The 72,089-nt window shown below is 37.7% G+C and overlaps 2 protein-coding genes across 4 annotated transcripts; both read right to left on the reverse strand.

Annotated features, from left to right (window-relative positions):
• Positions 1–20,640: 20,640 nt before the first annotated feature.
• LOC102279619 (killer cell lectin-like receptor subfamily F member 1) lies at positions 20,641–37,421 on the reverse strand. 3 transcript variants are annotated; one of them, XR_011464129.1, is made up of 6 exons: positions 37,122–37,421; positions 33,087–33,173; positions 31,095–31,193; positions 27,904–28,081; positions 21,872–21,978; positions 20,641–20,914 (listed from the first exon to the last, which is right to left on the reverse strand). XR_011464129.1 is itself a non-coding variant. In XM_005909449.2 (6 exons), exons 1-6 carry the CDS (start codon positions 37,192–37,194, stop codon positions 20,806–20,808), a joined length of 648 nt encoding a protein of 215 aa, XP_005909511.2. In that variant the 5' UTR covers positions 37,195–37,421; the 3' UTR covers positions 20,641–20,805. The 3 variants fall into 3 exon arrangements, 2 of the variants coding, with proteins under 2 accessions (XP_005909511.2, XP_070226121.1); XM_005909449.2 differs by having other exon boundaries at positions 27,909–28,081; XM_070370020.1 differs by lacking the exon at positions 33,087–33,173 and having other exon boundaries at positions 27,909–28,081.
• A 14,612-nt stretch (positions 37,422–52,033) lies between these two features.
• On the reverse strand, positions 52,034–59,116 carry CD69 (CD69 molecule). The gene is made up of 5 exons (XM_005909448.2): positions 58,981–59,116; positions 56,227–56,349; positions 54,888–55,087; positions 54,403–54,506; positions 52,034–53,157 (listed from the first exon to the last, which is right to left on the reverse strand). The coding sequence occupies exons 1-5, from the start codon at positions 59,048–59,050 to the stop codon at positions 53,049–53,051; spliced, it is 606 nt and encodes a 201-aa protein (XP_005909510.2). The 5' UTR covers positions 59,051–59,116; the 3' UTR covers positions 52,034–53,048.
• Between the last annotated feature and the right edge of the window lie 12,973 nt (positions 59,117–72,089).

Raw genomic sequence — 72,089 nt, forward strand, 5'->3', positions numbered from 1 at the left:
ATATAAACTTTGGTCATTGTTCAAATAAGTATCTAATCTGATTGGTAGTCACTAAATCATGTCTGATTCTTTTGTGACCTCATGGACTGTAGCCCATCAGGTCCTCTGTCCATGGGCTTTCCCAGTCAAGAATACCATGGTGGGTAGCTATTTCCTTCTCCAGGGAATCTTTTCCTGGAGATCAAACCCAGGTCTCCTGCATTGGCAGGCAGATTCTTTACTACTGAGCCACCAGAGAAGCCCCAAAAGAATATAATATAGCTCTAAAATTGCAAATACTGACACTGTACTTTATAGCATGTATAGCAACATAGAATAGGTCTACGAAATGTTGGGAAGTAAAGCACAGAACACAGAATTGTGTAGAAACACTGTTATTCTTCCACTGCACTGTCTGGGGGTCATGGTGAATCCTCATATTTCCCAGTTTTTACAGTTTCTAGATTTAGGTATTTTTTCAGCAATACCAACAGACAGTTTGCCTGACTGCAGGGGCCTTAACATCCCCTCTGCCCTTCTCCCTTTCCCAGTCTCTGGAAAATCCAGATATACTTCCTTTATTTCTGGAAATCACCAGAGATGTTTTCCGGTGTGTGGAATCACACAGTGTATGGCCAAGCTCTGAAGACAGATTAGGGCACACTCTATGCTCTTGTCTCCATATCCATTTGCCTCTCTTGAGGTCAGAGTTTTTTAAAGATTTTTTCTCTTATTCCTTAAGGTTCTTATAGGGTATCAACTCATTGCCTTTTCCCCTTTTTCCTTCCTTATTACTAATCTCTAGTGGGGAAGTCAGTTACTGATTGTTTTTAAATTTTCTGTTTTTGAAAATCGAGGTATTCTTGATGTACAACAGGATCTTAGTTTCAAGTATATAGCATAGTGATTTGTTATTCATATTGAGAGAGTCATTTCCTAGGCAGGTTGATAGAAGTCTAGAGGTCCCCAAGGAGAGAGGGGTCTGGACTTCTCAAGGAGAAAGGACAAAGAAACGACAAACTTTTTTTTCCTCTACATTCCTTAGGATTATATAACAATAATGTATCCTGCCTGAGGACAGTCTCTGGATTAAACCTTCTGGCTAATCCTGTTATCTTAAAATGTAAATTATGGGAGTAGGTCTGGTCTTTAAAGTGAAGTTGCTCAGTTTTGTCTGACTCTTTGCTACACCATGGACTATAGCCCACCAGGCTCCTCTGTCCATGGGATTTTCCAGGCAAGAATACTGGAGTAGGTTGCCATTTCCTTCTCCAGGGGATCTTCCCAACCCAGGGATTGAACCCAGGTCTCCTGCATTGCAGGCAGATACTTTAACTTCTGCATCACCAGGGTCTTTACAAGGATTATATAATAATAATGTATCCTGTCTGAGGACAGTCTCTGGATGAAACCTTCTGGCTAATTATTTTATCTTAAAATGTAAATTATGGGACTAGGTCTGGTGAGGTCTTTACAACCTCCAGACATTTTTGGATTCATTGGAGAGTATATAACTCTATTGCTAACACTAGCAAGGGGGTACTCTTTCTACCCCCTTCTAATGTCTATGTCAGAAGCGTTCTCTATCTCCTTTATACTTTAATAAAACTTTATTACACAAAAGCTCTGAGCAATCAAGCCTCGTCTCTGGCCCCGGATTGAATTCTTCTCCTCCAGAAGCCAAGAATCTCAGCATCTTTGCGTGGTTCAGCAACAACCCTTCAATATGCACCATGAAACAATCACAAGTCTAGCTTACGTCCATCATCACAGAGTATTTTCTCTTGTGATGAGAAATTTTAAGATCCAGTCTCTCAGCAACTTTCAACTATGCAACACGGTGTTATTAACTAGAGTTGCTATGCTTTACATGACAGCTACGGGATTTACAGAATTTATTTGTTTTATAACTGGAAGTTTGTATCCCTGACTTCTTTTATCCTTCAACTTCTTTTGCCCACCTTCCACCCTCTGCATATGGTAGCCACCAATATGATTTCTGTATCCATATCCAGGAACTTTTTTGTTTTTTAGATTTCACATATGAGTGAAGTCATATGATATTTGTCTTTCTCTACTCTGATTCATTTCACTTAGCATGATACTCTCAAGGTCCATCCAGCTTGTCACAAACGGTAGTTTCATTCTTTTTTATGGCTGAATTATACCCTTGTTTATATGGTACATTTTCTTTATCCATTCAGACATCAGTGGACACTTAGGTCATTTCCATATCTTGCCTGTTGCAAATAATTCAGCAGTGGGTATGAAGGTGCATATATCTTTTCAAGTTACTATTTTCCTTTTTTTTCGGTTGCACTGTAAGGCTTGTGGGATCTTAGTTCCCCAACCAAACATAGGCCTGTGGCAGTGAATGTGCAGAGTCCTAACTATTGGACCACCAGGGAGTTCCCTCAAGTCAGTGTTTTCATTTTCTTTGGATAAATGTCTAGAACTGGGGTTGCAGGATGGCATGGCAGTTCTATTTTTAACTTTTTTAAAAAAGCTTTCTCTCAACTCTTTGATTGTATTTTTAATTTTTTATCTCAGTGTTCTAAGCCTTAGGAAACTAATTCCTGATGTTAAAGTTCTAGATTTCCTCCCTCCCCCACCCCGACCTTGAGGGATAGTTGCTTTACAGAATTTTGTTGTTTTCTGTCAAATCTCAACATAAATCAGCCATAGGTATGTATGTATGTATGTATATATCCCCTCCCTTCTGAACCTCCTTCCCATCTCCCTCCCTATCCCATTCCTCTAAGTTAATACAGATCCCCTGTTTGAGTTTCCTGAGCCATACAGCAAATTCCCATTGGTGATCTGTTTTACATATGGTAATGTAAGTTTCCATGTTACTCTTTCCATACATCTCACCCTCTTCTCCCTCTCCCCATATCCTTAAGTCAATTCTCTATGTCTGTTTCTCCATTGCTGTAAATAAATTCTATGTACCATTTTTCTAGATTCCGTATATGTGTGTTAGAATACTATATTTATCTTTCTCTTTCTGACTCATTTCATGCTGTATAATAAGTTCTAGGTTCATCCACCTCATCAGAACTAAGTTGTGTTCGTTTTTATGGCTGAGTTAATATTCCATTTTGTATATGTACCACAACTTCTTTATCCACTCATCTGTCGATGGACATCTAGATTGCTTCCATGTTCTAGCTATTATAAATAGTGTTGCAATGAACAATGGGAACGTGTATCTGTTTCAACCCTAGTTTACTCAAGGTATATGCCTAGGAGTGGGATTGCTGGGTCATATGGTGCTTTTATTCCTAGTTTTTTAAAGGAATCTCCATATTGTCTTCCATAATGGCTGTATCAATTTACATTTCCACCAATAGTGCAAGAGCATTCCCTTTTCTCCACACCATCTCCAGCATTTATTGTTTGTAGACTTTTTGATGATGGCCATTCTGACTGGTGTGAGGTGATATCTCATTGTGGTTTTGATTTGCATTTGTCTAACAATGAGCAATGTTGAGCATCTTTTCATGTGTTTGTTAGCCATCTGTTTGTCTTCTTTGGAGAAACATCTGTTTAGGTCTTTCCCCCATTTTTTGATCGGGTTGTTTGTTTTTCTGGCATTGAGTTGTATGAGCTGCTTGTATATTTTGGAAATTAATCCTTTGTCAGTTGTTTCATTAGCTATTATTTTCTCCCATTCTGTGGGTTGTCTTTTCACCTTGCTTATAGTTTCCTTTGCTGTGTAAAAGCTTTTAAGTTTAATCAGGTCCCACTTGTTTACTTTTGTTTTTATTTCTGTTACTCTAGGAAGTGGGTCATAGAGGATATTGCTTTGATTTATGTCATCGAGTGTTCTGCCTATGTTTTCCTCTAAGTTTCATAGTTTCTGGTCTTACATTTAAGTCTTTAATTCATTTTGAGTTTATCTTTGTGTGTGGTGTTAGGAAGTGTGCTAATTCATTCTTTTATGTATAGCTGTCCAGTTCTCCCAGCACTATTTATTGAAGAGGCTGTCTTTATCCCATTGTATATTCTTGCCTTCTTTGTCAAAAACAAGGTAACTATAGGTGCATGGGTTTATTTCTGGGCTTTCTATCTTGTTCCATTGGTCTATATTTCTGTTTTTATGCCAGTACCATACTGTCTTGATGACTGTAGCTTTGTAGTATAATCTGAAGTCAGGAAGGTTGATTCCTCCAGCTCCATTCTACTTTTCTAAAGACTGCTTTGGCTATTCAGGGTCTTTTGTGTCTCCATATGAATTGTGAAACTTTTTGTTCTAGTTCTCTGAAAAATGCCATTGGTAATTTGATAGGGACCACATTGAATCTGTGGATTGCATTTGATAGTATAATCATTTTAACAATATTGATTCTTCCTACCCAGGAACATGGAATATCTCTCCATCTGTTTATATTGTCTTTGATTTCTTTCATGAGTGTCTTATTAATTTCAGTGTATAGTTCTCTTGTTTCCTTAGGTAAGTTTATTCCTAGATATTTAATTCTTTTTGTTGCAATGGTGAATGGGATTGATTCCTTAATTTTTTTTCCTGATTTTCCATTGTTAGTATATAGAAATGCAAGTGATTTCTGTGTATTGATTTTGCATCCTGCAAATTTGCTAAATTCACTGTTTAGCTCTAGTAATTTTTTGATAATATCTTTATGGTTTTAAAGTGCAGGCGGCTGCGATGGGCGTGCTAAAGCGTGGCTGAGAGGAGCTACCCCACGTCCAAGGTCAGGGGCAGCGTCGGCGAGTGCCAGACTGCGACAGCACAGGAACGGCCGAGAGGACCTACCCCACATCCGAGGTCGGGGGGGTGGCTGAGAGGAGATACCCAGCATCCGAGGTCAGGGGTGGTGACGAGAGGAGTTATCCCACCTCCGAGGGCATGGGCGGTGGGCGGGAGGAACTACCCCACCCAGCTAAGCCCAAGGCCAGGGGCAGCGGCCTGGAGGAGCAACCCCACACCCGAGGCCACGGGCAGTGGCCGGGAGGACCAACCCCACGCTGTGGCGGGCACAGGAGGGCCTAGAGGAGCTATCCCATGTTGAAGGTCAGGAAGGGTGGTGGTGAGGAGATACCCCTCATCCAAGGTAAGGAGCATTAGCTGCGCTTTGCTGGAGCAGCCGTGAAGAGATAGATACTCCACGCCCAAGGTAAGAGAAATCCAAGAAAGACGGTAGGTGTTGCAAGAAGGCAGACACACTGAAACCATACTCACAGAAAACCAGTCAATCTAATCACACTAGGACCACAGCCTTGTCTAACTCAATGAAACTAAGCCATGCCTGTGGGGCAACCCAAGATGGGCGGGTCATGGTGGAGAGATCTGACAGAATGTGGTCCACTGGAGAAGGGAATGGCAAACCACTTCAGTATTCTTGCCTTGAGAACCCCATGAACAGTGTGAAAAGGCAAAATGATAGGATACTGAAAGAGAAACTCCCCAGGTCAGTAGGTGCCCAATATGCTACTGGAGATCAGTGGAGAAATAACTCGAGAAAGAATGAAGGGATGGAGCCAAAGCAAAAAGAATACCCAACTGTGGATGTGACAGGTGATAGAACCAAGGTCCGATGCTGTAAAGAGCAATATTGCATAGGAACCTGGAATGTCAGGTCCATGAATCAAGGCAAATTGGAAGTGGTCAAACAAGAGATGGCAAGAGTGAATGTCGACATTCTAGGAATTAGCGAACTAAAATGGACTGGAATGGGTGAATTTAACTCAGATGACCATTATATCTACTACTGCGGGCAGGAATCCCTCAGAAGAAATGGAGTAACCATCATGGTCAACAAAAGAGTCCGAAATGCAGTACTTGATGCAATCTCAAAAATGACAGAATGATCTCTGTTTGTTTCCAAGGCAAACCATTCAATATCACAGTAATCCAAGTCTACGCCCCAACCAGTAACACTGAAGAAGCTGAAGATGAACGGTTCTGTGAAGACCTACAAGACCTTTAAGAACTAACACCCCCAAAAGATGTCCTTTTCATTATAGGGGACTGGAATGCAAAAGTAGGAAGTCAAGAAACACCTTGGAGTAACAGGCAAATTTGGCCTTGGAATATGGAATAAAGCTGGGCAAAGACTAATAGAGTTTTGCCAAGAAAATGCACTGGTCATAACAAACACCCTCTTCCAACAACACAAGAGAAGACTCTATACATGGACATCACCAGATGGTCAACACTGAAATCAGATTGATTATATTCTTTGCAGCCAAAGATGGAGAAGCTCTATACAGTCAGCAAAAACAAGGCGAGGAGCTGACTGTGGCTCAGACCATGAACTCCTTATTGCCAAATTCAGACTTAAATTGAAGAAAGTAGAGAACACCACTAGACCATTCAGATATGACCTAAATCAAATCCCTTATGATTATACAGTGGAAGTGAGAAATATATTTAATGGCCTAGATCTGATAGATAGAGTGCCTGATGAGCTATGGAATGAGGTTCGTGACATTGTACAGGAGACAGGGATCAAGACCATCCCATTGGAAAAGAAATGCAAAAAAAAAGCAAAATGGCTGTCTGGGAGGCCTTGCAAATAGCTGTGAAAAGAAGAGAAGAGAAGTGAAAAGCAAAGGAGAAAAGGAAAGATACAAATATCTGAATGCAGAGTTCCAAAGAATATCAAGAAGAGATAAGAAAGCCTTCTTCAGCGATCAATGCAAAGAAACAGAGGAAAACAACAGGATGGGAAAGACTAGAGATCTCTTCAAGAAAATCAGAGATACCAAAGGAACATTTCATGCAAAGATGGGCTCGATAAAGGCCCGAAATGGCATGGACCTAACCGAAGCAGAAGATATTAAGAAGAGATGGCAAGAATACACAGAAGAACTGTACAAAAAAGATCTTCACGACCCAGATAATCACGATGGTGTGATCACTGACCTAGAGCCAGACATCCGGGAATGTGAAGTCAAGTGGGCCTTAGGAAGCATCACTATGAACAAAGCTAGTGGAGGTGATAGAATTCCAGTTGAGCTATTCCAAATTCTGAAAGATGATGCTGTGAAAGTGCTGCACTCAATATGCCAGCAAATTTGGAAAACTCAGCAGTGGCCACAGGACTGGAAAAGGTCCGTTTTCATTCCAATCCCAAAGAAAGGCAATGCCAAAGAATGCTCAAACTACTGCACAATTGCACTCATCTCACACGCTAGTAAAATAATGCTCAAAATTGTCCAAGCCAGGCTTCAGCAATATGTAAACTGTGAACTTCCTGATGTTCAAGCTGGTTTTAGGAAATGCGGAGGAACCAGAGATCAAATTGCAAACATCCGCTAGATCATGGAAAAAGCAAGAGAGTTCCAGAAAAACACCTATTTCTGCTTTATTGACTATGCCAAAGCCTTTGACTGTGTGGATCACAATAAACTGTGGAAAATTCTGAAAGAGATGGGAATACCAGACCACCTGACCTGCCTCTTGAGAAATTTGTATGCAGGTCAGGAAGCAAGAGTTAGAACTGGACATGGAACAATAGACTGGTTCCAAATAGGAAAAGGAGTATGTCAAGGCTGTATATTGTCACCCTGTTTATTTAACTTATATGCAGAGTACATCATGAGAAACACTGGGCTAGAGGAAGCACAAGCTGGAATCAAGATTGCCGGGAGAAATATCAATAACCTCAGATATGCAGATGACACCACCCTTATGGCAGAAAGTGAAGAAGAATAAAAAGCCTCTTGATGAAGGTGAAAGAGGAGAGTGAAAAAGTTGGCTTAAAGCTCAACATTCAGAAAATGAAGATCATGGACTCGGTCCCATCACTTCATGGGAAATAGTTGGGGAAACAGGGAAACAGTGTCATTTATTTTTTTGGGCTCCAAAATCACTGCAGATGGTGACTGCAGCCATGAAATTAAAAGACGCTTACTCCTTAGAAGGAAAGTTATGACCATCCTAGATAGCATATTCAAAAGCAGAGACATTACTTTGTCAACAAAGGTTCGTCTAGTCAAGGCTATGGTTCTTTCCTGTGGTCATGTATGGATGTGAGAGTTGGACTGTGAAGAAGGCTGAGCACCGAAGAATTGATGCTTTTGAACTGTGGTGTTGGAGAAGACTCTTGAGAGTCCTTGGACTACAAGGAGATCCAACCAGTCCATTCTGAAGGAGATCAGCCCTGGGATTTCTTTGGAAGGAATGATGCTAAAGCTGAAACTCCAGTAATTTGGCCACCTCATGCGAAGAGTTGACTCATTGGAAAAGACTCTGATACTGTTAGGGATTGGGGGCAAGAGGAGAAGGGGATGACAGAGGATAAGATGGCTTGATGGCATCAATGACTCAATGGTCATGAGTCTGAGTGAACTCCTGGAGTTGGTGATGGTCAGGGAGGCCTAGCGTGCTGCAATTCATGGGGTCGCAAATAGTCGGACACGACTGTGTGACTGATCTGATTTGATCTGATCTGATGTACAGTATCACATCGTGTGCAAACAGTAAGAGCTTTACTTTCTCTTTTCTGATCTGGATTTCTTTTATTTCTTTTTCTTTTCTGATTACTATAGCCAGGACTTCTAGGACTATGTTGAATAATAATGGTGAAAGTGGACACCCATGTCTTGTTCCTGATCTTAGGCGGAATGGTGTCAGTTTTTCACCACTGAGAATAATGTTTGCTATAGGCTTATCATATATGGCCTTTACAATGTTGATGTGGTTTCATCTATGCTCGTTTTTTGAAGATATTTAGTCATAAATGGGTGTTAATTTTGTCAAAGGCTTTTTCTGCATCTATTGAGATTATCATATGGTTTTTAATCTTTCAATTTGTTAACGCAGTGTATCACATTGATTGATTTGCATATCTTGAAGAATCCTTACATTCCTGGAATAAACCCAACTTGATCATGGTGTATGAGCTTTTGATGTGTTGCTGAATTCTGTTTGTTAAAATGTTTTTGAGGATTTTTGCATCTATATTCATCAATGATTTTGGTCTATAGTTTTCTTTTTTTGTGCTGTCTTTGTCTGTTCTTGGTATCAGGGTGATGGTGGCCTCGTGGAAGGAGTTTGAAAGTGTTCCTTCCTCTGCAATTTTTTGAAATAATTTTAGAAAGATAGGCCTTAAATCTTCTCTAAATGTTTAGTAGAATTCTCCTGTGAAGCCATCTGGTCCTGGGGAGATTTTTGATCACAGCTTCAATTTCAGTGCTTGTAATTTGGTTGTTCATAATTTCTGTTTCTTCCTGGTTCAGTCTTGGGAGATTGAACTTTTCTAAGAATCTGTTAATTTCTTCTAGGTTATCCATTTTATTGCCATATAGTTGTTCATAATAGTCTCTTATAATCCTTTGTATTTCTGCATCGTCTGATATAACCTCTCCTTTTTAATTTCTAATTTTGTTGATTTGATTCTTCTCTCTTTTTTTCTCAATGGGTCTGGCTGAAGGTTTGTCTATTTTGTTTATCTTCTCAAAGAACCAGCTTTCAGTTTTGTTAATCTTTACTATTGTTTCTGTCATTTCTTTTTCATTTATATCTGCTCAGAGCTTTATGATTTCTTTCCTTCTACTATTTTTTGTTGTTGTTGTTGTTGTTCTTTTTCCGGTTGTTTTAGGTGTAAAGTTAGGTTGTCTATTCAATGTTTTTCTTGTTTCTTGAGGTAGGATTGTATTGCTATAAACTTCCCTCTTAGGAATGATTTTGCTGCATCCCATAGGTTTTGAGTTGTCATGTTTTCATTGCCATTTGTTTCTAGAAACTTTTTTATTTCCCTTTTGATTTCATCAGTAACCTGTTGGTTATTTAGAAACGTGTTGCTTAACCTCCATGTGTTTGTGTTTCTTACAGTTTTTTTCTTGTAATTGATATCTAGTCTCATAGTGTTGTGGTTGAAGAAAATGCTTGATACGATTTCAATTTTCTTAAATTTACTGAGGTTTGATTTCACCCAATTGTGGTCTATCCTAGAGAATGTTCCATGTGCATTTGAGAAGAAGGTGTATTCTTCTGCATTTGGATGGAATGTCCTGAAGATATCAATGAGATCCATCTCATCTAATGTATCATTTAAGACTTGTGTTTCCTTATTAATTTTATGTTTTTATGATCTGTCCATTGGTGTGAGTGGGGTGTTAAAGCCTCCTACTATTATTGTGTTACTGTCAATTTCTCCATTTATGTCTGTTAGTATTTGTCTTATGTATTGAGGTGCTCCTATATTGGGTGCATAGATATTTACAATTGCTATCTCCTCCTCTTGGATTGATCCCTTGATCATTATGTAGTGTCCTTTCTTATCTCTTGTAATCTTTTTTATTTTAAGGTCTATTTTGTCTGATATGAGGATTCCTACTCCAGCTTTTTTTTTTTTTTTTTTGCTTCCCATTTGCATGGAATGTATTTTTCCATCCTTCACTTTCAGTCTATATGTGTCTTTAGGTCTGAAGTGGGTTTCTTGTAGACAGCATATATAGGGTTCTTGTTTTTGTATCCATTCAGCCAGTCTGTATCTTTTGGTTGGAATATTTAATCAATTTACATTTAAAGTAATTATTGATATATATGTTCCTATTGCCATTTTCTTAATTGTTTGGGGTCGATTTTGTAGATCTTTTTTCTTCTTTTGTATTTATTGACTATATAAGTCCATTTAACATTTATTGTAAAGCTGGTTTGGTAATACTGAATTCTCTTAACTTTTGCTTGTCTGAAAAGCTTTTTATTTCTCCATAAATTTTGAAGGAGATCCTTGCTTGGTACAGTAATCTTGGTTGTAGATTTCTCCCTTTCAGTACTTTAAATATATCTTGCCATTCCCTTCTGGCCTGCAGAGTTTCTACTGAAAGATCAGCTGCTCAGTGTATGGGATTTCCCTTGTATGTTACTTGTTCCTTCTCCCTTGCTGCTTCTAATATTCTTTCATTGTGTTTAGTCTTTGTTAGTTTGATTAGTATGTGTCTTGGTGTGTTTCTCCTTGGGTTTTTCCTGTACGGGATTCTTTGTGCCTCTTGGACTTGATTGACTATTTCTTTTTCCATGTTGGGGAAATTTTCAACTATAATCTCTTAAAAATTTTTCTCATACCCTTTCTTTTTCTCTTCTTCTTCTGGGACCCCTATTATTCGAATGTTGGTGCATTTGATATTGTCCCAGAGGTCTCTGAGACTATCCTCAGTTCTTTTCACTCTTTTTACTTTATTCTGCTCCTCAGAAGTTATTTCCACCATTTTCTCTTTCATCTCACTGATTCATTCTTCTGCTTCAGATATTTTGCTATTGATTCCTTCTAGAGTATTTTTAATTTCAGCAATTGTGTTGTTTGTCTCTGCATATTTATTCTTTAATTCTTCTAGGCCTTTGTTAGTTGATTCTTGCATTTTCTCCACTTTGCTTTCAAGGTTTTTGATCATCTTTACTATCATTATTCTGAATTCTTTCTCAGGTAGTTTGGCTATTTCCTTTTCATTTATTTGGATTTCTGTGTTTCTAGTTTGTTCCTTCCTTTGTGTAGTATTTCTCTGCCTTTTCATTATTATTTTTTTAAAACTCACTGGGTTTGAGATATATTTCTCCCAGGCTTCAAGGTTGAATTCTTTCTTCCTTTTGGTTTCTTCCCTCTAAGATTGGTCCAGTGGTTTTTGTAAGCTTCTTTTAGGGTGAGATTTGTGCTGAATTCTTGTTTGTTTGTTTTTCCTTTGATGGGAAAGGCTGAGTGAGGTGGTGATCCTGTCTGCTGATGATTGGGGTTGTATTTTTGTTTTACTTGTTGTTTAGATGAGGTGTCCTGCACCAGGATGGTATTGGTGGTTGGGTGATGCTGGGTCTTGTATTCCAGTGGTTTCCTTTGTGTGAGTTCTCACTATTTGATACCCCAAGGGTTAGTTCTCTGGAGTCAGTGCTCCCACTCCAAAGGCTCAGGGGTTGATCTCTGGTTAGGAACGAAGATTTTGCAACTGGTTTGTTATGATATTAAGTGAGATTAAAACAAATAACCAAAAATGAGAAACCAAATATGAACCCCAAATGGCAGTAAAAATGCAAACAATAATTAAATTAATGGAATATACATATATACATATACACCAATAAGCAAAATCAAACAGTTCAACAAAAATAAAGTACAATAGATTGACCCAGTGAACACAGGAAAGCAAAAATTATATTTACCAGTTAAGAACAAAACTAACTAAAGCAAAAACTGGAAAACAATACTAAAGCAAGGTGCCAAGTGGGGAATAAAGCAATGAAAACAAAAATAACAAATATGTTGAGAGGAAAGGAAAGAAAGGAAAGGAAAGAAAGTAAAGAAAGAATAGATATGCAAAGTTAATAGAGGTAGATGAAGAAGATTTACACACATTAAAGATTAACTGCAAGGGGGAAAGAACATTAAGAAAAGCAAAAAAAAGGAATAAATGTAGAAAAAATATAATAAATTAAAACAAAATTATGAAAAAGAAAAAAGAAAAAAAAATAAACAGAAGAAGATAGAAGAAAGGGAAAAGGAAAACTCGACAGAACTTCAAAAGTCCAACATAGAGGCAGAGGTTTATAACAAAAAAAATGTGACTGAATAAACACATACACACCCATAAGCAAAATCAAAACTGTCCAACAAAAATAAAAAGTACAATAGAATGACCTGGCAAACAAGTGGAACCAAAAATTATGTCTACCAGAACAAAAATAACTAAAGCACTAACTGGAAAACAAAACTAAAGCAAGGTGTCAATTATGCAATAAAACAATGAAAATAAAACTAAAAAATATGTTGAGAGGAAAAAAAAGAATAAAAGAAAGAAAAAAATAGATATGAAAAATTAAATAGAGGTAGATAAAGAAGATTTATATACATTAATGATTAACTGCAAGGGGAACAGTACAGTAGGAAAAGCAAACAAAGGAATAAATGTAGAAAAAATAATAATAGGTTTAAAAAGTTATAATTAAAAAAAGAGAGGGGAAAAAAAGGAAAACTCCCTAGAGTTTTATAACGGAGGTTTATAACAACAATAAAAATGTGATTGAGAAAAAAAAAAAAGCTCAGAAGCTTAATTAGATTTCATAGTGCCAATAAAATTGACAACTGGGGGCGGGGAGTGTGGGAGCAGGAAAAAAAAAAGAAAAAAAATCCTAAAGAATCTACAGAACAAGTCAAAACATAAGAATAATAAATGTTTTTCTTAAGCCACAGCTGTCAGAGTCTTTTCCCTCACTGGGAGTTACAGTCCACCTCACCTCCCCAGGATGTCCTCCAACATTGTCCTTGATCTCTGAACCTACTGTGGGGGCAGCTCAGATTCTAATCTGGTCCTCCTCCTGTGTGTTCTTGTCTCCAATGTCCACAGCTATCAGAACTAGTGCATTTTATTTTGTGGGAGTTCTCAATGACCTTTTATATATTCCATAGACACAGGGTCTGCCTAGTTGATCATGTGGATTTAATCTGCAACTTGTACAGCTGGTGAGAAGGCTTTTGGGTCTTCTTCTTTAGCCACACTGCCCCTGCGTTTCAATTGTGGCTTTATTTCCACATCTGCATGTGGGTCGTCTACTGGGGTTTGCTCCTGAGGCTGCCCTGGAGGACTTAGGTTTGCCCCTGTGAGGGCCAGGTGTGGAGGTGGTGCAGCTGCTTGGGCCCAGGGGTTCTGGCAGTGCCAGGTATTCAGGGGAGTTGGCAGCTAGGGCAGCAGGAAACACAGTGCTTTAGAAGGGTATGGCAACCAGTATTGGCCAATGTGCTCCAGTATTTTTGCCTGGAGAGTCCCCCTCCCTGACAGAGAAGCCTAGCAGGCGACAGTCTACAGGGTCACATAGGGTCAAACACAACAGAAGTGACCCTGAGTGAATAGGTGCAATACTTTTTTGCCTGTGGCAGCTCTGCCCCAGTGAGAGTTGAGCCTGAAGGTGGCGCAGTTGCTTAGCTTGCAGGGACCCTGGCAATGACAGCTGTGCAAGGACACAGACTGCCTCCACCACGGGAGTTATGGCCCTATCAGAGTCTTTTTTTCTGAGCCTCTTGTGGCTGGCGATCAGAAGGCCTCTTTGGCCAGTCTTTCTCTGTAGCTCAACTCATTTAGGCACCTACAAGGTTTCCTTGCCTCGGGTCCTTCTCTGTTGTTCGGCGAGTCAGGCACATAGAGGGCCCCCCCTGGCTGGGGTCCTACTCTGCAGACCGGCAAGTCAGGCATTTAAGGGATACCCAGGGTGGGGTACTACTCTGTAGTACAGTGCATCAGGTGTTTGATGGGCCCGCCTCTCTATTGGTCAGCTGCTGATGCTGGTGTGTGGGGGAAGAGAGACTATGGTGATGGCTCCACCTGGTCTTACACTCACATCTTTAACTCACTTTGCACTAACTTTGTTTATGAAGTAAGGCAGCGGTTCAGCTTCACTACCTTTCATGTGGCTGTCCAATTATCCCCACACTATTTACTGAAGAGATTGTCCCTTCCTTTGGGGTATTCCTTGTTCCTCTGTCATGAATTAATTGACCGTATACATGTGGCTTTATTTCTGAGATCTCTATTGTGTTCCATTGATCTATATGTCTGTTTTTATGCCAGTATGATACTGTTTTGATTACTATAACTTTGTAATAAATTTTGAAATCAGAGAGAATCATGCCTTCAGTTCTGTTCTTTCTCAGTTTCTTTGGCTACTCTACATCTTCTATGTTTCCATACAAATTTTAGGATTTTTTTTTTGTTCTATTTCTGAAAAATGCCATTGCAATTTTAACAGAAGTTACATTGAATCTCCAGATAGCTTTGAGTAGGAGGGACATTTTAACAACATTTATTCTTTCAATGTATCAGCATGGAATGTCTTTCCTTTTATTTGTGTTATTTTATTTCTTTCATCAATGTCTTATAGTTTTCAGTGTATAGGTCTTTCAGTTCCTTGGTTAAATTTATTCCTAGGTATTTTATTCGTTATGATACAATTATAAATGTGATTGCTTTCTTAATTTCTCTTCCTGATAATTTGTTATTAGCATATAGAAATGCAACATATTTCTGTATATTGATTTTATATCCTGCAACTGTACTGAATTCATTTATTAGTCCTACAGCTTTTTTGGTGGAATCTTTAGGGTTTTCTGTATATAATATCATGTCATCTGCAATAGTGTAAGTTTTACTTCTTCCTTTCCAATATGAACGCATTTTCTTTCTTATCAGTTGGGCTTTCCAGGTGGCTCAGTGGTAAAGAATCTGCCCACCAAAGCAGGAAGCGTGGGTTTGATCCCTGGTGGGGAAGATCCCCTAAAGAAGGAAATAGTAACCTGCTCCACTATTCTTGCCTGGGAAATCCCGTGGACAGAAGAGCCTGGTGGGCTACAGTACATGGGGTTGCAAAAAGAGATGGACACGACTTAGCAACTAAACAATAACAACAAATTTATTAATTATTAATGTTAAGAGTTGCTCTCCATGTCCTGAAAACGATAAACAGGAAACCTTTCCTAATAATGCCTTTCCTAAGAATAACTTTTTTGAACGGCTCCCTCTGCTGGATAGAGTCTGCACTGCTTATTGTTGTCAGACACAATGCTGGGACAATCTAGGCACAGCACAAGCAAGTTCCTAGAAATATCTGGAATTTTCCGGGAAATAAGATTTCCTGAAACCACTGTTAGCTGCGTTGTGAGGGGGAGTGGAGAGAGAGTTGTTCTGTATTCCCAACACTGCAGACCTCTTCTGTTAACATTTCAACACTAATTATAAAGGAATGAGGTCTTGAAAACTAGAATGGGGACATATGGGAAGATTCCAAACAAACTAGGGATATGGAACTCTAACTCCTATCGAGCTCTTTTTACCATTAGAAGAACCCCTGGGGCCCATGTGTGAGAAGGTTAACCTTATTTTGCCTGAAGAGACTGTAAATGGCCTCCGTTAAGTGGAAGAGTCCTGGGTGAGTGAACAGAATGATAACTTGAATCAACAAAACATCATCCCTTCAGTCAACTCCTAGACATGAGCTGGTTTATAGAGCCAGAATCTCCTCGTCCCTTGAGGAAGTGCCCTGCTAAACTGACAGACTTCTTATAGTTAATCTTTTCCCCATGTTTCCCCAAAGAGATCTGTGACCATTTACCTACGTGACTATGATTTGAAGAATCAGACTTTGGGAGAGTTATGGAAACACCGACTCTGACTGACATTAATTTCAGGAGACCCAAGACATCACTAGCCAGAGTAAGTCAGTAGATCAGTATAAGAAGTGAGTTCTGTGACTGACTAGACAGTGAGTTCAATGGGTTGTAGAATCAATCATGTGGTTTTTCCCCTGGTTCTCAGCAGGGACATGAGAGCGAGGGACCAGAAAGTGTGGGATCCGGCATGGATGGAGAGGGGAGACTTGAGACCATCAAAGTCAGAGTCCAAAAGAGCCTTGGGCAAGAAAAAAAAATCACACCTGGAGTGTGATGCACATTTATTTCTCTAGATGTTACCATTCCAGTATCAGTTTTTGCTAATATCTGTGAAAGACATCAATTAGATAAGGGAAATCTAGGCTCAGCCTCTAGCAGATTCTACATTGGTCCTGCAGTCTTCACACTTTTCTACCTCTATTATGTAAACTCAGAGAGACAATGAAGATGGGAACTCTTAGAGAATAGTAGGATATCATTCTTCTCAGAGGACAGATTGCACTAGGAAGGAGCAGCATGGATAGAAGCTCTCAGACCTTCCAGCTAAGTATGGTTTTGGGCTCCAGAATAAAATCCTAAACACAATGATTCAATGGCTATTATTTATTATAAGAATTCAGAACACTTGAAGAATGAGAGAACTTTATCCATGTTAATCAGTCACTCACCCATATCAAATATAATCAAAGGTAGAAGTTGACTTGGAATATTGGCACAAGTGTTTTAATTTTATTATATTTTTGATTCCTAATTGAGAAAAAACAAAAACTGGACTCCATACAGAATTATTGTGAGTTTCACATGGGATACTAGATATGTGTATGATTTCTTTGTGTATTATTAAGCAACTCATACACACATTGTATACACATCTTACTCTTTTGATGTTGATCATTTGGCCTTGTATACTAAAGACTGGAGATACCAAAATCTAATCTCTCAAGGGATTTTCCCTAGGAGTATGTTCTACTCAGCCTCACATAAGACAGTCTTGAACACTTGTAATAGATTCTCTTCGTTTTCAGTCTTTGAGAGCTTGACCCAAGATTGGCTTTCTTTTCTGAAAAGGTAATGAACTGACTTTCATTCTTTCCTGTATCCTTCTTCAACACACGAGGTATGAAGCTCCAGAGCCCGAGCACAGTTTGCATTGACACTGAGTAGGGGAAACCACAGGCAGGGCCATATGAAGAAAGTCCTCAGTTGAGAGTAAAAGGGATGAGGGAAGTTGGGGATATGGGGAAAATGACCAGATCCTCCTGTTCCTGTTCTGCTTATGGCTGGAGCCTATATCTTCTGTTTCTTGCAGCCACGAGAACAAACTCTATCTTAAGGGACACTGTCAGCAACTCTGCTGTAGCAATGGTGGCAGCTGGCTGCTGCGTGAGGAACTTGTGGGGAATGTGTCTTCCTCTTTGTCCTCTTTAGTTTCCTCAGCTCTATGGTTTTAGCTTTCTGTAGCTCTGGTATCCCCTTTTTTTTCTGGCAAATACTCCATAGTCACCTTTCCAATCACTAACCACAAGTCCACTAACTCCAATCACTAACCACGCCCTGCTAAGCACTGTCTATTTCTGGTCTTTTTGCCCCCTCTTTCCCTGATAGCTCTAAAAAAGCTCTTCTCATTGGTTCTGATCTATTCTCCCTCACATCTCCCATCTTCTTATTTTTGTCACAACTTCACACTGGGTTCCAGTGATGTGAGTAAAAGGACCCATTGTCTCCTCTTTCCCTGAGAGCTCTATACAGGCTCTTCTCACTGGTTCCTATCTCAGTTCTGATCTATTCTTTATCACATCTCCCATCTACTTATTTTGTCATAGCTTCACACTGGATCCTTTTACTCACATCATTGGGTATCTCCCTATTACCAGACACCATTCTGACATTGGTCAACATGTATTAACACATCAATTTCCTCATGTCCAACCAATGGTCTTATATCCTGTCTTGAGTCTTCTTGGCCACTGGGTTCTGCTAATCTTTCAAGTGTTCTTTGTTGACTTTTATCCTTGTCTTATGAACACTACTGTGTCCCTAAAATGAAACAATTTTGTTGTTGTTGTTGTTGGGATGTAGTGCCAACATGTTATTGCTGTTCAGTTGCTAAGTCATGTCTGACCCTTTGCGACCTCATGAACTGCAGCACACAAGGCTCCTCTTCCTTTACTATCTCCCTTAGTTTGCTCAGACTCATGTCCATTGAGTCAGGGATGCCATCCAACCATTTCATCCTCTGTTGCCCCCTTTTCCTCTTGCCTCAGTTTTTCCCAGCATCAGTGCCAACATGCCACAGTTTAAATGCTTTGCTCACCAGTTTATACACAATGTTCAACTCAGCACATATAAGGTGGTTTGTGTTACATATGATATGCAAGAAAACTTGTACAGATATCATCACCTGTGAGCATAAACATCACAAGAAAGTTTGTCTCTGAAGCACTTAAAGTCCTTTGTTATTTATAAGATTCTGTTTCCATATCAGTCGTACAAGCAGACAAGTACTTGGGTTTTCAGTTGGCTTTTAATGATGTAGCAATTAAACCTCTGTTATCTCAGTCTGCTTCTTTCCCCCCCTCTTCTCCCCAACCACATATCAGCATTTTTACTTCTATGGTCTCTTAGGGAAAACTCAATACAATATATATATATATATATATATATATATATATATATATATATATATATTTGTAGTTATTATGTAGTAGGTAATTTAAGAGGCAGTAGAAATATAAAAACAGTGATTGGACCCTCATGTTATTTACAGTCAAGTGAGGGCAGAGGATATTAATCAAATATTCACTCAAAAGACTGGTATAATTAAGACTAAAAACGTAATAGGTGCTGGGGAGGGGAATGTAATGTCAAAATATTCAACCCTGTCCTGGAGCTCAAGGGAAAATTCTTAAAAACTGAGCAGAGATGCAGAGAATGTTTGGGAGGTAACTTGATGGAGGAGAGAGGAAAGAATTCCAGGTCCAGAGAGCAACTTCTGTTAAGGCAAAGTGGTGAAATGTATTATGAGTTCCAAAAGCTAGTTCAATGAAGTTGTGGTCCTGAGAGTTTGGGTAAGTTTGGTGTGCATGCTCAGTCATGTCTGAATCTTTGAGACCCCATGGACTGTAGCCCACCAGGCTCTTCTGTCCATGGAATTTTCCAGGCAAGAATACTGGGGTGGCTGCCATTTCCTACTCCAAGGAATCTTCTCAACCCAAGAATCAAACCCGTGTCTTTTGCATCTCCCCTATTGTGAGGCAGATTCTTTACCACTGGACTACCTGGGAAGCCCAGGTGGAGGAAGAGACAATAAAGAAAGATTAGACCTGATAGGGATTGTTAGGCTTTGTTATGGAATTTGGTATTATTACAAGGAAGATAATGAGGTGTTTTTTAAAGGGAAAAATTGCATTGTCAGTATTTATTTTTAAAATGTCACAGAATTCATGGTAGAGAATAATTGAAATGGAGTGAAGATGTTGTTATTAAAGCTATTTAATTATTTTAGTGTCTTTGTGTTAAGATCATGAAAGTGGTGCTAAAGAGAGGAGGACATGTTTGAGAGATATTTCTGCTGTTTTTCAGTTGCTCAGTCATGTTCCATTCTTTGTGACCCCATTAACTGCAGCATGCCAGGCTTTCCTGTACTTCACCAGAGATATTTAGTTAAAAATAAATAAAACTTGGTATTTTTCCTGGTGGCTCAGAGGGTAAAGAGTCTGTCTGCAGTGTGGGACACCCGGGTTCAATCCCTGGGTTGGGGAGAGCCTCTGGAGAAGGAAATGGCAACCCACTCCAATATTCTTGCCTGGAAAATCCCATGGACAGAGGAGTCTCATGGGCTATGATCCACGGGGTCACAAAGAGTCAGACATGACTGAGCGACTAACACACACACAAATAAAACTTGGTGATATGAGATGAAGGTGGAGAGCAGCCTAGAGGTATGCATGTGAGAGAGAGTAATATCAAGATGAGATGGTTGGATAACATCACTGATTCAAGAGACATGATTTTGAACAAACTCCAGGAGATAGTGAAGAGCAGGGATGCCTGGTATGCTGCAGTTCATGGGGTTGCAGAGTTGGACACGATTTAGTAACTGAACAACAACAACAACTGGTTTTTAGATGGCATAATTGTCTTGTATGGCATATCCTTTACTGAGATATGGAGTGCTGGAAGATGGTTCCTTTTATGATGAAATTTAGTGGACTACTGTTGTAAGTTGAGTTGGAAATACCTTTGGGGTTTTATACTTGCTGTGTTAAATAGCCGGTAGAGTACATAGGTCTGGTGATCAGAGAATGATCTGAACGGCAGATATGACTTTGATGTGCACTGCTTTGTATGTGGTAGTTGAAACTGTGAGAATGTAAGAAATTAACTAAGGATATCAAGTTAAGCTAAGTGAAAGTGTGAATCACTCAGTCTGAAGATACAGAAAAGATAAAGGCTAAAATTAAAAAAATACTGGCACGATGAGATGGATGATTGAATCACCACATCATTCAGATGTAAAAATATATTCATCACGTACACTCATTTTCTAAAATATTTTATTTTGTGTATCTCCCTTTCCACACTTCTGAGAATAGTGCTATAAAACACACACACACACACACAGCCCTCTGAGCTTTCTTATGATCTGAGCTCAAACTTCATGTGGTGTCTCTTAGTCAGACAAATAGAGACTTATTTTCTGCCAAGTGGATTATAGTTGACAAATCCATGGATAACTTTTCTGACAATCTTCTTTGGTTATCTCGGTAGAAGACACCCAGGCACATTTCATACTCCGGGTTTCTCGTTGATTTGAAAACCTACAGAAAGAAAGCAGATGGTTTTCTTTACATCAGCCATGAGTATATGCATATGGCCAGAGGCTTACAAGGACTTCAGAAAATGTTTTCTATTTTTTTAAATAAAGAGTAAACTCATTAAAACTATTTAAATACACAACCATATGATAGGCAAAGCAATCCTTCCCACTTTATGTTAATTTCTCAAACGTCTCTCCAGAGAAGTTAATAGTTCATTTTTGTTGTTTAGTCTCTCAGTTGTGTCTGACTCTTTGTGACCATATAGACCATAACCTGCCAGACTCCTCTGTCCATGGCAAGAATACTGGAGTAGGTTGCCATTTCATTCTCCAGGGGGTCTTCCTGACCCAGGGATTGAACCTGCATCTCTTGCATTGCAGGCAGATTCTTTACCACTGAGCCACAAGGGAAGCCCTGATAGTTCATTAAAGAGAGCTAAAACATCACCTCTGACTTTTTTTTAGTCCATTCTGAGCAGTGTGTGGGATCCTAGTTCCCCGTGATAGGAGATGGGTTTGAATCCATGCCGCCTGAATTGGGAATGCGGAGTCTTAACCACTGGAACGTCAGGGAAGTCCCTCAGCTCTGACACTTTTATTGCTTAAAAATTGATCACTGTAAGAAGTGAGCAGAAAGTTATGCTCTGTAAAACAAACATGTGCACTCATAAAAGAGTTTATACTTGCTAATTTACCTTTTATATAAAAAGCTAAAATCAGGCAACAGGGCAATCCTGTTTCATACATAAGTTTTCTGAGTGGATGGAGGGAGATTTCTTTCTCAACTTTCTGTGTGAATCATTTTATAGAAATATTTATCAGACTGTAGCAGTCAAGAAATTTATACCCATTAGATCACTTCAAAGCCAATGATGTCATATGTCTCTTTCTTGTCACATACAACATGGGATTAAAAACCACAAAAAGAAAAAATGCAAAAGAAATGCAAAAGACTTACAGCTGAGGGTCAAAAGTGCTGTTGTCCAACCAGGTCCATAATTTCCCTCCAGGAGGAATCCTCAAACCAACCCAAAATGAATCATGTCTATTTTGCCATAGGAAAGTCTAAAAAGAATAGAAAATGTTGTATGAAATCAAGTGATTCTTACAGATGCAAGATAAAATACCACAGGAGCACCTTCTATGTGGCTAGCACTGCACTAGAAGCTAGGAATGAACAGGTAAGACAGGCTTCACATTTTCAAATAGATCACAGTGGAGGGGAAATCCACAGTAATGCAATGGGATAAAAGCCAAAGAAAAATTACTAAATGTCTATCGACAAATGAATGGATAAAGATGTGGCACATATATACAATGGAATATTACTCAGCCATAAAAAAGAATGAAATTTTATCATTCGTCATACAGAGTGAAGTAAGGCAGAAAGAGAAAAACAAATATCATATGTTAACACACACATATATATAAGGAATCTAAACATAAATTTTAAAAAAATCTAGATGTACCTATTTGCAAGGCAGGAATGCAGACATAGAGTAAGAACATGTGAACACAAGAAGACAGGGAGAGTGGGAAAAATTGGGAGATTGGGATATATATATATATATATTACCATGTGCAAAATAGATAGCTAGTGGGAAGCTGTTGTATAGCACAGGGAGCTCAGCTCAGTGCTCTGTGATGACCTAAAGGGGTATTATGGCAGAGTGGGAGGGAGGATCAAGAGGGAGGGAATATATGTACACCAATTATACTCCAATATAAAAACATAAACTGAGACTGCAAAGAAAAAAAGAACTATTATGGACAGTGTTAGTAGACACCAAGGCTGTGGCGTCAGGCTGCAGCTACTATTACTACTACACATCTTTGCACAGTTATTTATTCTTTTTATTTCTGCATTTTTCCAGTCACTAAAACTCTGACTATGATAATATTCATACCTATCTCAAAGAACTGTTATTGTTTTGTTAATAAGTAATATTAAACACGGCTTGGCCCATAATGAATGCTTCTTGCCTAAATAATAGTGATTATTACTGAATACAAGTATTAAACAATAATCTAGAAGCAAGAAAACACACAGGAAAAACACACAGAAAGAAAGTAGTCTCTGAGCTGATGGAGCACATATTGTTTATAAGTTTTTTTTTTCTTTTATAATGCCTTTAATAAACTGATTTTATAAGTATTAGGTGATACCTTATGTGACTATTATTCCATAGATATTTCCTGCATATGGTGATAAGAGTGTACATTACTGGAAAGATTTAGCTTCATCTCTATTAATCACAAAGTTTTATTGGGGTTACTGTTGAATGGTTAATAATGTAAGAACCTTTCTCTCTCTATATATATAAGGTAATTAAATAGCTAGCCAGTTGAAATAATCACTGTAGCATTAAAGCACTCATAGGATTGTCTGGAAAAAACTGCTTTGCAGCTAACAAAATATAGCCAGATATTTTTGTATGCTTATTATGTAAGTACTTTTTTTTTTTTTAATTTAATTTAATTTTTTTTTTTTTTTTTAAATTTTATTTTATTTTTAAACTTTACATAATTGTATTAGTTTTTTTTTTTAATTGGAGGACAATTGCTTTACAATATTGTGTTGGTTTCTGCTATACATCAACATGAATCACCCATAGGTATACATGTGTCCCCTCCCTCTTTAATCTCCCTCCCACCTCCCATCCTATCCCACCTCTCTAGGTTGTCAAAGAACACCTGATTTGAGCTCCTTGCATCAGATATAGCAAATTTCCACTGGATGTGGTAATTTATGTGTTTGCATGCTACTCTCTCAATTCCTCTCACCCTCTCCTTTCCCGACTATGTCCACCAGTCTGTTCTGTATGTCTGCATCTCCATTGCTGAAAATAGGATCATCAGTACCATCTTTCTATATTCCATATATATGCATTAATATATGACATTTGTTTTTCTCCTTCTGACTTACTTCACTTTGTAAAACAGGCTCTAGGTCCATCCACCTTGTTAGAACTGACTCAAATGTATTATATTTATGGCTGAGTAATATTCCATTGTATATATTTACCATAACTTCTTTATCCATTCATATATTGATGGACATCTAGGTTGCTTCCATATCTTGCTGCTGCTGCTGCTGCCGCTAAGTCAATTCAGTCGTGTCCCACTCTGTGCGACCCCATAGACGGCCTTCCACCAGGCTCCCCCGTCCCTGGGATTCTCCAGGCAAGAACACTGGAAATGGGTTGCCATTTCCTTCTCCAATGCATGAAGTGAAAAGTGAAAATGAAAGTGAAGTTGCTCAGTCATGTCCGACTCTTAGCGACCTCATGGACTGCAGCCTACCAGGCTCCTCTGTCCACGGGATTTTCCAGGCAAGAGTTCTAGAGTGGAGTGCCATTGCCTTCTCCTTCCATATCTTAGCTATTGTAAATTGTGCTGCAGCAAACATTGAGGTACATGCGTCTCTTTCAATTATGGTTTTCTCAGCGTATATGCCCAGTAGTGGGATTGTTGGGTTATATGATAGTTTTATTCCTAGTTTTTTAAAGGAATCTTCATACTGTTCTCCACAGTGGCTGTATCAATTAACATTTCCACCAACATTGCAAGTGCATTCCCTTTTCTCCATACCCTCTCCAGCATTTATTGTTTATAGAGATTTTGATGATGGCCATTCTGACCCATGTGAGTTGATACCTTATTGTAGTTTTGATTTGCATTTTTCTAATGATGAGCGATGCTGAGCACCTCTTCATGTGTTTATTAGCCATCTGTATGTCTTTGAAGAAATGTCTGATTAGGTCCTCTGCCCATTTTTTTTTGTTTGTTTGTTTGGGCTGTTTGTTTTCCTGATATTGAGCTGCATGAGCTGCTTATATATCCTGGAGATTAATCCTTTGTCAGCTTTTTCCTTTGCAATTATTTTCTCCTATTCTGAGGGTTGTCTTTTAATCTTGTTTCTTTTGCTGTACAAAAGCTTTTAAGTTTAATTAAGTCCCATTTGTTTATTTTTGTTTTTATGGCCATTACTCTAGGAGGTGGGTAATATCTCCTTTTTGTACAATAACATAACCCCTGAGACAAAGTATATGGCTGTCCATAATGTGCTAAGTTGCTGAAGTTTTGTCCCACTCTTTGTGACCCTGTGGACTGACTGTAGCCTGCAAGACTTCTCTGTCCATGGGATTTCCAAGGCAAGAATACTGGAGTGGGTCGCCATTTCCTCCTCCAGGAGGTCTTCCCAGCCCAGGGATCAACCCTGTGTCTCTTGTGTCTCCTGCATTGGAAGGTAGATTCTTTACCACGGCCCAATTCACATGTATGCCATGCCGTGCTCAGTTGCTTCACATGTATAATTGACCCCTATTACAGGCTTCAGGAGCCAGAGGATAGAATATTATGGCCTCAACTGTGTCTCTTCAAAATGTATGCATTTGAAGCTCTAACCCCCCATGCTTCAAAATGTGACTGCCTTTGGAGACACAGCTTTTAGAGACAGTGACTAAGCAGAAATGAGGCTGTTAGGGTAGATCTTAATCCAATCTGATTACTGTCCTTATAAGAAGCAGAAATCTGGACATACAGAGAGACACAGATGCATGCATACAGAGGAAAGACCGTGTGAAGACAGAGCAAGCAGGTGGCCATCTAGAAACTAAGGAGAGAGGCCTTGTAAGGAACCAAATCCGCCAACACCTTGATCTTGAACGTATAGCCTTCAGAGCTGTGAGTAATAAATTTCTGATGCTTAAGCCGTCAAGTCTGTGGTACTTTGTTATGTTAGCTCTGACAAACTCATACAACCCCTTTGGGTGCTTGCGTGCTAAGTCCCTTCAGTTGTGTCTGACTCTTTGTAACCCCGTGGACTGTAGCCACCCAGCTCCTCTATCCATAGCATTCTCCAGGCAAGAATCCTGGAGGGGTTGCCATGCCCTCCTCCAGGGGATCTTCTTGACCCAAGGATCAAACTTGCATGTCCTGCATTGGCAGGCAGGTTCTTTACCACAAGCACCACCTGGAAAGCCTTACAGCCCCTTTATTATTCTGTTGGTGGCTCAGATGGTAAAGAAACTGCTTGCAATGTGGGACATCTGGGCTCAATTCCTGGGTAGAAACAGACAATAAATCAATGCATGGAGAAACAGTGCAATGAAAGACTTCCCTAAAAACCTTATCTGTTTCCTGCTCATCATCAAATGGAAAAAGGCAGAAATGCAGAAAAGATGTGTTTCCTGGGCAACAAGAAACCTAACCAATCACTTAATAATGAACTGAAACTCCACTTTAAAGACCTAGGAGGAACTGTGTGTTCATTTCCAAATACAAAGCTATGTAACTCAGTCTCTTTTTATTAGATGCTTTCTTATTATTATGTCCTAAAAAGTGGCTCTGCTTCAGCAGATACTTGCCAGTTTTTAATTTATCCATGACTTCTCACCCTACCCCACTCCCATATACCTCCTAACATCAGCTGTCTTTTTCATCACTTCTCTGGGGTTCAGTGTGCAGTGAGCAATTTTTGTGTCAGAAATCCCCTGTCATAATGAATAGATTTAACAAACTCAACTTACGTAAAGCTACCTGTGTACTCTTCATATATCTGTAAAAAGATGTCCCTAATTGATTATGTAGTGTAAGAATAGTTGAAGATAGACCAGAAAGACTATCCATGAGTTAATTATCCTGCCTATGTAGAACAGTGATCACTGAAGAAAACTGATTAGTTGTTACTAGCCAGTTTAACTTATTCAAAGCCTCTGTTATTTTATTGCATACTAAACTAGTGAATTAGTTGAAGAAGGCAATGGCACCCCACTCCAGTACTCTTGCCTGGAAAATCCCATGGACGGAGGAGCCTGGTAGGCTGCAGTCCATGGGGTCGCTAAGAGTCGGACACGACTGAGCGACTTCACTTTATTAGGTCCTTTCAAGTTGATACCTTCTTCCCCTTTTTTGTCTTAAGCTGACTTCTAAGAGAAGAAAAAAGTCTCTTTTTTAGTTCTTCACCCATTCTGGATTTGGTTCATATTCAAACCAATTTGGACTGGATCTGACAAAGAGTTTTACAGTTTGATATTTGGGGTCACATTGGTTACACTGAAGATAACTTACTTCCCATTTTGATTTTCTTGTTTTTGTGGATTTCTATGAAACTCAGAGGAATTTTTTCTTCCCCCTACAAAAGTTTCAACAGCTGCCTTTATATAAACCCTCCAGACTTAACCAGGTTTGTAAAGCACTGTTCATCACTGAGTTTTCTGAAGCTGAGCCTTTGACATCGTTTCTAATTTCAACATACTAATTCTTATGCTAAGAATCCTTATTTGATGTTTGCCAACTAATATCTATACTGGTCTTATTTAGGTTTAGTGTCCAACCTTCGTGTAAGAAATTTCAATTTAAATTAAGCCAGAGTTAGAAAAATATTTGTTTTCTTCAACAAAAAACAAAGCTTAATAAGAAGGGTATACTCTATTTCCTTTCTCTGAACATCATTTTTAATTTCAGCTGCCATGCTGTCTGACTACAAACTTTGTGAGCAATGATGGATTAAATATGGGAGATGAGAGTGATGTCATACATTTAAAATGCAATCTGGGAAATGGATACCTTATAGAGAAGAACTTAGGTATATACTACTAAAAGGATTTCTTCTATCCCTAGCTAAGTGAATGTGAAAGTAAAAGTTGCTCAGTCGTGTTTGACTCTTTGCGACCCCATGGGCTATATAGTCCATGGAATTCTCCAGGCCAGAATACTGGAGTGGGTAGCCTTTCCTTTTTCCAGGGGATCTTCTCAACCCAGGGATCAAACCCAGGTCTCCCGCATCGCAGGCAGATTCTTTACCAGCTGAGCCACAAAGGAAGCAAAAGAAGACTAAAATAATAATATAGTTTCAGTGATTCATTCAACCAAGAATTGTGCAGTTAATATCAATGAGGTTTAAATTTTTTTCACCGAAATTTTCAAATTTGTAGCACAAAGAACTACTGCAGTTGTGAAGGATGCTATAATCTTAAAATTTTATACCTCACCGTATCAGTGAAGTCTCGGACCACCATGAGATGTGATTTTTTCGTGACACAGTCATTTTTACTTTCGTTCCAAGATTTATTTTCATGTTCAGCAACCCAGTAGCATTTCCCCCCATGTAGCTTCCAATCTTTGGTGGGGCATGATGTATGAACAGTGGAAGAATTGAAAGAAACTGGAAGGAAAAAGGATAAATAATTAAAAGAAACATGAGAATGCATCCCTAATATTGCATAATAATTAATGCCTCTCAAAAGTTGTTAAATTATGGCCTAAGCTTCTTTGACAAAAGTATGTGCTTTTCTCAGGATGGATTTTGAAACAAATAAAACCTAACAGAATTTCAATTGTATTTTTTTTCTTTCTCTCTTTTCTTCTTACTCCCATTTAATTTATTCTCTTTAAAATATGTTATGTTTTCTATGAGCTAGGCAATGCACAGACACTAGGATAAAGCGATCAACATCCAAACTTCAGGAAGATAAAAATTTGGGAGGAAAAGTAGAAATTAGAGATTTCAACTAGTGATTTCAACAATGAACCAGACATTTTGAGAATTATGTATCACTATAATTTTGAGAATGATAAAATCATGAGAAGAATTTTTATTGGGCAAAATTTGTATGATAGGTGATCTCTAAAACTCAGATAGATTGATCTTCCTATGTATAAAAGGGTCTGGACAGAATTTAAAGCAATTTTATTCAACACCATGTTACCACCTCTATCAAGGGTAGAAGGAGGACAATGTGCTTTTGTGTTGGGAATAATGTCCCAGAAAATTTGCTATCATAGTCTCACTAGTTTAAAAAAATTAAAGTTTTTGGAATGAGGTTGAGGAGACTTGGAAAAATTAAAATCCATTTTAAAGTTTTAATGAGTTCCCAGAAGCTGAAATTACTCTATAACATGGACTGGTAAGTCTTTCTAATAACATTATATATGCAGGTTCAAAAAAAGAAAGGAATATAGTTTTTCAATATAGAATAAAAACTTAAATCAACAGATTAAAAATAATAAAGGAAACACAAAGAAAAAGAAAACAGAAAAGCTAAATAATTGAGTGTTTTCTTGACTTTTAAAAATATATAAATATGTGAAAGATAAAAACGCATAAAATAATCATTTATAACATTTTTCATGTAGTGCCATTAAAAAACTGATAAAAAGCTATGTGGTGTGATCATGAATTTTAGGAAAGAAAATATTTTTTACCATATTGTACACCTGCACATGTCCCAGTAGAAATAAAAATACTAATAAAATGATTTCAACATAGTACCTTTAAATTCATTTAAAACACATACAAGTTTATTTTTCTCATTTGTCTTCAGTCTTTAAATAGTTTTGTCAAGAACTGTAATAGGCCCATGAAAAACAATGGTCTAAACCATGCCTCTGTAGGGGTAGAGGAATTTCCCCTTTATTCAGATATACCCAAGTAAAATACATGCTACTGTCCATACTTGCTTATTCAGGAATTCAGTTCAGTTCAGTTCAGTTCAGTCACTCAGTCATTTCCGACTCTGTGACCCCATGGACGGCAGCACACCAGGCTTCCTGTCCATCACCAACACCAGGAGTTTACTCAAACTCGTGTCCATTGAATCAATGATGTCATCCAACCATCTCATCCTCTGTTGTCCCCTTCTCCTGCCTTCAATCTTTCCCAGCATCAGGGTCTTTTATAGTTAGTCAGTTCTTCACATCAGGTGGCCAACATATTGGAGTTTCAGCTTCAGCATCAGTCCTTCCAATGAATATTCAGGACTGATTTTCTTTAGGATAGACTGGTTGGATCTTGCAGTGCAAGGGTCTCTCAAGAGTCTTCTCCAACCCCACCGTTCAAAAGCATTAATTCTTTGGTGCTCAGCTTTCTTTATGGTCCAACTCTCACATCCATACATGACTACTGGAAAAACCATAGCTTTGACTAGATGGATCTTTGATGGCAAAGTAATGTCTCTGCTTTTTAATACACTCTCTAGATTGGCCATAACTTTTCTTCCAAGGAGCAAGCGTCTTTTAATTTCAGGGCTGCAGTGACCATCTGCAGTGATTTTGGAGCCCCCCAAAATAAAAAGTCAGCCACTGTTTCCACTGTTTCCCTATCTATTTGCCATGAAATGATGGGACGGGATGCCATGATCTTAGTTTTCTGAACGTTGAGCTTTAAGACAACTTTTTCACTCTCCTCTTTCATTTTCATCAAAAGACTTTTAGGTTTTCTTCACTTTCTGCTATAAGGGTGGTGTCATCTGCATATCTGAGGCTATTGATATTTCTCCCGGCAATCTTGATTCCAGCTTGTGCTTCATCAGCCTGGCATTTCTCATGATGCACTCTGCATATAAGTTAAATAAGTAGGCTGACAATATACAGCCTTGATGTACTCCTTTCCTGATTTGGAACCAGTCTGTTGTTCCAACAGAAACTTGGATTAAAGATTTACTGCGCATGGCCCCGCCCATCAGAACAAGACTCAGTTTCCCCCTCAGTCAGTCTCTCCCATCAGGAAGCTTCCATAAACCTCTTATCCTTCTCCATCAGAGGACAGACAGAATGAAAACCACAATCACAGAAGACTAACCAATCTGATCATATGGACCACAGCCTTGTCTAACTCAGTGAAACTATGAGCCATGCGTGTAGGGCCACGCAACACGGACGGGTGATGGTGGAGAGTCCTGACAAAATGTGATCCACTGGAGAAAGGAATGGCAAACCACTTCAGTATTCTTTCCTTGAGAGTCCCATGAACAGTATGAAAAGGCAAAAAGACAGGACGCTGAAAGATGAACTCCCCAGGTCAGTAGGTGCCCAATAAGTTACTGGAGATCAGTGGACAAATAACTCCAGACAGTATGGAGAGACAGAGCCAAAGCAAAAACAACATCCAGTTGTAGATGTGACTGGTGATAGAAGCAAGGTCTGATGCTGTAAAGAGCAATATTGCATAAGATCCTGGAATGTTAGGTTCATGAATCAAGGCAAATTGGAAGTGATCAAACAGGAGATGGCAAGAGTGAACATCGACATTTTGGGAATCAGCAAACTAAAATGGACTGGAATGGGTGAATTTAACTCAGATGACCATTATATCTACTACTGTGGGCAAGAATCCCTGACAAGAAATGGAGTAGCCATCATAGTCAACTCAAGAATTAGGCAATATAAAATAACATTACCTATTGAGTTGTTTGCTTCAGATTTACTTTGCTCAGTACAATATTTCTTCTTTAATTCATTATCCACTTCAGTTTGTCTTGCAGATTTGAACTGAATAACTAGTGAAAGAAGACACATCTTTTCTTAATTAAACATAAAGCAGAAAACAGTTAGGTTGTAGTGACTCAGTGAAGTTGATTAATGTGGAAACTCCAGAGAAATTAAAGTGATTAAAATTTATGGGAAAAAATTCCTTTTCCCAAGATTGGACCTTCTTTTGCACATACTCATGTTAATTTTATTAATATCAAATTTAGGGGAATTGGTAAAATATGATCTGGGACCAGAAGGAAACTCACTTGATTTTTTTTCTGGAGTTTTCATATTTATTTTAATAAACACAAAATAACCAGCTTTGAATGTAAGCTTCATTTGGATAGTTTGTGTTTGGTAAATTCCTATTAACTGTACCAAGTGTCACCTGATTCATGGAAAGAGCTTTCTGTGTTTTGATTTCAGTTCATGATTCTGTTCCTTTTGAGGTTGTTAAAGTCTACATATGGAAGGACAGGGTGAGCCCAGAGTACTTTTCTATCATGAGAAAGACATTTGTCTTTCTGATGGCCATTTCACTGAAATTACTTTTGGTTATTTATAATCTCACAATAGTGTGTATTAATCAGTTAAATCTTTAAAATTTATCATAGTAACAAATCTGTTACTAACAAACTACTGTTTTGATAACAAGCAAATCTATTAACCTATACCAAAAAGAAACATAACAGAGAGGGTATTTTTTTTTTTAATGGCCATGCCCCATGGCATGTGGGATATTAGTTCCCTGACCAGGGATCAAACCTGGACCCTCTGCAGTGGAAATGCAGAGTTGTTTTAACCACTGGACTGCCAGGGAAATCCCAGCAGAGGTGTTGAATGTTAAGTATTTTTTGCTTCATCCCTTCAATGTTAAAGTCCCAATTTGGCCACTGACTAGTTATATTAAACTACTCAAACCACTTATCACTCTGGGCTTTACACTGTTCACCTCAACTGGAGGCTTGACCTTGTTGATTTCTAGGGCCCTGTCCAGTTCTAGAATTCTGACTCTGCTCATTGACCTCTAGTACCTAATGACATACATAATTACTAATATCATTCACAAGGACAATACAGGCAGATATTGCCTTGATCTGTTCTAGGGTTTGGTTGAATCTGGAAACCTGAATTCCTTAGAGTATACATCATCTGGAAGTTTTTCTCCAAGCATTTACTTAATAAACAATTAAAATAATTGCCATATAAAGTTGGACTATATTTCACTATATCCACAGCATATGAGTATAATTTTTAAGTGCCTGAGTGAATTGATTGGTTTTAGACAAAATTTTCACCCATGGATGCAAGATTGAGGATGCCCCTGAGTAGATAATGGGACTTCCCTTGTGGCTCAGCTGGTAAAGAATCTGCCTGCAATGTAGGAGGCCCAGTTCAATTCCTGGGTTGGGAAGATCCCCTGGAGAAGGGAAAGGCTACCCACTCCAGTATTCTGGCCTGGAGAATTCCACAGACTGTATAGTCTATGGGGTCACAAAGAGTTGGATACGACAGAGTGACTTTCACTTCACTTTCAGGATGCCATGATTTTCTTTTTCTTTTTTCTTTTAGGATGCCATGATTTTAGTAAGCTTGAATAAGATCTTGAATAAGCTTAAACAGAAATATGCTTCATAGTTTAGTTTGCTTTCACAGAACATGGTTCAGAGAAGCTGATTTTGATCATAAAATATAAATCTAGCCTCCTTCATATATCAATGAAATGAATCCATAATATATGTAATATCACATGATGAAGTTCTATGGAAAATCTCTAATTTTATTTGTGTACCAAATTTCCTGCTTTTTGTGAAATTGTACTGAATTGTGTAGAAACCACTTTAACAGCAAACACAATTACAACAGGTCATGATAAAATAATACTTTGGGGTAAATAAAGGTTATTGGTAATTACTTACCAAGCATGCTCAGCACAATTACTATTACAAGAAGAATGATAATCATTGCACACCCAACTTTCAGGAAAATTCCGTGGTGGTGAGAATCTATAAAATTGGATAAATTTCACTAGTAAGCCCAGTTAAGTAATTCCTTAGGTGGTAAGGAAGGGATGAATAAACTTTGTCGGTTATGCTCTTGAGTTACTTTCCTTTGAAATATGTAGACCTAAATTCCTCTTACATACAAATTTGGTCCCCTGATTTGTGAAGAAGGGGGAATTTATAAAACTGAATGAATATATTTTTTTCCTTTTGATTCACCATTCATAATCTTAACTTATGATTTACTCTCTGCATTCCTACGTTTTTATATAAGACTGACATTCTCAAGATTCTCTAATAAACTTTCTGACAGCCCTCACTTATTTGAGTTGATCCATTCTTTTATGTCTCTTTTATGCATTCTTATACAATAAACCTATTTCCTGTTATATGTAATTGCAATTTCATAAAATTATACATTTTAAAATAAAAGTAATTTTAGGGATAATCTTGTCCAACATTTGAATGTTAAAATGGGGATTTTTAAGTCCACAAAACACAGTTACTTGATAGTAGAGTTGAGATCATAGCTCAGGTTTCTTGACTACCAAATTAGACCTTTGTTCACTATCCATTCTATCTCTTGTAATCAGATAAATAAGTCATAAAAAGAAAATGACATTTTTAGCTCTGGGCTGATTGATGACTAAAACCAAGAGGCTCTTATCCAAAATAGTTACAGTATATCAATTCCACTACATATGTGATATATACACATCTACATGGGGCTTCCCTGGTGGCTCAGGCAGTAAAATGTCTGCCTACAGTGTGGGAGACCCAGGTTCAATCCCTGGATAGGGAAGATTCCCTGGAGAAGGGAATGGCTGCCCACTCCACCATTCTTGCCTGGAGAATTCCATGGATAGGGGAGCCTGGTGGGCTACAGTCCATGAGGTTGCAAAGAGTCAGACACAACTGATACTTTCACAAACTGAGAGCCTACTATAACTGATGTGAAAATACAACCAATTACAAAATCAAATGTCAAGAATGATTAACATGAATGCTTATTTAGTAGAATACTATTAGAGAGTGCTTGTTCAAATTATTATTAAGTAAAACATCTTTAATGAGAATTTATTAAATTCTCAAAACACTAAAAGAAGTCCATGCATTTTCTTTTATCAGGCAAAACGATGCAAATTGTGCCTGACTAGGCAATAGTGAGAAGAATGTGATAATATCCCAACACACATTTCTAGGGTGAAGAACTGAGATTTCAGACCTAAAAAGTTGGAGAATAAATCATCAGAGTTCATGAATGGAACTAATACAAGGAGTACTATATCATTCCTTTAGGCCCCTGAAGTAAAGTTTAAGAAAATCATGAATTTCTGAGTTTTAGTCCAGAATATTCTTAATTGTATTACCTTTTCTCACTGATATTTCACTCAGTTTCATGGGGGTACCCTCTTGTTTTATATCTTGGAGAACCAATGAAACTATAATATTTAAAATATTTAAAATAAATGAGATCCATTTATTTAAAATCCATTTATACATTCATCTGCCTACCAAGCATCTATTCATTGCCTACCAAGGACTTAGTACTGTGCGAGGCAGTGGAAATACAAAGATTAAGAGATTAGGGAGAGCGTTTCAACAGACATGAAGCTCTGAAATAGGAAGGACTATGATAATTCTAAAGAGGAAAGAGAAAGTCAACAACCAGATTTAAACAAGTGAAATTTAGCAACTTCGAAGAGAAAGCTTGGGGACAATTGTGTAGGGCTCTGTGGGACATTACAATCCAATGTAGCAAATCTGGATTGTACTTTGGATTGTAGCATCTTTCTTTCCCTCTTGAATATGACACATGGGAACAGAAGTTGCATTTATCCACAACAGAGATATGCAGTGAAAGAGTAATAAAATATTTGACTTCTAGTCATGACTATAGGTAGGTAATTTAATTTTTATGCATTCATATTTCCTCATTTTTAACATCACAATAAAATTGGACTAGATAACATTAAAGACATTGTCCCCAAATCTCTTTTCCTTGTTCTATTCTTTTTTAAATTAATTTTTATTGGAATATAGCTGACTTGTGTGCTTAGTCACTTAGTTGTGTCCAACCCTTCATGACCCTTTGGACTGTAGCCTGCCAGGCTCCTCTGTCCATGGGATTCTCCATGCAAGAATACTGGAGTGGGTTGCCATTGCCTTCTCCAGGGGATCTTCCCAACCCAAGGATCGAACCCAGGTCTCCTGCATTGGCAGGCTGATTCTTTGCCACTGAGCCACCAGGGAAGTCCATTTTATAAATTTGTATGTCAATCTCAATCTCCCAATTTATCCCTCCCTTCTTTTCCCCTTGGTAACCATAAATTTGTTTACTAAGTCTGTGACTCTGTATCTGTTTTGTAACTGGGTTCATTTGTACCATTTTCTTTCCTTTTTTTTTTTTTTTTTGACCAGGATAAAAGTAATGTTCTCTCCATGAATAGACGAAATTAAATCCTGGCATGCAGAATCAAAAATCTTGAGCTTGTAGCTTAAAGTGAGTTAAAACAATCTCTAGAAAAATGGACCAGTTATATGAGATTTGTGGGAAATGGAAGAATAAGAATACAGGTTTCGTCCATATTACTTCTCAAACTAAGTTCCATTAGCTCACATAAAATGAAAGCTCCCAGTCTATCAAGAAAAGAAAGCAGATAAGCCCATATTGAGCAAGTCGTGCTGTGCTGTGTTAAGTCACTTCAGTCATGTCTGACTCTTTATGGCACTATGGATTGTAGCCCACCAGATTCCTCTGTCTATGGGATTCTCTAGACAGGAATACTGGAGTGGTTTGCCATGCCCTCCTCTAGGAGATCTGCCTGACCCAGGGACCAAACCCACATCTCTTACATCCCCTGCATTGGCAGGTGGGTTCTTTACCACTAACACCACCTGGGAAGCCCCATTGAGCAAGTTAGAGAGAGACCATTTAAACACAGGAAATTTCTTTCAACTGGAGAAAACCATACATGAGATCCACTTGAAAACTGCAAGCTTAAAAATATGAAAGAAGAAATGGATACTTGGGAATAACTGGAAAGCAAGACATCAATTTTATTCCACAAGGACAAGCTTGTGGAGACTTTAAACATTTTATGTAACTTTAACAATACAAAAATTCTTACCCTAGAGGAGATAATATAAATGCAACATGGAATTTTCCCTAAAGCTTCATTTGTATAGAATGTATGTAGAACATACACTGGATTTGAAAAAGCTATTGGTTTTTAGGTGATTTGTGATTAAGGTACAATCTTATCTTTAGCTGTATGCCTATCTACTTGTGCTTCAAAAATATTCTATTACTCAGATAATCATTAATTCTAAACTTCAGGAATAAGATATTAACATTTTATATCTTTTTATTTTAGTTTAACATTTTTATCCTACCGATACACAACTTCCAAAAGGCTAAATAACAATGTGAATAATTGTCAGGGATATTTTCCTCAGTGTGAATGAGTTTATCATGTTATTTTCAGATTTGGATGAGTAAAATTATAGAGCAGAAAGAGGTTATGAGTATCAATGTCACCACAGGAATATAATAAATGTCCACCACAAGAAATATAAGGAATAGAGTTCATGGAAACCAAAAGCAAAGGTCTACATATTAAGACTAAAGTTACAATTAACTTATGAACACTTTGTGTCATTAAAATCCTTCACTTTTACCCTGGCATTCAGTAGATTTTGCTTTGCATCCAGTCTCCTATTTCCAGTAAATCTCCTGGAGAAGGAAGTGGCAACCAACTCCAGGATTCTTGCCTAGAGAATCCCACAGACAGAGGAGACTGGTGGGCTACAGTCCATAGGGTCGCAAAGAGTTGGACACGACAAAATGACTTAGCACATTTCCAGTAAGACAGATGTAAACACAGGACAGAAACAAGGGAGATTTAAAGTAAAACATTAATTTTAACAGGAGTTCTAGATTCAGCTTACCAGATTTCTGGAGTGAAGATGAATGTTCTGAAGATGTATGTTTGATATCAGCATAGACTATCTCTCCAGCCATTGCAGAAATTAAAAAGAATCCTATATTTTTGCAAACCTCCTGTAAATGAGATATATTGAGACAGATAATTTCCTTCCTCTCTCCCAAGTTTGGTAGATTCCCTCAATGAATAAAAAATAAAAACAATGTGCTCAGCCTTATCAATCAAGGCAATAGGTTATTGGACACTTGCATGATCTGAAAGAAAACTACTCTCCATGCAGTAGTTTCTTGCACTTCAGTTAGTTTTCTGCCCTCAGTTGGAATGATTTTGAACTTCAATAGTACCACAGAAGAGATTGCATCACTTTCTTCTATAAACCACTTCCTCTTTTAGATCAGACATATTTTCAGGCAGAAACCCTTTGACCTTCTAGCATTTTCTCTAAAGTGGAATAACAACTGGGAAGGATGGACAAGAAAAAGAGGATTTTTTTTTTTAATGAAAGTAGTAGAAAGAATTGACAGAATCCTCATCTTTGAAATGCATTGTAATTACCTAGGCAATACTTTAAAATTCCTTTAAAGCTATTTCTTCTATTGTACACTTTATAATATTAACAGCAAGCTAAGTTGAAGCATATATTATGCAGAAGATTTCCAAACTGAAAAATAATCTATATGAAATAGAAATAACTCTATGTCAAAATATCTCAAGGTTCTGTCATAAAAGAAAATAAATCTTATTTTTTAAATGAAGTTCACAGAAATTTACCACTGAACGCAATGTATTAAGCATAGATTTTAATTTCTCATTTTTTCTGTGCTGTGCTCAGTCTCTCAGTTGTGTTCAACTCTTTTGGGAACCCCATGGACTGTAGCCTGTCAGGCTCCTCTGTTCATGGGATTTCCCAGGCAAAAATACTAGAGTGGGCTGCTGTTTTCTTCTCCAGGAACCACAAATTTTCGAACTGATTATAAGTCTGATTCTTGTTATTTCATTGTGGCTGATAGTGTTTACATTTTAAACACATTTTCATTCATATTGTATTCTATAAACAGAAGTTTGAAAAGTTGAATATTATAAGGCTAAATTGTTTTAGTTTCATTTTTTTCTACATTATTTGATTATATTTCCATCACAGTCTATTGTAAGCTAGATTGGAACTTTAAAAGCCTGGGCCTAAATCTTGACTTCAAAATGTAACAGTTAAACACCTTTGGACAAATTTATCTTTTCAATGCCAAAGTACTAATCTATAACAGATATAATCATATGAGAGTACTATTATATTTTTGAACATTGTAATATATAATAAAGTATATGATATAGTTTAATAAACTATAAATAAAGTATACAAATATTCCTACTTTTTCTTGTACACCACTGGCTTCCTTTGCCAGTATTTTTCTAACTTCTTCCTTATCCTTTTGTGGTACTTTACTTTTCTTCTACTTACCTCTGAAAGAGGTACCTTTGTGTTTAGAAAGAGAGACTAAAAATAGTACTGCTTAAGGAAGACTGATTATTTAACAATAGCTTGCATGCATCCTTAAGAATTTAGAAAAGTCCCTTTTTCTACCAACATTGTTAAATTGCAATGAAGAAAAATAAGATGCAACATCATGATAAAAAAATGAAGGTCTGTAATGGTTAACGTCCAAGACATAGATAATACAGTGGGTTAAGTAATTAACCACATTTTGGGGAGTTGTAAGAACAGGAAAGTGTGCAAATCAGGAATGTGAGATGGTTACAAAAGAGGAAATATGTTCTAAGATGTAAAGTGAAATTTTACATTAAAAGAAAAATAGAATCTTTAATTTCAAATACACGAAGTGAGATTAAGGTTTAAGCAAAAATGGAGGGACCAGTAGTCTCTAACTAGTAATTGATTTAAAATACCTGAGACATCTTTTATTTATCAGCACAGAAATTTGTCCAAAATAGTGAAAGGTTGTTGCTGAACCATGAAAGATGCCAGGATTCTTGGCCTCTGGAGGAGAAAGATTCAATCCAGGTCCAGAGACGAGGCTTGATTACTCAGAGCTTTTGTGTAATAAAGTCTTATTAAAATATAAAAGAGATAGAGAAAGCTTCTGACATAGGCATCAGAAGGGGGCAGAAAGAGTGCCCCCTCACTAGTGTTAGCAATGGGGTTATATACTTTTAATTAGTTATTACAGTGAATCAAAAGAATGTCTGGAGGTTGTAAAGACCTTACTAGACCCACTCTCATAATTTACATTTTAAGATAACAGGATTAGCCAGAAGGCTTTTTCCCCAGAAACTGTCTTCAAGCAGGATACATTATTATTATATAATCCTAAGGAATGTAGGGGCTTGCCTGGTGGCTCAGAGGATAAAGCATCTGCCTGCAATGCAGGAGACCCAGGTTTGATCCCTGGGTTGGGAGATCCCTTGGAGAAGGAAATGGCAACCCACTCCAGTATTCTTGCCTGGAGAATCCCATGGACGGAGGAGCCTGGTAGGCTACAGTCCATGGGGTCGCAAAGAGTCAGACACGACTGAACAGTCAACGGTATGGTAAGGAATGTAGAGGGAAAAAAACAAAATTTGTCCTTTCCTCTTCCTTGAGAATTCCAGACCTCTCTCTCCTTGAGGACCCCCAGACTTCTTATCAACCTGCCTAGGAATTGACTCTCTCAATAGAATCAAAAGATTTTTGTCAACAAACACAACGTAAATGATGTTAGAGAAATGACAGTTTTTAGTAATTTGTCTGAATAGGTTTTTATATTTGTGAACTTAAAATGTAGTTTGAAAGTTTAGATGGGTAGTCACAATTCCCCTGTATTTTAGTGGCACTTTCTGTCAGATGACACGTTGTTAAAATACACAGAATCATTCCAATTTATGTTCCTGTGCCTGGCTGGATTTATTTATATGTTGTGAGGTATACATCAAAAGAGAGAGAGATCTCCAAATATTTTCTGTTCAGGGAAACATTGAGTGTATTTCCATTAGTAGATCAATTTTCATGAAATATATATAAAGCTTATAATATTTATATAAATTTTTCACAAATTTAATATAGATAGTCTCATAAAGACAGTAAACTAATTTGCATTAAATCTGTAAAAATATACTGGAGATTGCATTAGCTAAAAATTAACATTTATTAAGATCATCATGTGTTTCAGATATTAGCTTGTTTAAACCTCACATATTGCAACAAATATAAAAAGGTAGGTGACTATTATCCTTATTTATTGATGATGAAGCAAAGTAACTTACCTAAAATCACACAGAAGGATAGGAGCTGATCAGAAATCTGAAAGATTATTTGACACCAACACATATAAACTCACTGGCTAAACTCAATGGCTTCTCTTGGAACCAGAAGCTGAGTTTCAAAAGAGTATCCTCTCCCCAGGAAGCTGAGTTTTTAGTGAGTTAGATGAACCATTTACTAACATTTAATATATGAATCAAAAAAATTATCCAGCAGAGCAAGCACGAGGTTCTACTGCAGCCTAGAAGTTCATCAGAGAGAAACTTGAAATGAGACGTGAATATCAAAGAAAAAAACTAATTTAGTTTTAGTAACAAATAAGGCTGATGAACAAATGGACCAGCCAGGCAGAAAGGTACCGTAAAGAAGTACCTTCAGGATTTATAGCAATCCTTGTCACTCCAGGGTTTCAAAGAGCTTCATAAAAATAGAATTGCGCAGTTTGTAGTCTTTTATTTTGAGCTGCTCTACTCATCAGATTTTCAGTCCTTATTTGTGCTGTCACAGATACAGAGCATCATAGTACAGTTGTACCACAACTGACCTGTTTTATAGCTGATGGACATCTGTGTTGTTTCCAGTTCAGGGCTGTGATGAATAAAATTGCTGTGAATTTTTTTTGCACCATTCTTCATATGCATACCACTTTTATTTTTGTTAGCAAATAAGTCAAATTTCTGGATCCTGAGCTACCTGCATGTTCAGTTTTAGTAGACATTGTCAAACCGAGGGTGTCCTCCTCAATTTACACTGCCTTTAGAAGTTTTTCTTTTTTCCAACTAAAACAAATTCTCACTAACATTTGGTATTCTCTTTTTATTCTTGTTCATGTTTTAATTTAAATTTTGATACTGTAGTAGATGTACAGTCACTCCTTTTAGTTTTCATGTCATTTCTCTGATGACAATTTTGAGGGTTTTGATAAAGCTGATGTGACATTTTGATGTCTATTTTTTGTGCAACTCCCTTTCAAGTCTTTTGCCCCTTTAAAAATTTGCATTTTATTGTCTATCTTTTTCTTATTGCTTTTTCTTTTTTTTAAGCTGTAATCTCAGTCTTTGTTAAGAGAATCTGGGCGGCTATGGACACAGCTTCATCACTCACACAGACAGCTAAAAACTTCCCTTGGCCTTCAATTCCGATTGGTACAGCATCTCAAGATCAGTCAGAGGTGAGAGTTTTGGGCTTTTTGAAATCATTCCTGGACATTCATACTCTAAATGTGCATGACCTTCCAGATTGCTAGGAATAGGTTTAAAGTCCACTTTTCAAAATCCACATGCAACAGCACAAATAAGTATCAAAAATTTACCAATGAGCAAAATTTTTCCTTTTAAATTTTGGTCAGCTTTTTGTCTCCACGGATGGTATTGCTGCTTTAGAAAATGAAGCAGTTGTCACTGATGTTTTTGACAGACACCTAAGCAAAGTTATAGCTGGACATGGAACAACAGACTGGTTCCAAATAGGAAAAGGAGTACGTCAAGGCTGTATATTGTCACCCTGCTGATTTAACTTATATGCAGAGTACATCATGAGAAACGCTGGACTGGAAGAAACACAAGCTGGAATCAAGATTGCCAGGAGAAATATCAATAACCTCAGATATACAGATGACACCACCCTTATGGCAGAAAGTGAAGAGGAACTAAAAAGCCTCTTGACGAAGGTGAAAGTGGAGAGTGAAAAAGTTGGCTTAAAGCTCAACATTCAGAAAATGAAGATCATGGCATCCGGTCCCATCACTTCATGGGAAATAGATGGGGAAACAGTGTCAGACTTTATTTCTCTGGGCTCCAAAATCACTGCAGATGGTGACTGCAGCCATGAAATTAAAAGATGCTTACTCCTTGGAAGGAAAGTTATGACCAACCTACATAGCATATTCAAAAGCAGAGACATTACTTTGCCAACAAAGGTTCGTCTAGTCAAGGCTATGGTTTTTCCTGTGGTCATATATAGATGTGAGAGTTGGACTGTGAAGAAGGCTGAGCGCCGAAGAATTGATGCTTTTGAACTGTGGTGTTGGAGAAGACTCTTGAGAGTCCCTTGGACTGCAAGGAGATCCAACCAGTCCATTCTGAAGGAGATCAGCCCTGGGATTTCTTTGGAAGGAATGATGCTAAAGCTGAAACTCCAGGACTTTGGCCACCTCATGTGAAGAGTTGACTCATTGGAAAAGACTCTGATGCTGGGAGGGATTGGGGGCAAGAGGAGAAGGGGACGACAGAGGATGAGATGGCTGGATGGCATCACTGACTCGATGGACGTGAGTCTGAGTGAACTCCGGGAGTTGGTGATGGACAGGGAGTCCTGGCGTGCTGCAATTCATGGGGTCACAAAGAGTCGGACACAACTGAGCGACTGATCTGATCTGATCTATAGGGATTATGGAAAGAGTTGTTGTTATGTTAGTCACTCAATCATTTCTGACTCTGTAAACCCATGGACTGTTGCCCACCAGGCTCCTCTGTCCATGGGAGTCTCCAGGCAAGAATACTGGAGTAGGTTGCCATTCCCTTCTCCAGGGGACCTTTCCGACCCAGGGATCAAACGTAGGTTTCCTGCATTGCAGGCAGATTCTTTATCGTTTGAGCCACTAGAGAAGCCTAGGAAAAGAGTAGATGATTTTAAAAGGATCTCACCTGAAGAGATCCTTTCCTGGTGGCTCAGACGACAAAGCGTCTGCCTACAATGCGAGAGACTGGGGTGCATTCCTGGGTCAGGAAGATCTCTTGGAGAAGGAAATGGCAACCCACTCCAGTATTCTTGCTTGGAAAATCCCATGGATGGAGGATCTTGGTAGGCTACAGTCCATGGGGTCGCAAAGAGTCGTACACGACTGATTGACTTCACTTTCACTTTCACACCTGAAGAACTGGAAAGTTTTAGAAAGTGGAAACTGCGGCGGAAAAAACCTCCTACCAGCAGAGGGCGCTGTGCGATTGTGGTTACCATAAACAATAATAGCAATCTGATTTGTTTAGCCAGTAGGAAGCTATTTGGCTATGGTTTTTCCTGTGGTCATGTATGGATGTGAGAGTTGGACTGTGAAGAAGGCTGAGCGCCGAAGAATTGATGCTTTTGAACTGTGGTGTTGGAGAAGACTCTTTCGAGTCCCTTGGACTGCAAGGAGATCCAACCAGTCCATTCTAAAGGAGATCAGCCCTGGGATTTCTTTGGAAGGAATGATGCTAAAGCTGAAACTCCAGTACTTTGGCCACCTCATGCGAAGAGTTGACTCATTGGAAAAGACTCTGATGCTGGGAGGGATTGGGGGCAGGAGGAGAAGGGGACGACAGAGGATGAGATGGCTGGATGGCATCACTGACTCGATGGACGTGAGTCTGAGTGAACTCCGGGAGTTGGTGATGGACAGGGAGGCCTGGCCTGCTGTGATTCATGGGGTCACAAAGAGTCGGACATGACTGAGTGACTGATCTGATCTGATCTGAAGGTATTTGGAGAAGGCAATGGCACCCCACTCCAGTACTCTTGCCTGGAAAATCCTATGGACAGAGGAGCCTGGTAGGCTGCAGTCCATGGGGTCGCTAAGAGTCGGGCAAGACTGGCGACTTCACTTTCACTTTTCACTTTCATGCATTGGAGAAGGAAATGGCAACCCACTCCAATGTTCTTGCCTGGACAATCCCAGGGACGGGGGAGCCTGGTGGGCTGCCATCTATGGGGTCGCACAGAGTCGGACACGACTGAAGCGACTTAGCAGCAGCAGCAGCAGCAAGCTATTTTGCGACCCCATGAGCTATAGCCTGCCAGGCTCCTCAGTCCATGGGATTTCACTCAGTTTTAAATATTCCATATTTTTATATGCCTAAATAAGCCAAATTTCCCCCAGTCTGACTATGGGTCCTAGATCTGAAATGTAAAGACTTTGGGCAAAGTACTTAATTTCCTTGTGACTTGGTTTCCTTCTACATAAAACACCAATAGCAGTAACACCTGAGTCAGAATGTGAGAATTAAGTAAATTGATCATATTTATTTAGTCACTGATATAAATAATAGTTGTCGCTCAGTCATGTTTGACTCTTTGCGACTCCATAACTGTAGCTCGCCAGGCTCCTCTGTCCATGGAATTCTCCAGGCAAGAGTACTGGAGAGATGCACCAAATAAAACTGTTATAATTATTGCATTTAAAAATTATGTTTATTGGAACAATATCATCATTCAGTGTGAAGTTTTGTCACTTTTTTATTTTTGGTGCTTTGGATAATATAAGGAACAGATGTCCTCAAATTTAGTCAAGTAGTATGAGTTGAAACTTGTGCCACATGGAATCAGGTATAATTCAGCAAAATGTGACTAAGGAAAGCCTGGGACAACAGTTCAGTGTCAGAGATAGAAAATAACCAACAAGTTTCTAGGCACTCAACAATAAGTTTGAGAATTATTCAGAAGAAATTTCTTAAAGGGAGCATGAGACTTCAAGTAGTCTTATTTGGCTAGTCATAAAAGGCATGGGTAATCATTCAATAGGTCATACTAAGCCTGTCCCTACTGAGGGCAACTTATAAAGTAGGTAAAATATTTTAAACCATACTAAAGGCATCAGTGAGATGGCAAAGTAATGAAAACTGGCATAATGCAAATCTAGAAGAAGCTGAAACCAGGAAAGAAGAGCTCCTTTATCTATAGAAGATTTTCAAAGATGGACAAAAGAAACTGAGTTCCTGAACAAGGCTTTGGTGTCTTAGAAATGAGAATAATTCTGGTCTTCGAGTGGGATTGAGGGACTGAAAAATCAGTATATCTGGCTGGGTTGGTTCACCAAAATCTACACCCAAGGACATGAGTTTGCAGTCTGGAAACTACTGACAATTTAAGTCAGATGATTCTTTGTTTTTGGGGCCTGTTCAGAAGTTTCCTTTACTTCTACCCTCTGGATGCCAGGAGCAAACCTCCTCCTGCTTTTACTCCGTACCATGTTGAAGAATCAAAAATATCTCTAGACATGGCTAAATATCCTTTGAGAAACAAAATCCTCCCAGGTTGAAAAACACCGCTCTAGGAGGAAGACTGATCTGAAAGCAGGCTGGTCTTTGAAGGAGACCAAGCTCAACTTCAAGTCCCTTCAGTATCTAAAGTTAAAGGAAGGGATCCTAGATTGTTCATGACTCTGATGATTTGCTAGAAGCAAATTTAACCTCTGCCAGATGCCAAAGAAAAATTATACTGAATGAGTTGTATAGGAGAGGAAGAGTTTACTGAAGCCTATTTTAGTAAGTGAAGAAATTGAAATAAATTCTACTGAAATAAAAGGCAAGAGGATTTCTGAGTGTTGGAGTCAAAGGTGCTGGAGAATGTTAGAAGGTAGTCAATGTACTTAGGCCATTTGTGTTGGCTTATTGGTGCTTATTTGCTCAACAGTATTTTAGCCACATTGTTCTATGGTGGTTCTGTGGTTTTTAAAAAAAAAAAATCTGCCAGCAATGGGAAAGACCTGGGTTTGATCCCTGGGTGGGGATGACTCCCTGGAGAAGGAAATAGCAACTCACTCCAGTATTCTTGCCTGGGAGATCCCATAGACAGAGGAGCTTGTGGGCTACAGTCTATGGGGTCACAAAAAGTTGAATACAGCTGAACACAGCACATACATTTTGCTCTTAGGTTAGGTTCCTACGCTTCTATTGAGACTGGGAGGCAGGGCTGCTCTCCCCTTGGTGATTATACTTCAAAGGGATGGCTCACAGGTGCCTGAGAAAAGTATTTGTGGGCTGTCAAACTTGCAAGAGGCTGGAAGAAAATTTATATCTGAAAGCAACCGAGAAAGAATTTTCAATTACAAAATTTTTTGAATAATGCTCTAAGAAGAGGGAGGTCAGGAGTCTGCAGTCAGGAAGAAACCTAAGATTTAGTTACTGTAAGAGGAATACTAAGTCTGGCTTGGTCAAAGAATATAATATTATTTTAGTTCTAAGACATTTATTACAGTCTTTCACAGACAGAATCTAGTATTCCACAACAGTGGTACAAAATGGGTATTTGAGTAAATAAGGAACATGAAAAATAACAATTAGAAATAATAGCAGTTAAAGACCTCCAAGGGCTCTAAGTAAAGTAAGTAAATGAAGGTCACTCAATCGTGTCCAACTCTTTGTGACCCCGTGGACAGTAGTCCATGGAATTCTCCAGGCCAGAATACTGGAGTGGGTAGCCTTTCCCTTCTCCAAGGATCTTCTCAACTCAGGGATAGAACCCAGGTCTCCCACATTGCAGGTGGATTCTTTGCCAGCTGAGCCACAAGTATTAATAATCTTGAAAGTATTAATACAAAGTCAAGCAGACTTTGACATAGGAAAATCCAAATATAATTTAAAGATAATTAGCCTTGCATATAATTATTTCTTAAATATACATATTTTGTATTTTAAAAAGAAATACAAATAGTTGAAATAATAGCATATTTAAAATGAGTTCAAGGAAATAAAATACATTAGAATTTAGGCTGAAACTTGAAATTACAAAAAATGATGAAAATGGAATTTTAGAACTAAAAATTATAATGATAAAATTAATATCTCAGAAGAAACAGAATTTTTCTTAGTTTGATAATATGTATCACTACCACCACCCCTCCACAAAGAATAAACAACCAAACAAGCAAAGAAAACTATATTAAACATCATGTTAAAGGTAATTGTTGAAAACTTTCTCTTTGAGATTGAGAACAAGACAAAATATTCACTGTCATCACATTTACTTAACATGATTACTGATGGCCTTAGCAAATACAATAAATTTTTTAAAGTTATAAAGATCTGAAAGGAAAAATCACAGCACACATCAGCCATAGATGCAATCCCACTTATAGAAAATTCAAGTAACCCTACTGATAAATTATTAGAATTAATAAGTGAGTTGAGAGGTCCCTGGATATGCAAAATGAATATAAAAATATCAATTGTATTTTTATTCAACAGAAACTAGCTGAAAATGAAAATTATTAGTTTTCTCTTGATGCCATAACAAATTACCACAAATCCCACATTTTAAAATTACATGTATTTATTATCTTAATGTTTCTATAACTCAGAAGTTCACGTTCAGTGTGACTCAGTTCTCTCTGCTTAGGGTTTATGAGGCCAAAATCAAGGTGTCAGCAGGGTTTCCCTTCCCTGAAGGTTAAAAGAGCAGGAACTTAAGATGAACTCTCAGTAAACTAAGACATCTAATTAGTCATCTGTGGAGAAATGTTTGAACTGCCAATGTTTGGGGTGGAGAAAGAACAGAGTTGGATAAGGGATCACTAAACCAAGCTGAGTGTAGGTAGCAGAGATTTATAATGGATTTTACCAGCAGTGTTACGATGTTCTTTATCAATGTGTGTTCTTTGAAGCTTGTGCAAGTAGTTGGGAATGCCAGTTTCTTTGGCTGAAGTGGTTTAATTTTCACTTACTTGCTGACTGCCCGCCTCTCTCATCTTCTTAAGGCCAATGGCCTTCTTTATCCTGCTGCCTACTCCATCTTCAAGCCAGCAAAAATGCTTCTAATCTCTCTGACCTCTCCTTCAGGCCAGTCTCTCTAACTCTAGCCAGAGACATTTCTCTGCTTTTAAAGTCTCATACACAGGCAGAGTTCAGAGATAGTACAGGTTTGTTTCCAGACCACCACAATAAAGGATATGTCACAAGGAAACAAGTCAGGCAGACTTTTTGGTTTCCTGATGCATATAAAAGTTATATTTACATCATACTGTAGTCTATTAAGTGAGCAATAGCATTGTGTCTAAAGAAAAAAAATCAATGAACATACCTTAATTTAAAAATATTTTACTTCTGGGACTTCCCTGGTGCTCCAGTGGTTAGGACTTTGCCTTCCAGTGCAGAGGGTGTGAGTTCCATCCCTGGTTGGGGAGCCAAGATCGCACATGCCTTGAGGCAATAAATAAATAAATAAGTAAAACAGAGACAAATTCAACAAAGACTTTAAAAATGGTCCACATTAAAAAAAATCTTAAATAAATACTGCTGATAAATTCTAATCATCATCTGGACCATCAGTGAGTCATAATCTCTTTGCAATAGAAACACCCAAGATTACTGACCCCAGATCATCATAATAAATATAAAGAAATATTGTTAGAGTTACCAAAAAGTGACACAGAGACATGAAATGAGAAAATTCTGTTGAAAATATGGCACTGATAGGTTGTTTGATCCAGAGTTGCCACAAGACTTCAAGATGTGAAAAATGCAGTAGGCAAAGCACAATAAAACAAAGTATGTTTGTAATTAGTTTGTGGCTACCTATACAATTCAGGGTAATCTATCTGAAAGCTTATAACAGTAATTCCATCAGAATTTCTTGCTTGTAATATGACATATTCATATTTTCCAAAATCATTAATTTTGGGGGGCGGATTATCTTGCCTAATGTGGGGATGTGTGCTAAGTTGCTTCAGTTGTGTCTGACTCTTTGCAACCCTGTGGACCGTATCATTATTGCCAAATTCAGACTTAAATTGAAGTAAGTGGGGAAAACCACAAGACCATTCAGGTATGACCTAAATCAAATCCCTTACTGTTATAAATGGAAGTGACAAATAGATTCAAGGGATTAGATCTGATAGAGTGCCTGAAGAAACTATGAATGGAGGTTCGTGACTTGTACAGGAAGCAGTGATCAAGACCATCCCCAATAAAAAGAAATGCAAAAATATAAAAAGGTTGTATGAGGAGGCCTTACAAATAGCTGAGAAAAGAAGAGAAGTGAAAGGCAAAGAAGAAAAGGGAAGATATACCATTTGGATGCAGAGTTCCAAAGAATAGCAAGGAGAGATAAGAAAGCCTTCCTCAATGATCAATGCAAATAAATAGAGGAAAACAATAGAATGGGAAAGACTAGAGATCTCTTCAAGAAAACTACAGATGCCAAGGGAACATTTCATGCAAAGGTGGGCACAATAAAGGACAAAAATGATATGGACCTAACAGAAGCAGAAGATATTAAGAAGATGTGGCAAGAATACACGGAAGAACTATACAAAAAAGACCTTCACGACCCAGATAATCATGATGATGTGATCATCCATCTAGAGCCAAACATCTTGGAATGCGAAGTCAAGTGAGTGTTAGGAAGCATTGCTATGAATAAAGCTAGTGGAGGTAATGGAATTCCAGCTGAACTACTTCAAATCCTAAAAGATGTTGCTGTGAAAGTGCTTCACTCAATATGCCAGCAAATTTGGAAAACTCAGCAGTGGCCATACGACTAGAAAAGGTCAGCTTTCATTCCAATCCCTTAGAAAAGCAATGCCAAAGAATGTTCAAACTACTGCACAATTGCACTCATCTCACCCACTAGCAAAGTAATGCTCAAAATTCTCCAAGCCAGACTTCAACAATATGTGAACCATGAACTTCCAGATGTTCAAATTGGATTTAGAAAAGGCAGAGGAATCAGAGATCAAATTGCCAACATCTGTTTGATCATTGAGAAAGCAAGAGTTCTGAAAAAACATCTACTTCTGCCTTATTGACTACACCAAAGCCTTTGACTGTGTGGATCACAACAAACTGTGGAAAATTCTTCAAGAGGTGGGAATACCAAACCACCTTACCTCCTGAGAAATGTGTATGCAGGTCAGGAAGCAAGAGTTAGAACTGGACATGGAACAACAGACTGGTTCCAAATAGAACAAGGAGCACATCAAGGCTGTATATTGTCACCCTGCTTATTTAATTTATATGCAGAGTACATCATGAGAAATGCCAGGCTGGATGAAGCACAAGCTGGAGAAAAGATTGCTGGGGAAAATATCAATAACCTCAGATATGCAGATGACACCACCCTTATGGCAGAAAGTGAAGAAGAACTAAAGAGCCTCTTGATGAAAGTGAAAGAGCAGAGTGAAAAAGTTGGTTTAAAACTCAACATTCAGAAAAGTAAGATCATGGCATCTAGTCCCATCATTTCATGGCAAATATATGGGGAAACAATGGAAACAGTGACAGACTTTGTTTGGGGGCTCCAAAATCACTGCAGATGGTGACAGCAGCCTTGAAATTAAAAGACGCTTGCTCCTTGGAGAAAAGCTATGACCATCCTAGACAGCATATTAAAAAGCAGAGACATTACTTTGCCAACAAATGTCCGTCTAGTCAAAGCTATGATTTTTCCAGTAGTCATGCATCGCTGTGAGAGTTGAACTATAAAGAAAGCTGAGCGCCAAAGAATTGATGCTTTTGATCTGTGTTATTGGAGAAGACTCTTGAGAGTCCCTTGGACTGCAAGGAGATCCAATCAGTCTATCCTAAAAGAAATCAGCCCTGAATGTTCATTGGAAGGATTGATGCTGAAGCTGAAACTCCAATATTTTGGCCACCTGATGTGAAGAACTGACTCATTTGAAAAGACCCTGATGCTGGGAAAGAGTGAAGGCAGGAGGCAAAGGGGATGACAGAGGATGAGATGGTTGGATGGCATCACCGACTTGATGGACATGAGTTTGAGCAAGCTCCGGGAGTTGGTGATGGATAGGAAAGCCTGGCGTGCTGCAGTCCGTGGGGTCCAAAGTGTCGGACATGACTGAGTGACTGAACTGAACTAGGGTTCAGTTTGAGCTAAGTACTGTTCTAAGTCCATTTTCTTGTATTAGCTAACTTAATTTCTAGCTAATAATGAAATTTCTACCGAATTCTAAATAAACAGCTGGTCAACTAGTGAGGTAGAGATGAAACTCGTGAAAGGTTGTTGTTGAACCACGCAAAGATGTCAGCATCCTTGGCCTCTGGAGAAGTATTCAATCCGGGGCCAGAGACGAGGCTTGATTGCTCAGAGCTTTTGTGTAATAAAATTTTATTAAAGTATAAAGGAGATAAAGAAAGCTTCTGACATAGGCATCAGAAGGGGGTAGAAAGAGTACCCCTTTGCTAGTGTTAGCAATGGAGTTATATACTCTCCAATGAATCCAAAGAATGTCTGGAGGTTGTAAAGACCTCACCAGACCTACTCCCATAATTTACATTCTAAAATAACAGAATTAGCCAGAAGGTTTAATCCAGAGACTGTCCTCAGGCAGGATACATAATCCTAAGGAATGTAGAGGGAAAAAAATGTTTGTTCTTTCTTCCTCCTTGAGAATTCCAGACCCTTCTCTCCTTGGGGAGAGAAACTTGTCTAGGAAATGACCCTCTCACTTGGACAACATTTGCATCAACATGTACAGGCTACTATATTTAAAAAGGATGACCAGCAAGGGCCTATTGTATAACACAGAGAACTGTGCTCAATGTTGTGTGGCATTCTTAACGGGAGGAGATTTGGGGGAAGGAGAGATGCATATATAGGTATGGCTGAGTCCCTTTGTTGTTCATCTGAAACTATCACATTATTAATAATCTATACTCCAATACAAAATTAAAAAGTTTTAAAAAAGAAAAAACTGAAGTTATAGAGTGAAAATTTTTTAACTGACATAAATTCCTCTCAAGTCAATTAGACTATTTACTGAACTTTTTCTGTATAGAGCTCTCTGAAAACACACATGAAAACAACTTTCCAGGTACAAATAATTATAAAGTTAAGGTTTTATAATAGGTATGTCTTCCAAAAAATGTTATATTATTCTGTTTCTTTCTTTCTAGTATGAGATGTAAGTTTTAATATATTTTGTAGGCATCACCACTTCTTAGAAACCATTTTGTTTATTTTACTTTTATTTTAACATACATAAAGGCAGCTTGTAATTGCACTGGATACAAAAGACAAACAAATAAACACACCTTATTGCACTTAGGAAATATTTCACATGAAGTATTGCACATGATAGAATTGTATCAGGAAAGCCACAAATTGATAAGCAGATAGAACTATTATTTTTCCAGATTTGAACAATACAGACTTTTTCCTGAGAGACATTTGCCACATCACATATTGCACATTTTCCAACACGTTTATCTGTTTTACAAATATTCCTCATGTTCTTCTTGTCCTTACCTTTGTGAGAGACTGTATATAAGGCAATACTTTATATACTTTTGAAAAAGGCAAGTTTACAGTGAAGAAGTGAAAAAAATAACATAAATACCTAACCACCCCATTCTTTGGGGGAGAAATGACAAAAAAAAAAAAAAAAAGAAAAGAAAAGAAACTTGACAAACTTCTTTAAAAAGAGAGAAATATTACAAAGCTTCATTTCATAAGCATTGCCCATTTACTAATGTCCTTGGAGTTAGCAAAATGCATTTAGACTAAATCTCTGTGCTGCTAGTTAAAATTTTCTTTGTTTATGTTCAGTTTTTAATACCACCATCTAATTCCTTCATACAGTACAAATGCATGAAGGGCATACATTGTTTGTAGTCATTCAACAATAAATAATAACTCTAAACCTAGTTATTTTATTATCTCTGAATCAAAAATATATAAAGTGCACTCAAAAGCTTTGCAGTCATTTATCTCATCCTTGGACAAGATTTATCAGTCACCTGTGACACTTTCAGATCATGGCAGGAGTACTCCATAATGCAGACATGCCTGGAATTTTTCTCCCTTTTTTCCAGTCTTGTGTGGAAGAAAGTTTCCCAAATAATACAAACGTTTTTTTCTCACAAAGTCTTAATGGGAAACTTCTGACCAGAGAGCGGCATTTGCCCACAGTTGTCATATTTCCTAGAGTTCCATGTTAGAATGTCTATAAGCAAATATGATTCCTCTTTATTTGGAGGGTTTGCTACATATCCAGTGTAAATTCTTGTCACATTCTGTGCTGCTGATCTCTGCACTGTTCAGAACTGCACAGTTCTCAGACCCCGTAAGGTTGAACCTGTCAAACAATAAAGAAACCGGAATTAGTTTCAGCCTATCATTTCCGTTCAGTTATATGAAAATCAACTTTGTGGTGGTGGTGATGGCTTCTGCTTTTTTTGTTGTTGTTTTTTTTAAGATGTAATGCATGAGGCAAGTATGCCAGTCAAATGATCACAGAACAATCTGTAGAGACAGTAGACAAAGATGGAAAAGAATAGTATGTGGAGAGAAGATACAAACTTAAGAGTGAAGAGCTCCATTCATTTGGCTGGTGTGTCACTACAAGAGTGACTCTTATTCATTTTTGAGTGCAGAAACCCTTCGAGAAACTTCCCAGAAAGTGCACACGTTCAACAATCATGCATATTAGTTCATACAGTTATGGGGGGTAACAGCCCCTGGTGCCCATTTGTGGATGTGGGGCATACTAAGGATTCTTTTTCTAGAGATTTAAACTAGTTCTCTGAATCTCTCATTTTCATGAAACTAGAGACCTAACAGTTCATTCACATCTGAGTGACAAAGATTAATACTAAACTTATACGGTGTCCTTCAAACTTGAAAATATACAGGTAATGGAAATTAAGTAAGCATCTTTAATTTTGGGGCAAGTTTTCTCTCAGACCCATAGAAGCTTCTAATTATCAATAGGTATTGGAAATATTGTTCTTTATCCCTGTGGATATGAGAACTGGGAAAGTTAAAAGGGAATTCCTTTCCAAAAAGTATCTTGTCAATTAAATAAAAATATTAGATTGGAAATTTTTTTCACATCATCATAATTATACCTGGAATATTTGAATCTTATTTCACTAGAATTTACTGAGATCAAGTTACTAGAAGTACTTATTGTATGAACTCCAAGCAGATAAAAAAGGATATTACTATTAAAGCCCTTCTTTAAGAATTCCATAGTTTAGCTGTCCTCAACCATTTTGGTACCAGGGACAAGTTTCATAGAAGATAATTTCTCCATGGACTGGGGCAGGGGGATGGTTTTGGGATGATTCGAACACATTACATTTATGGTACACTTTATTTTATATTTTTTTTAATCAGCTCCGCTTTGAATCATCAGGCATTAGATCCTGGAGGTTGGAGACCCTTCCCACAGAGTATAACATACAAAAGAGAATGTTAAAGCTCTGCTTCTAAGAGCACAACCCTCATAAAGAACAACACTTTGAAAGAAAAAACAGGAAAGCTGCCAGCTTTGGGAGCTGGCAGCCTTGGAAGCATAAAGAGATATCTTGAAACTCACCAGTTGTTAAATTCTTGGCCATTTGACCATTTCCACGTCTGGCCAGCTTCATTTTTCAGCCCGATCCAGTGTTCAGCTCTACCCACATGTTGTTTTAAAAAGTTCTTGAAGGAAGAACAAAGGAAGTGTATGTTAAACCACCCCTCTTGGTATGTATGTAATACATTCTGTTTTTCAAATCTGCAAGTAGTAAGCATTGTAGCTCAGCTGATCATTTGTATTAACTAATGATTAATAGTGCGATGTGGGTTCAGCTCATTTGGATTTCTGATCTTTGAAGCTAAACACATCACACTTAAAGACTACACTGGACTCTCATTTGGACCTTAGACTGATCATGTGGTTTCTTGTGACTAAGTTTTCCCGGGTCAGAGACAGACAGAATATCTACACTTAGAAGGAAACAGAAGAAAATCACGGATTAGCTATATAAAATAAAAAAGAATACCAACACTTTATGGAATTCTTTTTGAATGCCATCTTACCATGTCCTCTTTAGAATCAATGACAGCAAGCGTGGCACCATGTTTGGAGCAAAAGTTTTGGGCCAAGGTCCAGTTCTTTGTTTTCTTGGAAATAAGGTAGTATTTCCCCTTGTGTCCAATCCAATCATCTGAGCATGGAAACACATGGGTGTTTGGTGGCGCTGATGATGCATATTGTCCTGGACAGTTGTACTGGCCCACTGTGAACATAAAAATGGTGTGTTTTAGCAACACAAGGAACCAAGTACCCATAGGGTACAAAGTAGTTCAGGGATACTCTACTAGGTGATAAAGGAAGAGAGGAAAGAAGATGAACTAAAAAAAAAATTTTATGGAAGTATAGTTGACATACAATATATTAGCTTCAGGTGTACAGCACACTGATTCAGAATTTTTATAGGTTATGCTCCATTTAAAGATATCAAAAAAGGAAGGTAAATTCCATAGAGAGCAAGAAGGCAGTTTTTCACTTTATCTGATCTCTTATTGTACCTCATCATCATTGTACAAGGTCTAAGAAATAAGAGGGTGTCACTTTGGTCAGAAAATGGTGGGGAAATTTAAAAATCTTGAAAATAGTCTTTTGACTCTAGTTGAAAAGGGGTATAAGGTATAGGGGTTGGCTGAAAAGTTGGTTCAAGGTAACAGAAAAACTGAATTTTATGGCCAGCCCTATATTATAAATTCCAATTAAGGTTTTGCATTTGAATGCAGAGGGGGAAGAATTTGAAGACGTGATAGATATAACTCTATATGGCAAGGTGGAGGAGAGAATACTAGCAGAGTAGCAATTCAGAATACAAAAAGGTTTATGGCTGGGGAATGTATCCTAACATTGTAAAATTTCATGTGTGTATAAAACACAAATGAATCTTGGTATAGCTGTATGCTTCAAATACCGTAACAAAACTAGCTCTTGGAAGCTTCTAGATATATTCTTAATTATCTCAATTATCCATACCCACTATTGTGTGTCTTTTGAGATAAGAGACTGTCCAATTCCTGATTAATCTATGGCTTAGATATCATTTTTTAATCAACAATGAATGGGCAGCCCACATTTTTCCAATTAAATATCAATTTGTTTAGAATCTAAATCAACCCTTTCTGTTCCAGAGTTAAATATCTTCTCACATGTAATTTTATCCCATGGTATTATATAAATCATAGACAATTTTTAATAGTTCTAAAGCACTAGAAAACTAGAAAAGTATTGTATCAGTTATCTAAGGAATGTGGAACCATATTTTATATTTCCTAGGAAATTGACCATGTACGAAAAATGAGATGATTTAAGATTAATCAGAATTTTTGATGAACTCATGAAGTGCAGACTCACCTGATAGAGCAACGAGAGCTATAATGAGAGTGGTGATGAAGACCACGTTTACTACAGCACATGGGATAGGAACTTGAATGGACCCTTCATGATATGTTGCAGAATAAGTCCCAGTGGCATGACCTGAAGAGAGAAAGTGGATGATGAGGCAGGCTATAGAAGTAAGAAAGAGATATTTGATTTTCTCTTGAGGCATTTAAAAAAATATATGTCTCCCTACCTTCTTATGTGAAATTTATAAGTTACGTTTCCTCAAATTTTGAATAAGTTATTTTTGGCTAGAAATGAAACAATCCAATCACAATAATGAGATTATAAAATATTTGCCCAAATATGTACTGAGTAGCTATGAAAATCAACATATATTATAATTGTATTCTTTAAGGTTTAACTAGACAAAGAGATGCTGTTTTCCTTCAAAGCAATTTACTATGCAATGGATGTTAAGACAACTTTTGCCTCTTCTGAAGGTTGTTTTTCCCAGCATAGATCTGCTTTCAAATTTTCCAAGAGAAGACTTTTCTTCACTCCTATCTGGTTCTATTTCTCTCAACTTGTTAAAGCAAATCTTTATTTTCTCATCAGCATACAACTATTACCAGAAGCAGCGCTTGGTAGTTAGGGTAGCAAGTTCAGAGCTCTCTGTCTAGTTTCACTTCTCACCATGTGAGACTCAATGAAGGGGCTCAAACTCAATGCAGGAACATCTCTGGCTCCTCAGCAGGTATCAACACATCCAAGTAGCTCATGGATGCCAGAGTCCACTGGCTTATCCACTGGACTCACACTGTTGGCTTGGACATCCAGTGGATAAGCTGAGGAGGTGATTCTCTGATTTTAAGTTATATCATTAGTTCATTAGTTAGGGCTATTGTTATTCACAGTTTGTTTTATCACCTAGGCAACAAAACATTCCCCTAAGAGTATACTTCCGCTTTGGTTACAAGCCCTGTCCATTAATGGAGAAATTTGAAAACAAATCCTCTAGTACATATTGAATCCCTCAAGGGTGGTGCTCAAAGATTGTTCACACTGATAAAGCTACAAGAGCAGCATAGACTTAATATTCATAAATCAAGTATTCAATAGAAGATTGGGATGATTTCAGGAAAAGTTCACAATTCCTACAATTAATTCCTTCTTATTTCAACTATGCTATTATTGAATGGTTTTATTCTTAAATATACATTTTCTTTCAGGAAGTTCAGCTGAGTCATCAAGTTATGGGTATCTGGTCACCAAAAAATTTGTGTGGCTTGCAATATCCACACTTGATTTTGTGTTCCTAAGTGAAAGATAGTTTTATCAGAGGCAATGAATGCTTTTCTAAAGCAAACCATGCTAGTAGACACATATTCAGAAAACAACCCCCTCCTTTAGGTATTTTCACCTCTGTTGTTCTGAACACATTCTTTGTTACTGGATAGTTGTGTTTACAAGTAAACTCTAGTTCCTACCTTCTAGTGTTTGGGGCACCTCATTAACATGAGAGGAAGAGAGAGAGAAATGAAATAAGTCAAGAAAGTTTCACCAAAAAAGTTATTGGAAAACAATGGGAAAATCCTGGTGACAAGAGATGAAAAGGTCTGTGGATAGATTAGACAAACAGAAAATGAGAAAAGTGATACAGAAAAAGTGTAGATTTTGATGAAAAATAAAAGAAAGGAAGAAAAATGTCTGATTCATATAGAATTTGAAGTCCACGATTAGAAAGGTGAAATAGAAAAGTGAGTGCCAAAGAAGTGATGCTTGCAAATTGTGGTGCTGGGGGACTCTTGAGAGCCCCATGGAGGGCAAGATCAAACCAGTCAATCCTAAAGGAAATCAACTCTGAATATTCACTGGAAAGACTGATGCTGAAGCTCCAATACTTTGGCCACCTGATGCAAAGGGCCGACTCATTGGAAAAGACCGTGATGCTGGTAAAGATTGAAGGCAGGAAGAGAAGGGGGCAGCAAAGAATGAGATGGTTAGATAGCATCACTGACTCAAGAGACATGAATATGCACAAATTCTGGGAAACAGTGGAGGACAGGGGAGCCTGACATGCTGCAGTCCTTGGGTTCACAAAGAGTTAGACACAACTTAGTGACTGAACAGCAACAACAACAAATAGAAAAGTGAAATGGAGGGAAAGAGTACCCATAGGACTAGAGAAGAAGACTGTGTTTTCAAGAATTCTTTATGAGGTTCTCACAATAAATTGCCTTTGGACACTATAAATATTCAGATGCTTATATGGCTATTCTCTCAAAGTCTGGAAACCTGTGTTCCTAGCAACTGGAGGATGTTTTCTTGAGAACACAAGATAAAGCCCATGAAAATCACACAATGGTACAAGGTTCAGCCAGTCAAGAATGAAAAATAGAATTTTTCATAAAGAGAGGCAGTGCTTCCTAAGGGATGTCCAGATGGCTATGAAAAAATGATACTTCACTGGGCTAGGGAGGGGATTTTCTAATTAAATCTGAAAAACTGAGATGGTATAAAATAAAACAAAGACGTAGATTTTTAAGAAGTTTCTAAAATTCACCTTTGTGATTTCATTTTGTGTCTCAGGTATTCTGTGTTCACATAGATAAAGAAATATTTACTTCTTCCCACTTTCTCTTGTATCCTGATCAAATAGAACATAGCCAAGTTTTTCCACAAAAGGCAAGCTTGATTTTCTCCCTAACTACTGGTGTATATCATAGATAGATATAAACATAGATGTAGATATTACCAGTATTTAGAGAAAAAGAATCGACTTACTTTGTTGTTCTCTTTTCAGGTGCAAGGAGCTGGTCTCTGTTGCAGAAAAATCTTCAGAATTCATCTTCATCCTTGTCACAATCCCCCTGGTTAATCCCACGTGGAGCCAACCTACAGTGAAAGTCTCTGCTGGAGCTCTTGTTCCGTCTCTGTGTCTTTGAGATACCTCAGCATTTATATTCAGCTATGTTGTCTCCACCCCCTTCCTCTCACCTCCTAATCGCTCAGATACTCCTGTTCTCTTTAATTTATGCTCCAGAGGCTCAGACAGTTTACAATGTGTTGTTGTGGTGAGCTATGGGTTTCCCCTGCCATCTGAAATGTGCTTTCTCACAACTGTAGGTGCAATATGAAGAGGCAAGCGGGAATTTCCCAGAATCTGAGATATCCTTTTTAAATTTGTAGAAAACAAATAGTTTAGGAAATAGAATATCCAAGTAAAGAATTAAAAGTTAGAGATTCCTATATTTGAGATGGAAATAATTTGAAGAGTCATATTTCCCTGGAATCTCATTCATTCATTAAATCATACGTTTAACAACTAATATGCATTGAACATCTGCTATGAACCCAACACCATTTGGGGTTAGAAGATTTATTGTTGGTTAAAAAATCTATCCTCATGGATCTTTCTCCAGTCTGGAAGTGTTTTACTTAGCGAGCTATAAACTGGCTTTTAGAAATGTGCCATTCACTTCTTCCCTGGGAACTAATTTCTTAAGTTATTATCTAGTAAGTAGTTGCTTTAATGCAGGAAATAGAAACCTTGTGGCTGGAACTTCCTTTCTATGTTCTAAAATTGTTTATCTTAAATGATCTATTTCATTTATCTCAATTTTCAGGTTATATATTACTGTCATTTGGACTGCCTTATTTCCCCTCAGTAATATCTTTTTATTCTATTTTTCTTCCATTTGCTAGATTAGAGTATAATTACTATAAAAATATATTACCATAGTATCAATGTCATCCAGGTAAATTAATAAGCTCAATGCAAAAATAAATACAGAATGTCTATATCCAGTGATTTAAGGAGAGGATCAAAATACTGCTCTAATTAATAATTTTAGTACTCAAATTTTGTCATTAATGTGACTTGAATAAAGATATTCTGTTTTCAGAATAAGGCCTTTGTGAAAATGTTATGGTCAAGTGGGTAGGAAATTAACATCTACTGTAGGCTTGGGCTTCTCCTGTAGCTCAGTTGGTAAAGAACCTGTCTGCAATGCAGGAGACCCAGGTTCAATTCATGGTTTGGGAAGATCCCCTGGAAGAGGAAATGGCAACCCAGTCCAGTATTCTTGCCTGGAGAATCCCATGGACAGAGGAGCCTGGCATGCTACAGTCCATGGAGTTGCAAGAGTCGGACACAACTTAGCAAGTACACCACCACTGTAGACTGCTGCTGCTGCTGCTAAGTCGCTTCAGTCATGTCCGACTCTGTGCGACCCCATAGATAGCAGCCCACCAGGCTCCCCCGTCCCTGGGATTCTCCAGGCAAGAACAATGGAGTGGGTTGCCATTTTCTTCTCCAATGCATGAAAGTGAAAAGTGAAAGTGAAGCCACTCAGTAAGTGTCCAACTCTTCGCGACCGCATGGACTGCAGCCTACCAGGCTCCTCCGTGCATAGGATTTTCCAGGCAAGAGTACTGGAGTGGGTTGCCATTGCCTTCTCCACCACTGCAGGCTAGTAATTATCATTTAACACCACCATTATGGCAGAAAGTGAAGAAGAACTAAAGAGCATCTTGATGAAAGTGAAAGAGGAGGGTGAAAAAGTTGACTTAAAACCCAACATTCAGAAAACTAAGACCATGGCATCCAGCCCCATCACTTCATGGCAAATAAATGGGGAAACAGTAGAAACAGTGACAGACTTTACTTTTTGGGCTCCAAAATCACTGCAGATGGTGACTGCAGCCATGAAATTAAAAGATGCTTACTCCTTGGAAGGAAAGTTATGACCAACCTAGACAGCATTTAAAAAGCAGAGACATTACTTTGCCAACAAAGGTCCGTCTAGTCAAAACTATGGTTTTTCCACTAGTCATGTGTGGATGTGAGAGTTGGACTATAAAGAAAGCTGAGCACCTAATAATTGATGCTTTTGAACTGTGGTGTTGGAGAAGACTCTTGAGAGTCCCTTGGACAGCAAGGAGATCCAACTAGTCCATCCTAAAGGAAATTGGTCCTGAATATTCATTGGAAGGATTGATGCTTAAGCTGAAGCTCCAATACTTTGGCCACCTGATGTGAAGAACTGACTCATTTGAAAAGACCATGATGCTGGGAAAGATCGAAGGTGGGAGTAGAAGGGGACAACAGAGGATGAAATGGCTGGATCACATCCCGATTCAATGGACATGAGTTTGACTATACTCCAGGAGTTGGTGATGGACAGGGAGGCCTGGCATACTGTGCTCCATGGAGTTGCAAAGAGTTGGAAAAACTGAGGGACTAACTTAACTGAGTCACTATTATCTCACTCTTTTAGTTTATAGAACATGTCATCATCTGAGATTTTGTTTTTAATTTTTACATAAATGCATATTTTCTAAACTATCAATTGTTTTATTTACTTCCCTCACTGGGAAGTAAGGTCTTTAAGAGCAGGGACATGGTTGTATTTTACAACAATGCATCTCTTGTACCTAGAATAGAGCTTAGAACATAGGAGTTCAACGAATACTTGCTGGATGGATACATCAAATAATATATGTGAATATCAACTCAAGCACTTGTTACCTATGCAGATTTGCAGATATACAACTCTACTGGACTTTGGCTTTGTTAAGTGTACAATGAAAATATTAATATCCAACTTATAAGGCTTTTATAAAGAAAACATCATAAATGAGAAAATTAGTTTTCTACCACTGTGTTTGCATAGATTAGGCCTTTAGTAATAAGTGAAGAAATAACAGTTTGATTAAGATCATGGGAAAGAAAAATTCCTCCTTTGATGGAAGATGTTAACAGATAATAACTGAGCAGTCACAGTATAGTTGCTGATATGACTTAATGTGACTCTTGTCTGTCTAGACTACAGGTGAAGAAGTTGTAGTCTCTTATAACTCTAACAGCTTTTGTGACACCAAAACACTTATTTGTGTTCAAGTTTTCTTATTTCTTCAGTCATAATCAGGTGAATGGATACTATACATATATACTTATATAAACATGGTTATATATATATGCACATGCATAAATACTTTATACGTATTGTATATTTATGTATAGTGTATGTAATAACATATGTATACTATATGTACTACATGTTATATACACTACTATGTAATACATGTAATAGATCTTCCCTATATATATATGTATAATATGTGTATTATATGTTACATGTGCCATTGTACACAGAAAACTGATGTCTGGTGATCTGATTTTATGAAAATAAATGTCTTTAAATGTTATAACATTGATCAAAATCTGTTATTTTTGTTCTGAAATCATTTTTCTCTATTTGTTTTTTATGAAAGCAGTATTTTGTTGAAATTAACACTTTGCAAGGTGGGAGTAATCAGACGCTGAAAACATAAAACCTAATCAAATTACCAAGAACATATACTATTGATGGGCTTCTTAGGTGTATCCACTGGCCCTCATACTATTCAATTCAATACTTAATTGAATACCTCATACCTGATATAATTCAAGTCTTCTGCAATAACTTGAATTTCATTGCAAAATTAATTTTTTTAAATTTTATTTTATTTTTAAACTTTACAATATTGTATTAGTTTTGCCAAATATCGAAATGAATCCGCATTACTCCTCCCTCCCCTTCTGCAGTCGTTTTTTTTTTAGGTGTAAGAAATCTGCCTTATATTTGAGAAAGCAGTCAACTTAAATCCATGCAGAGGTGTGAACAATGAATAGGAGTTACCAAGCACAATTCTGGTTGATACCTGTTGTCATGATGTAATTATTAAAAGCCTATAGTTTCTCTTGCAAGAGTGTCTTCCCATGTGAATTCTATGTTTATATTACTAATCAGTGTTTGTTAAATCAAAGAAAGATAGCTCACCTATGAAATGGCACTAAATAGGACAAAGCAAAGTGTACAGGGTCAGGGCGATGTAAGAGAGACTTTGGGGTCAGAGGGTATTTCGGTTGCTCTTTATTCATCTAAATATGGAAGCCAGCTTCCTGTGTGGTCACCCCTGATGGATTCAGTTCTCTGAAGCAAAGAAACACATAAAAACCCTAAAGAAACCAAACTTGTGCAAATACACTCTTTCCTTACAAAACATACATGGTCATAATATATAACTTTCACTTTTTTAGAGATCTTTCTGAAGTTTCATTTCATAAAGAACATATCAAAACTTTGAGGGCTATCACAGGGCAAAGATTATCATTAAGATTTCACAGTTCAATTGAGAAAACTGAGACTTAGATAGAGAAATTAGTGCCTGGACAAATTTGGAAGAAGCCACTACAACTCAAAACAGTTCTCCTTCACGTTTGACCTTATATGAAGAATCCGGGGGAAGGTTCCAGAAAGGAAATGAAGTAATGTGAGCTGCATGCAAAGTGGTACAGAGAAGACAGGATATACAGTCCTTATTGGGCAGCAGTTCAGCAGAATCCTTTTTGGTGGCCTACGTTTACAGAAACCGCAAACTTCAGACCTGATACAATTTCCGGAGACAACCTGTTCATTTTTTTTTTTTTTTTTAAGTTTCCTTTTTCTTTCAATGGGTGAGTTAGGTTTCTAAACAACTTTTAATCTTCTTGAGAATCACGGCTTCCATTTTTTGTTTGAATTAAAACAAATTATGCAAATTGGTCAAATTTATTTTGAAATCACAGGTGTGTGAGTGATCTCATATTGGTTACCATAAAAGCTCAGAAGAGGTAGCCTTAAGTAAATAAGTGGGGAATTTCCACTGCTAACCACTTTCTTACCTTCTCTTCTCTTTGAATTGACTCTTTGAACTTTCTAATTTTCCTCTTTGGTGAAATATCTTCTCAAACACAGAAATGAGTTGGTTTGGAAAGTATGAGCTGGTATGTTTCTTCTTCCTAACTTGACATAGTAAAGGTGAAATACAATGTTCATTATTATGTAAACCTGGACTCTGAAAAATCTATTTTTGAAAGTAAAGGACATAAAAGAACTATACCAAGGATAAGATATATCTTTATGTAAATTAATTCCAGTCTACTTACATGTAGAAAATATTTTGGGAGAATATTCTCAAAGATAGTAGTATAGAAATAGCAAATATAACATGTAGAAATTTTAGGTAGATAAGGGCCTGTGTCACTAAATGATGAAACAAATAATTCTATTTGTATGTGAATCTTGATAGATGCATGATGAATTTCAACAGAACTGCTTCTCTCACCTCCTTTGGATATATTTATATCTACTAACATAGTGAGAGAAAAACCTCCAGGCAGAAGACATCATCGTTCAGTTGCTCAGTCATGTCTAACTCTTTGTGACCCCATGGACTGCAGCATGCCAGACTTCCCTGTCCTTCATCTCCCAGAGTTGCTCAAAATCATGTCCACTGAGATGGTGATGCCAGTTAACCATCTTATGCTCTGTTGCCCCCTTCTCAAAATCTTTCCCAGAATCAGTGTCTTTTCTAATGAGCTGGTTCTTCACATCAGGTGGCCAAAATATTAGAGCTTCAGCATCAGTCCTTCCAATAAATATTAGGGTTGATTTCCTTTAGAATTGACTGGTTTGATCTCCTTGCAATCCAAGGGCCTAAGAAACTTCTCCAACACCACAGTTTAAAGCATCAATTCTTCAGCACTCAGCCTTCTTTATGGTCCAACTCTTACATCCATACATGACTATTGGGAAAACCATAACTTTGACTGTACGAACATTTGTCGGCAGGTAGAAGACACTCAGGAATTATGACCACTCTTTTGCTCAATAAATTTGAAGTTCAAATGTATTAAACTATTTCTTGATAGATTTTTCTGGCCTTTACTGAGGCAAGATGTTAGGGAAGGAAGATGAAACCCATGAAAAAGGGAAGGTCAAAGCAGGCATGAAATGTCATAAGTGTATTATGTATAGTTTTAAGCTAACACACTTGACAATTTAAGCAAAATGGGCATATCCTAGATAAACCTCTTCTACAATTAAAACAAGAATTTTTAAAAATCTTAATGGTTTTATAAATTTTAAATAGATTGAATCCATAATTGAATACATCTTCTTTGGGAAATAAATAAAACACAAAAACATAAGTAAAACACACCATACTCAGATAGTTTGGGGCATCTCAGGTGACTCTAGTGGTAAAGAACCAACCTGCCAATTTAGGAGACATAAGAGATGCAGGTTTGATCCCAGGGGCAGAAAGATCCACTGGAGAAGGAAATGGCAACCCATGCCAGTATTCTTGCCTGGAAAATTCCATAGATAGAGGAACTTAGTGGGCTACAGTCTACAGGTTGCAGGGAATCAGACATGACTAAGGAAATACAGTTTTATGTTCCCACCTACCAAACATTAAAGAAGAGATGTGTGTGTGTGTGTGTGTGTGTGTGTGTGTGTGTTAGTCACTCTGTCGTGGTATCATGGACTCAATAGACGTGAGTTTGACAAATTCTGGGAGACAGTGAAGAACAGGGAAGCCTGGCATGCTGCAGTCCATGGGATTGCAAAGAGTTGGACATGGTTGAGTGACTGATGGAACAACAACAGCAGAAACTAAAACACCTTTGTAAAGCAAGTATATTCCAATACAAAATAAATACAAAAACATGATCCTGGATCCCTGGATGGCTTTCTCTAATGCCACCTCATCAGGAGAGGGTGCAGTTGGAAGGTTTTTTATAGGCTGGAAAGTGTGGAAATTCAAGTTTGAACCTTGGAGTGTGCTAGTGTGGATGACAGTAGGACCATAATTTTTTTCACAGTGCTTGACTGGAGTAGAGTAGCTATTCACTAAAAGTTTGCTGTTTTGCTAGTTTGCCTTTTCTTGGATTTTTGCTGGAAAACAGGGTTTTGTGGTATGGACATTTTCCTGTTTGCACTGGTTAGCATTTTTGGCTTGCTGGATTCTTCAGCCCTGTGTCTCTGGGACAAGTGAGACAAAAAGAGAACACCCACCACTGTACTGAAAGGTTGTTGTTGAATCACGTGAAGACACCAGGATTCTTGGCCCCCAGAGGAGAAGAATTCAATCCAGGGCCAGATACGAGGCTTGATTGCTCAGAGCCTTTGTGTAATAAAGTTTTATTAAAGTATAAAGGAGATAGAGAAAGCTTCTGACATAGCCATCAGAAGGGGGCAGAAAGAGTACCCCCTTGCTAATGTTAGCAATGAAGTTATATACTCTCCAATGAATCCAAAGAATGTCTGGAGGTTGTAAAGACCTCACCAGACCTACTCCCATAATTTACATTTTAAGATAACAGAATTGGCCAGAAGGTTTAATCCAGAGACTGTCCTCAGGCAGGACACATTATTGTTATATAATTCTAAGGAATGTAGAGAAGGAAAAAAAAGTTTGTCCTTTCTTCCTCCTTGAAAACTCCAGACCGCTCTCTCCTTGGGGACCCCTAGACTTCTTATCAACCTGCCTAGGAAATGACTCTCTCAGTACCATTTTTCTGGTCCTGAGTTTTCCAATCAGTCTTATCCTCACCATCTTTCATTTTTCTTGTGGAACTTTTATATGTAATATTCAAGGATTTTGTTGCACTTAAGTGGGGAGAATAGGGAAAATACTTCATATAGTCCTAGAAATAGATTCATAAATTTTAGTTTTCATAGTTGATATTATTGAGTGCATAAGAAATGCCAAGGAATCTACAAACTGTTAAATAATCTATTAGAATATTTAATACAGTTTAGCTAATTTTCTTGAAAGTAGAAGACTATATGTATATAATTGAATTTATAGAAACCAATAAAGAATATAAAATAATATTTTTAAAAAGATAATTTCAACAGTATCAAAAATCAAATATTACGGAATAGGTCTAGCAAAAGACATTTAACAAAACTATGAAATATTGATACAAATAATAGACATATCCTGTTTAAGGATTAGAGAGCTTTATATTGTAAGTGTGGCATTCTTCTTGAATTTACTTCTTTATTAATTAAAAAAACTTTTTGGCCATGGTGCATAGTATGCTGGATCTTGGTTCCCAACTGGTGGTTGAACACATGCCCGCTGCAGTGGAAGTGGAGTCTTAAACCAGTGAACTGCTAGGAAAGCCTCAAATTAATTTTTTTTTAATTTTATTTTATTTTTAAACTTTACAATATTGTATTAGTTTTGCCAAATATCGAAATGAATCCGCCACAGGTATACATGTGTTCCCCATCCTGAACCCTCCTCCCTCCTCCCTCCCCATACCATCCCTCTGGGTCGTCCCAGTGCACCAGCCCCAAGCATCCAGTATCGTGCATCGAACCTGGACTGGCGACTCATTTCATACATGATATTTTACATGTTTCAATGCCATTGTCCCAAATCTCCCCACCCTCTCCCTCTCCCACAGAGTCCATAAGACTGTTCTATACATCAGTGTCTCTTTTGCTGTCTCATACACAGGATTATTGTTACCATCTTTCTAAATTCCATATATATGCGTTAGTATACTGTATTGGTGTTTTTCTTTCTGGCTTACTTCACTCTGTATAATAGGCTCCAGTTTCATCCACCTCATGAGAACTGATTCAAATTTATTCTTTCTAATGGCTGAGTAATACTCCATTGTGTATATGGTCCATAGTTTCCTTATCCATTCATCTGCTGATGGACATCTAGGTTGCTTCCATGTCCTGGCTATTATAAACAGTGCTGCGATGAACATTGGGGTACACGTGTCTCTTTCCCTTCTGGTTTCCTCAGTGTGTATGCCCAGCAATGGGATTGCTGGGTCATAAGGCAGTTCTATTTCCAGTTTTTTTAAGGAATCTCCACAGTGTTCTCCATAGTGGCTGTACTAGTTTGCATTCCCACCAACAGTGTAAGAGGGTTCCCTTTTCTCCACACCCTCTCCAGCATTTATTGCTTGTAGACTTTTGGATCGCAGCCATTCTGACTGGCGTGAAATGGTACCTCATAGTGGTTTTGATTTGCATTTCTCTGATAATGAGTGATGTTGAGCATCTTTTCATGTGTTTGTTAGCCATCTGTATGTCTTCTTTGGAGAAATGTCTATTTAGTTCTTTGGCCCATTTTTTGATTGGGTCATTTATTTTTCTGGAGTTGAGCTATAGGAGTTGCTTGTATATTTTTGAGATTAGTTGTTTGTCAGTTGTTTCATTTGCTACTATTTTCTCCCATTCTGAAGGCTGCCTTTTCACCTTGCTAATAGTTTCCTTTGTTGTGCAGAAGCTTTTAAGTTTAATTAGGTCCCATTTGTATATTTTTGCTTTTATTTCCAATATTCTGGGAGGTGGGTCATAGAGGATCCTGCTGTGATGTATGTCAGAGAGTGTTTTGCCTATGTTCTCCTCTAGGAGTTTTATAGTTTCTGGTCTTACGTTTAGATCTTTAATCCATTTTGAGTTTATTTTTGTGCATGGTGTTAGAAAGTGTTCTAGTTTCATTCTTTTACAAGTGGTTGACCAGTTTTCCCAGCACCACTTGTTAAAGAGATTGTCTTTAATCCATTGTATATTCTTGCCTCCTTTGTCAAAGATAAGGTGTCCATACGTGGGTGGATTTATCTCTGGGCTTTCTATTTTGTTCCATTGATCTATATTTCTGTCTTTGTGCCAGTACCATACTGTCTTGATAACTGTGGCTTTGTAGTAGAGCCTAAAGTCAGATAGGTTGATTCCTCCAGTTCCATTCTTCTTTCTCAAGATCGCTTTGGCTATTTGAGGTTTTTTGTATTTCCATACAAATTGTGAAATTATTTGTTCTAGTTCTGTGAAGAATACCGTTGGTAGCTTGATAGGGATTGCATTGAATCTATAAATTGCTTTGGGTAGTATACTCATTTTCACTATATTGATTCTTCTGATCCATGAACATGGTATATTTCTCCATCTATTAGTGTCCTCTTTGATTTCTTTCACCAGTGTTTTATAGTTTTCTATATATAGGTCTTTAGTTTCTTTAGGTAGATATATTCCTAAGTATTTTATTCTTTCCGTTGCAATGGTGAATGGAATTGTTTCCTTAATTTCTCTTTCTGTTTTCTCATTATTAGTGTATAGGAATGCAAGGGATTTCTCTGTGTTGATTTTATATCCTGCAACTTTACTATAATCATTGATTAGTTCTAGTAATTTTCTGGTGGAGTCTTTAGGGTTTTCTATATAGAGGATCATGTCATCTGCAAACAGTGAGAGTTTTACTTCTTCTTTTCCAATTTGGATTTCTTTTATTTCTTTTTCTGCTCTGATTGCTGTGGCCAAAACTTCCAAAACTATATTGAATAGTAATGGTGAAAGTGGGCACCCTTGTCTTGTTCCTGACTTTAGAGGAAATGCTTTCAATTTTTTCACCATTGAGGATAATGTTTGCTGTGGGTTTGTCATATATAGCTTTTATTATGTTGAGGTATGTTCCTTCTATTCCTGCTTTCTGGAGAGTTGTTATCATAAATGGATGTTGAATTTTGTCAAAGGCTTTCTCTGCATCTATTGAGATAATCATATGGTTTTTATTTTTCAATTTGTTAATGTGGTGTATTACATTGATTGATTTGCGGATATTGAAGAATCCTTGCATCCCTGGGATAAAGCCCACTTGGTCATGGTGTATGATCTTTTTAATGTGTTGTTGGATTCTGATTGCTAGAATTTTGTTAAGGATTTTTGCATCTATGTTCATCAGTGATATTGGCCTGTAGTTTTCTTTTTTTTGTGGGATCTTTGTCAGGTTTTGGTATTAGGGTGATGGTGGCCTCATAGAATGAGTTTGGAAGTTTACTTTCCTCTGCAATTTTCCGGAAGAGTTTGAGTAGGATAGGTGTTAGCTCTTCTCTAAATTTTTGGTAGAATTCAGCTGTGAAGCCGTCTGGACCGGGGCTTTTGTTTGCTGGAAGATTTTTGATTACAGTTTCAATTTCCATGCTTGTGATGGGTCTGTTAAGATTTTCTATTTCTTCCTGGTCCAGTTTTGGAAAGTCGTACTTTTCTAAGAATTTGTCCATTTCTTCCACGTTGCCCATTTTATTGGCATATAATTGTTGATAGTAGTCTCTTATGATCCTTTGTATTTGTGTGTTGTCTGTTGTGATCTCTCCATTTTCATTTCTAGTTTTATTGATTTGATTTTTCTCCCTTTGTTTCTTGATGAGTCTGGCTAATGGTTTTTCAATTTTATTTATCCTTTCAAAGAACCAGCTTTTGGCTTTGTTGATTTTTGCTATGGTCTCTTTTGTTTCTTTTGCATTTATTTCTGCCCTAATTTTTAAGATTTCTTTCCTTCTATTAACCCTGGGGTTCTTCATTTCTTCCTTTTCTAGTTGCTTTATGTGTAGAGTTAGGTTATTTATTTGACTTTTTTCTTGTTTCTTGAGGTATGCCTGTATTGCTATGAACTTTCCCCTTAGGGCTGCTTTTACAGTGTCCCACAGGTTTTGGGTTTTTGTGCTTTAATTTTCATTCGTTTCTATGCAAATTTTGATTTCTTTTTTGATTTCATCTGTGATTTGTTGGTTATTCAGCAGCGTGTTGTTCAGCCCCCATATGTTGGAATTTTTAATAGTTTTTCTCCTGTAATTGAGATCTAATCTTACTGCATTGTGGTCAGAAAAGATGCTTGGAATGATTTCTATTTTTTTGAATTTACCAAGGCTAGATTTATGGCCCAGGATGTGATCTATCCTGGAAAAGGTTCCATGTGCGCTTGAGAAAAAGGTGAAATTCATTGTTTTGGGATGAAATGTCCTATAGATACCAATTAGGTCTAACTGGTCTATTGTATAATTTAAAGTTTGTGTTTCCTTGTTAATTTTCTGTTTATTTGATCTATCCATAGGTGTGAGTGGGGTATTAAAGTCTCCCACTATTACTGTGTTATTGTTAATTTCTCCTTTCATACTTGTTAGCATTTGTCTTACATATTGCAGTGCTCCCGTGTTGGGTGCACATATATTTATAATTGTTATATCTTCTTCTTGGATTGACCCTTTGATCATTATGTAGTGACCATCTTTGTCTCTTTTCACAGCCTTTGTTTTAAAGTCTATTTTATCTGATATGAGTATTGCTACTCCTGCTTTCTTTTGGTCCCTATTTGCATGGAAAATTTTTTTCCAGCCTTTCACTTTCAGTCTGTATGTGTCCCCTCCTTTGAAGTGGGTCTCTTGTAGATAACATATGTAGGGGTCTTGTTTCTGTATCCATTCAGCCAGTCTTTGTCTTTTGGTTGGGGCATTCAACCCATTTATGTTTAAGGTAATTACTGATAAGTATGATCCCGTTGCCATTTACTTTATTGTTTTGGGTTTGAATTTATATACCGTTTTTGTGTTTCCTGTCTAGAGAATATCCTTTAGTATTTGTTGGAGAGCTGATTTTGTGGTGCAGAATTCTGTCAGTTTTTGCTTGTCTGAAAAGCTTTTGATTTCTCCTTCATATTTGAATGAGATCCTTGCTGGGTACAATAATCTGAGCTGTAGGTTATTTTCTTTCATCTTTTTAAGTATGTCTTGCCATTCCCTCCTGGCTTGAAGAGTTTCTATTGAAAGATCAGCTGTTATCCTTATGGGAATTCCCTTGTGTGTTATTTGTTGTTTTTCCGTTGCTGCTTTTAATATTTGTTCTTTGTGTTTGATCTTTGTTAATTTGATTAATATGTGTCTTGGGGTGTTTCGCCTTGGGTTTATCCTGTTTGGGACTCTCTGGGTTTCTTGGACTTGGGTGATTATTTCCTTCCCCATTTTAGGGAAGTTTTCAACTATTATCTCCTCAAGTATTTTCTCATGGTGTTTCTTTTTTCTTCTTCTTCTGGGACCCCTATGATTCGAATGTTGTAGCGTTTAATATTGTCCTGGAGGTCTCTGAGATTGTCCTCATTTCTTTTAATTCGTTTTTCTTTTATCCTCTCTGATTCATTTATTTTTACCATTCTATATTCTAATTCACTAATCCTATCTTCTGCCTCTGTTATTCTACTATTTGTTGCCTCCAGAGTGTTTT

The sequence above is a fragment of the Bos mutus genome, chromosome 5, assembly GCF_027580195.1.
Source record: "Bos mutus isolate GX-2022 chromosome 5, NWIPB_WYAK_1.1, whole genome shotgun sequence".
NCBI lineage: Eukaryota > Metazoa > Chordata > Mammalia > Artiodactyla > Bovidae > Bos > Bos mutus.

What these genes read in the sequence shown, in the direction of transcription:
- LOC102279619 (XM_005909449.2), bottom strand. Translation starts at nt 37,194, where the DNA reads ATGGCTGGAGAGATAGTCTATGCTGATATCAAACATACATCTTCAGAA. An exon ending in ATCTTCACTCCAGAAATCTG is followed by an intron (nt 33,174 to 37,121) that starts GTAAGCTGAATC and finishes CCAATTTTATAG; the next exon opens with ATTCTCACCACCACGGAATT. An exon ending in AATTGTGCTGAGCATGCTTG is followed by an intron (nt 31,194 to 33,086) that starts GTAAGTAATTAC and finishes TTCTTTCACTAG; the next exon opens with TTATTCAGTTCAAATCTGCA.
- CD69 (XM_005909448.2), bottom strand. Translation starts at nt 59,050, where the DNA reads ATGAAGATGAATTCTGAAGATTTTTCTGCAACAGAGACCAGCTCCTTG. An exon ending in CCTGAAAAGAGAACAACAAA is followed by an intron (nt 56,350 to 58,980) that starts GTAAGTCGATTC and finishes TTCTCTCTTCAG; the next exon opens with GTCATGCCACTGGGACTTAT. An exon ending in AGCTCTCGTTGCTCTATCAG is followed by an intron (nt 55,088 to 56,226) that starts GTGAGTCTGCAC and finishes TTATGTTCACAG; the next exon opens with TGGGCCAGTACAACTGTCCA.